The following is a 56,358-nucleotide window of genomic DNA, read 5'->3' as shown; positions in this document are numbered from 1 at the left end:
TGACGGTTTGAATACCATAAGTGATAATATGTGGTCACATTAGGGTGAATTTGGATTTGTTTATTATTGTACATTATTTTAGTGTCGGTCGACCTGATTATTGGATTAGCCTGATTTCTTCACTAGGCAGACAATAAGATGTATGAACTTTCATATGCAGGTTGATGTCATCCACACACCACGCGGGTCTGTAAGGCCGTTACCACTTGACACCTGCACCTGAAAAGATATCTGCAAATTAAGATTGTGGGCAGGCTCTGGGTTGGTCTCAGCCCGATTTTGAACTAGTTTTGCTGTGCCTTTCAAAATTCTGATTGTTTTCAGGTCCTAGCCCAGTCCCATTAACAACTCAGGGAGTATTTCCCCAATCAGATGGGAATGTCCACATCAATCACAACCTACCACAGATTATTATCCAGCAACCGCAAACAACATGCAACATCTGAGCCGTTAAAAATGGTAGACCCCACAGAATCCATACTGTTGCATTCATCACTACCTCAACTATACCCACCTGGCTAGTGGATATGATTTCATTGAGCTCCTGGCTCACCAAAGTTGGGCCCCACGGCCTTGATGTCTGTAAGAAATCCACCCCAACCAACAGTTTTGCCCAGATCAGTTTGGGGTATGCGCCCGGGCATTTTCAAATTTAGGTGGGTCCACTGCAGGTGTGGCAGTGAAGATGATGCCACTGCTGAAATATTGTTAGGGCCCTTTGTATTGTTTAGGGCGTGTTTGGGCGGTGGGATTAGAAGGGATTAGGTGGGATGGGATTCATTCCACTCCATGTTTGGGAAGAATGGAAAAGCTTGGAATTAGATGAGATGGAATTGCATTGGGTCCTGTGCCAATTTCACTCAATGTTACCAAGTTGTGTAGGTCCCACCATGATGTGTGGGCTATATCCACACCGTCCACCCATTTTTCGAGATTATTTTAAAGCATGGCCAAAAAATCAAGTAAATCTAAAGCTCAAAGTGGACCCTACCATAGAAAGCAAGGGGGATTGAATACTTACCATTAAAAACTTCTTTAAAGCCACATAAGTTTTGGATCTACCTCATTTTTAGGCCCATGCCATAAAATGAGGTTTCAAAACCAAACAAATGAAAGGTTTAGATATAACACGTGTTATTCTAAATAATTTCAAATGATGGTGGGTATATCCATTCAATGTACCAATATATTACCAACAAAGCATGGCATTAATCTTATCGCATGGCAACAGGGAACAATCCCTGCCACGGGTAATAATTACGTTTTTTGAATCCCATCCCACCTAATCTCTTCTAATCCCACTGCCCAAACACGCCCTTAGTTTCCACCCAACGTAATGCAGGGCTTGCTGTGATGTTTATATGCCATCCACACCGTTCATCAGGCCATTTCTAGTGGGGGATCTGAAACGACAAATATCAGCTCGATCCAATACTTTTCTCTGGCCAACACATACTCAATTAAAATTGAGCCATTCACTATATGTGTGTGTGTGTGTCTACGTGTTCAAATTGAAGCCCAACAACTTGATCAACATTATGTAATGGGTGATAGGATGCACCTTGTGAAAGGGTTGGATGAGCAGATAGTCACCACGGTGCTCCCAGGGGATAACTACTCTGAATGTACAGAGTTTATCTGGATTTGTCAAGGAGATACCTCAAATTCATGTGGAAAAATAAGAAAATAAAAAATCCATGTGGGAAAATAAGAAAATAAAAATAAATTCTAGAAATGTAAAATTTTAACATACTTTGAATAGTGATATCAAACCTAGGAAGAAGTTTTAGAATCAAACTCTAACTAAAACTCTCTAATATTCAGGACTTGCTAAAAATTGTAAACTTAAAACTCTCTAATACTCAGGACTTGCTATAAATTGTAAACTTAACTATTTTTAGACTGTCATGATTCCTATTAGATTTTATTGTTTTTGGCTAAAATTTCCTTACTATAAATGTACACTCCAATCACTTGTAATAATTATACGTAGTTTTTCTTAATTTAAAAATAAAATCTATTTTTTATATCAATTTTTATGAAATAATAATAATTTTTTTTTAAAAAAAGCCACCAACCCAAGCAATTGCTTATGCAATTATGCAATGGCATAAGTGGTTAGCCCAAGCTAATGGCTTGTGCAATTTAACTATCTAAAGTAACACATACAACAATCTAGTGGATCGACCATCCATCTTAGTTGGAAGCATCCGTTTTCAGGCTTTGGTGGCCAAACTGATCCCTCATCAGGTATAAACTCTCTTGACCGTCTACATCTACCTGGGGCCCACTAGCTTGACTGGATGAAGTTGATTTTTGAGTGCTAGGTGCGTCACGAGATTCCATGTGTCTGATATCTTTGGAAAAAAAAGAGCATTGGATGCCCATTCTATCACATCATATGGGAATCTTTCTCCTCTGGTGGGTCTTGTTATAATTTATTACCTTTACCAGCTGCGCTCTTATGAGAGTGTCCCACGGTATGTTTAGGATCCCCAGAATTGGGATATCTAGAGATTCCAATCGATTAATCTGAACCATTCCCAAGATCCAGAACAGTTTTTTAAGGGCCACTCTTGAAATTGACATTGGACGCTACGGTTATACTCACACCTTTTATCCATCTCCCAGCCCACTCGTGGGGCAAATCCTTAGCTCATGTGAGCCCCACCACAGATACCAGTAGAGATTAAATACTTACAGTTAAAACCTTTCTAGGGTCCACCCTCAGCAAAAATAGTGAGAATGGAACATCTACCATTGAAAGCTTCCTAGGCCCACTTTGATGTATGTGTTTCATACCCACACCATCCACCATTGCCAAGCATGTACCCGAGGTTGTGACGGATCCAAATCCCAGCTTCAAAATATAGAGCATGGTTAATTAATCACTTTCATCTTATAGTCCAAGCCATACATTCCACTGGTTAGGATCTTGGCCGAACTGTTTTTAAGGGCCGGACATAACATGGGTACCATCTCACATGAGCCACCCGCTTCACACAAGGAGGACCACCTCATACGGGCCACTTGCTCTAGCCTGATCCACAATGATGTTAGTAAGAAATTCACCCCATTCATCCATTATGGCCAAATCAATTTTAGGACATGGGCCCAAAAATGAGAGATTCAAATTTATGTGGGTCAACTGCAGGTGTGGCAGTGAAGATGATGCCAAGCTTGGAACTTTGTTATGCCCTTTGTAATATTTATTTTTTGCCCAACTTACTGCAAGGCCTGTTATGATGTTTATATGCCATCCACACCATTCATCGGGTCATTCTTTTTCTTTTTCTTTTTTCTTTTTTTTAACACACGCACACACACTCCACACACTCGCACCGTAGTGGGATTTCACCACCTATGGGCAGTGGGGATCCCAACCAATAAATATCAACTCAATTCAATACTTTTGTGGCCGATACATACATATTTGTACACATAATTAAAATAGAGTCATTTACTATATGTGTGTCCGTGTGCCCCATCTTATGCTCAACAACCTGATTAGCATGATTTTATGGGTGCCCTCGTGTTAATAAAATGCATCTTGTGAAGAGGATGTGATGTAGGTATGCACGTGATAAGGTTGATCACCATCTTCCTCTTCCTCGAGGGAAAATAAGAAAAATAGAAATAAATTCTAAAAATTTGAAATTTGAAATTTGATTCATAATAAACAATGAATTAACAATCCTATGAAGAAATTTCATAATCACACTCCCGCTCAAACTCCCTAAAATTTATGACTTACTATAAATAGTAAAGTTATTATTTATAGGTGGTCATGATTTCACTAGACTTAAAAATAGTGTCCTATTTAAGCTAACCACATTGATTTCCACTTGAGTTCAAGCTCAAAGGATGAGGAGTTATGACCAAACTAAAATTGACTATAAACAATAAAAATGAAAACAAAATTGATTTTCAACCATTTATTTGATGGAATCTCATAAATTTGGCGTGGGCAACACAACTTAGTGGGGTTGGGTGGCTGAAGTAGCTTCTCCTACCTAAAATTATACATGGTACGGCAAATAACTCATTCTAATTAAATATGCCTATTTTAATGTTCCCACGGTCTTGATCACTTTCACCTTCAACCGGGCTTTTTCTGATCCATCCCAAACATGTAAGTATCCGCGACCTGATCTGCACCAGGTTGTATGAGCACATAGTCCCCAAGGTATGAACTCTCTTGACAGTGCACATCTACATAGGGCCCACTAGTGTTGCAACCTCGTCACTTTGTCTAGTGAACCCCATCACTTTGTGCTGCAACCCCATCGCTTAGTCTACTGAACCCCGTCACTTTGTATTGTAACCCCATTACTTTGTCTACTGAACTCCGTCACTTTGTACTGCAACATCATCACTTTGTCTACTGTACCTCGTCACTTTGTACGCAACATCGTCACTTTGTTTACTGTACTCCGTCACTTTGTGCTACAACCTCATCACTTTGTCTACTGCTCCCCGTCACTTTGTGCTGTAACCTCGTCACTTTGTCCAGTGAACCCCATCACTTTGTACTGCAACCTCGCTACTTTGTCTACTGAACCCCGTCACTTTGTACTGCAACCCCGTCACTTTGTCTACTGCACCTAGGGGTGTACACAAGTCGATCCGAGTCGACTCGGTCACCAGTCACACCCAGCCCGAACCTGGCCCGGCCCGGTCACCGGGCCAACATGTCTAGCCCGAACCCGCCCCGGTTAGCAATCGGGCGAGTTCGGGCCAGTTTCGGGATGAGTCGGGCCAAGTCGGGAAAACCTACAAAACCGAAAATAGCTGAAAACCTACAACAATAACATAAGAGTAAGAAAAAAATTTAAATCCCTCTTTAAAACGTCCACAATTTAAAGCTAAAAATGGGATTGTATGTCCAAGATCGGATCCAACGCCATCACCAATCAGTTTGAAAATCAGAAAAAACAGCTTGAGATGTCATCCATGGCTAGATCTGATTCAGAAGTAGCAAAAAGAAATAGCCAAAACCCCTTAAAATAGTAGGTCCGCTCGAACCACAAAAATAACTGAAAATCAGATCGTAAAGTCAGGATCAGCAGATTGCATATCTCTACACAGATCTAACCTCAACAAAAACTGCTTGAAATTCAATCGTAGATACAAGATTCAATACAATAACATGAAAAAAACCACAAACTTCGCTGTAAGTCCAATCATAGATTCAAATCAAATACAATAAAATAAAACCTTGTCGTAGATTAAAGATCCACAACAATAACATAAGAAAAACAACAAAATTCACAATAAATAAATAAACAACTCAAAAGACTACATATAACAGCTGAAATCCCGATCGTAAGTTCAAGATCATATTCAATAACGCCACCACATAACATGAAAATCAGAAACAGATAACGGAAATCTCATCCACAGTAAGATCTACACCGTAAATAAAACATAAAAATACCTAAAATCCCCTTAAAATAGTAGATCTATTGATGTAACAACATCTATCTAGATCTAGGCCGTGAAAAGAAAATGAAGAAAAATAAAATTTCTAAATCTGAAATTACAGAAAGGAAAGAAAGAAAACGGACATACCTTGAGAGAGAAGGGTTTCAGAAGCTTTTTCTTTTTCTTTTTCCTTAAAACAAGGTATATATACCCTAAAGGGCTAGTCGGGACGAGTCGAGTCGGGTTTCGGGCTGAGTCGGGCCGAACTGGGACCCATCTAAGCTCGACCCGAACTCAGTTTCGGGCCGAAGAAAATGGCCCGTCCCAACCCGAACTCAGTTCCGGGTCGGGCCGAGTCGAGTGAGTTAACCGTGCTAGCCCGGTTCGTGTACACCCCTATTTGTACCCCATCACTTTGTACTGCAACCCCGTTACTTTGTCTACTGTATCCCGTCACTTTGTACTGCAACCCTGTCACTTTGTCTACTGTACCCCGTCACTTTGTACTGCAACCTTGTCACTTTGTCTACTGAACCTCGTCACTTTGTACTGCAACCCCGTCACTTTGTCTACTGTAGTACAAAGTGACGGGGTTGCAGTACAAAGTGACAGGGTTGCAGTACAAAGTGACGGGGTACAGTAGACAAAGTGATGATGTTGCAATCCAAAGTGACAGAGTACAGTAGACAAAGTGACGGGGTTGCAGTACAAAGTAACAGGGTTCAGTAGACAAAGTGACGAGGTTGCAGTACAAAGTGACGGGGTTCAGAAAGCAAAGTGATGGGGTTGCGACAAAGTGACGGGTTCACTAGACAAAGTGGCGAGGTTGTAGACAGACAAAGTGATGGGGCATGATGACAAAGTAACAATGTTGCGATGCAAAGTAATAAATTGATTCAAGAGACAAAGTAACGGGGGTTGCAGACAAAGTGACGGGTTCGATGACAAAGTGACGGGGTTCACTAGACAAAGTGATGAGGTTACAACACTAAGTGATATGGTTCAGTAGATAAAGTGATGGGGTTACAGTACAAAGTGTTGGGGTTCAGTAGACAAAGTGACGAGGTTTGGATTGGATTCAGTCGTAATAAATGGTGGGCGTGACTAGATCTCTCTACTATTTTCTGTGGTGGGGTCCATTTGAGTTTTGGATCTGATTCATTCTTTGGCTCATGCCCTAAAATGATCTCTCCAAATGGATGGACGGAATGAATACAAAACATACATCATAGTGGGACCCATATAAATAGGTAACATCACTTCAGTAGCGAGTCTCACTAGTCAATGTTTCACTGAATCCCAAATGGAAACGAAAGCAGATTGGCTACTCCCCCCACCACCAGCCCGATGGTGGTGGTGGTCGGTACTCTGTGGGCCCCACCATGATGTATATGTTTCATCTATTCCGTTAATCTATTTTTACATATAATTTTAAGGGTTAATCCCAAAAATGAGACGGATATAAATCTCATATGGACCACACCACAGGAAAACAATGGTGATTGGATATCCATCATTAAAGTCCTCTTAGGGCCCACCGTACTGTTTATTTGACATCCAATCTGTTGGTTTGGTCATAAAGACCCAGATGAAGGGAAAAGCTTGATCCAAAACTTTTATGGCCCCCAAAAAGTTGTTAATGGTCAACGTTCATTCCACATTATTTCATGTAATGTGGTCCACTTGAGATTGGGTTATACCTCATTTTTGGTCTTAGACCATAAAATGATCTAGAAAAATAAATGGACGGCATGGATGAAACACATACATCATGGTAGGCTCACATAGTACCGAGTGGCAGGGGAGTAGCTAGTCCATTTCCAATGGAAACCGTGGACGCGAATTCACCAGAAAAAGCCTCTTGCATGAAGTTCCAGCACCGAGATGTATAGTGGGGTCCACCATGATGTTTGTAAGAATTTCAATCCATTCATCCATTTTTAGAGCTCATTTTAAGACATGTAACCAAAAAATAGGATGATCAAAAACTCAACTACGCCAAACAAGATAAAACAGTGGAGAAAGAAATTCCTACAATTGAAACCTTCTTAGGCGTCTTGATGTTTATATGCCATCCAGACTGTTTATAAGGTCATTTTTACTAAGATGAAGTGAAAATACCAAAATATTAGACTGATGCAAAACTTTTGTAGCCATATAAATATTTCAACAGTGGACATTAAATCCCCATTGTTTCCTCTTATGTGGCCCACTTGAGTTTTGTATACACCTTAGTTTTGGTATTATGTCCTAAAATGATATCTAAAAATGGATAAACGGATTGGATTTATCACGAACATCACAGTGGGCCCATCCAGAATCCTTGCGCAGGATCTTACTGCAAAAGGCTTTGGCTGGAAATCCGCATCCCCCCGTTAAACACGTGAAATTGGATTGCGTACGAGTCTTATTGCATTGAGTAAACTCTATTGGGCCCACTATGAATTCAGTGGTTTATCCACGCCGTCCAAACATTTTTTCAAATCGTTCTAGGTGTACTGAAGTATATCAAAAGCTCAAGTAGACCATACCAAAGGAAACAGTGGAAGTATTGATTTTCACCATTGAAATGTTTCTAAGCCCCCAATGATATTTATTTTTCATCTAAACTGTTCGTAAGATCACAAAGACATGGATGAATGGAAAAAAAACAAATATCATCATGATATAAAACCTCTGTGGGCCCCCAACAACTTTTCAATGGTAGAATTCAATTCACACTGTTTCAGGTGGTGTGGTCCACTTGATCTTTGGATATGATTAATTTTTGTTGTAAAACCCTAAAATTAGATGATAAAAGAGATGGATGGAGTTGATGCAATGCACAAATGACAACGGTGGGCTCCACAAACTTTACTCAGCACGCTTACCCTGCTGAGTTACTCAGCACGCAAACCGCTTCCGTTTAACGTCCGTTATACTTCTTATTAAATGTATTTTTTTAATATATTTAAAAAATCTGATGACGTGGCACTTATAGTGACGTTGACCAATGAAAACGCAGGAGGCAGGGAGTTGCTGCCTCCGGAAGGCAGAGGATCCGCACTCTACATCATACCTCATCTTTCGCATCATACGCGCATCTTTCTTCTATGGTGGGTCTTTATGTTTTATCAGCTTTATTGGCTGCTATCCCATGGGAATCAACTGTCATATGTTCATGATTGTCAGTATTGAGATATTTGGAGATTTCAATCCATTAATCTGAACCGTTCACAAGATCTAGAACATAGTTTTTAAGAACTACTATTAAAATTGACACTAAGTGAATGATTGAAGCATTCCATAAGTTTTTCTTCTCTTACATAACCGTTTGTTTTTTTTTTAACTCGTGCATGTAATCGATAGGATTTAATGATAAAAGGAGTGCTCCAAACAATAAGCGATCCATGATGGTCTCTAACAAATGGATGACTTAGATTATTGATTGGATTTATTTCCCTGCGAAAAATCCTGACCACCCTTTTTCGAGGTACTGGTTTCATGCGTAGCGGATTAGGTGAAACCCTGGACTCACCCATAATGGTGTGGCCCGTACTGTGGGGTCCACCTTGTGTATTTATTCTCTATCCATACAGTCCATGTATTGTTTTAGATTATTTTAATGCTAATCCAAAAAATGAAGCAGACCCAAAATTTCAAGTGGACTATACCATAGGAAAGGTGGTGATTGACCATTAATAGGCTACAAAAGTTTTTGAAACAAGCTGATATTTGTTTCTTCCCTTCATTCAGGTTTATCAACGGATTAGATGGCATATAAAGGCTACAACACATTAAGTTACGTTTTAAAAAGTTTTTAATGGTACGACATTAAATAACCACTGTTTCTTATGATATTGTCCACCTGTCATTTTTAGGATAATGTCTTAAAATGACCTGAAAAAAATGGATAGATGGTGTGGATAGAAAATAACTATATCAAGATGGACCCCACGGTAAGAGCCACAGCATCTCGAGTGAGGCTGGGTCTCACTTAATCCGCTCCACGAATTGTCACGTATGTGATTTTTGGTTGGTATCCTATGGCATGGGAGCTAACAGGAAGCCTGGCTGATCCATTGAACCGTCCAAGTGGCTCAATAGATGGTTCTAACATGTGAGGCTCATGGTTGGCTACTTCATACCGTTGGTTTGTTGAGTCATGTTATGATAGGACCATGATCCAAAATCTGCCATTCTTAACCATCCATATATACATTTTCTTAACCATCTGAACCGTTGGCTCTAGTAATCGAAGGTCGAGAATATTCAATTAGAGTTTTTTTTTTTTTTTTTTTTTACATGGTCAATGTTATGCGGACCCATCAGACCAATAGTCCGACGGAAGCTGACTGTGTACTGAGTAACTCCGTAAGATTAGTGTACTGAGGAAACTCTGTGGAGTCCACTGTGATTTATGTATTTTATCCAATCGGCACATCCATTTTAACATATAATTTTAAGTTTTGAGCCGAAAAATGAAGCATATTCAAAACTCAAGTGGACCACACTACATGAAACAATCTCAATTGAATGTCTACCGTTGAAAACTTCTTGGGAGATACAGAAGTTTTGGATCAATCCTATATTCGTGTTTTGCCTTCATCCACGTCTGTGTGATCTTATGAACAGGTTCGATGACATATTAACATCACTGTGGGCCCTACCAAGGTTTCAACGGTATAAATCATTAGTCTCACTGTTTCCTGTAGTGTGCATATATACTTAGCTTTGGATATGATTCCATTTTGGGCTCAACCCCTAAAATGAGGTGGAGAAATGGATGGACGGTGTGGATAAAACACACACATTCAGGTGGGCCAACAGCGTTTACTCAGTACAATAAAAAGCGTAGCTGAGTAACTGAGTAGGCAATTCGATTTCTAGTCCGTCTTCTACTCAGATTTGAAGATCCGAGTCAGCCAATCATTATACTTATTTTGTAAGGACCATTTCCATTTTTCTTTTACCATCTGTTGCCTTCCAAAACCAAAGGTTCGGAAAATCCCTCTCTCTCTCTCTCTCTCTCTCTCTCTCTCTCTTCCATATCTTCAAACTCTTTCCCATTTCCTATTTCTAAACCAATTTGAATTCAAATTCCTCCCTTCTCTCTCTGTTCCATGTCTTATTTCTAAACCAATTTGAATTCAAATTCCTCCCTTCTCTCTCTGTTCCATATCTTCAAACTCCTTCCCATTTCCTATATTTACACCTCTTTGAACTCAAATTCCTCCATTCTTTCCATCACTACCAAAAACAGAAAACATGGTTGATTCACTGGTCTCGCTTGCCAAAGAAAAATTGACCAAAGTTCTTGAAGATGAGGCGGTTTTGTTGGTGGGTGTCACCAACGAAATCGAAAACCTTTCCATTACGTTCAACTTGCTCCAAGCTGTGCTTAAAGATGCTGAAACTCAGCGAGTGAAGAACGAAGCTGTGAAGAAGTGGTTGGAGAATCTCAAAGACGTGGCCTACGATGTGGATGACATACTGGATGAGTGGACGACAGATGCTCTCAGACCACAGGCTCCAGATGAAGGTGATGGCTCCTGTTTCAGCTTCCTTGTTACTTGCTACCTCTCCTGTGTTACTTTCTTCAATCATGTCGCGTTACGCCACAAAATTGGGAGTAGGATAAAGGAGGTGAAGGGTAGATTAGATGTTATCGAAAAAGCTAAGAACCAATTGGGTCTTAAAGTAGATAGTGAGAAGATGGAAAGGGTGAATGGTGAAGTGAGGCCGGCCGAGATCAGAGAGCGAGAGACAGCATCCCTACTCGACCGACCGTCAGTTTTTGGCAGAGAAGATGATAAAAATAGAGTCGTAGACTTGTTACTAGGGGAGAGTAGTGGAGAGGTGAATGAGGTGCCCTTCGTCGTCATTTCTATCGTTGGAATGGGGGGGTTGGGGAAGACAACCCTTGCTCAGCTCGCCTACAACGATGAGAAAGTCATGGAGCATTTCCAGATGATAATGTGGGTATGTGTTTCTGAAGATTTCGATGTGAAACGAATTACAAAATCAATTATCCAATCTGCAACGAAGACTGGTTGCGATTCATTAGACTTGGATCAGTTGCAATGCCGCCTTCGTGAAATGTTGCATGCAAAGCGATTCTTGCTTGTGCTTGATGACATTTGGAGTGAAGAACCTGACAAGTGGGACAGACTGAAACTTCCCTTCCAAGCTGGTGCAGCAGGGAGTCGAATCCTCATTACTACTCGTAAAGAAAAGGTTGCATCAGCGATGGGAAGGGCTCGCGTATGTAATCTGGAAGTCTTATCTCATGCCGATTGCTGGTTAGTATTCTGGCACAGAGCGCTTGAGCATCGGAGTGCCGAAGAACGTTCAAAGTTGGAAGATATTGGAAGGGAAATCGTAAAGAAGTGTGGAGGGCTCCCTCTCGCTGCGAAGACAATAGGGAGTGCCATGTGGTCGAGAAGGACGAGAAGGGAGTGGGAGCTTGTCTTGGAAAGTGACATATGGAATTTAGATGATGTCTTACAAGGCGTTTTACCAGCTTTGTTACTCAGCTACCATGACTTGCGTCCTGCTTTGAAGCAATGCTTTGCTTATTTCTCCATCTTCCCGAAAGATTGGGAGATAAAGAAGGATATGACAGTGAAGTTATGGGTGGCACAAGGTTTCATCCCCTCCAACGGCAGTAGAGATATGGAAGAAACTGGGAGTCAGTATTTTGATGATTTACTAGGACGCTCGTTGCTTCAAGATGCAGAGTTGGACGATGACAAGAACATAGTCGAGTGCAAGATGCATGATTTAGTTCACGATCTTGCAAAATCCGTTGCAGGAAGTGAATGTTCACTGGTGGATATCAGAGAACAAGCCTCGCTGAACCCAAGCAATCTCCGCCATTCTTTTTTAAATGTCAGTGATGAAGAAGTGGCTTCCATTTGGCCCACCTTGTATAAGGCTAACAAGTTGCGGACGTTGCTATGCTACCCAATAATCTACAAGCCTAGGGTGCCGAACAATTTATTTAATCATTTCAGACACCTTAGGGCATTGGACTTGAGTGACACTAGCATTCAGAAATTGCCTGGAACGGTAGGGAAATTGAAGCAGTTGAGATATCTTGATTTATCTCGGACACACATAAAGAAGTTGCCGGAGGGGGTGGGAAAATTGAAGCAGTTGATATATCTTGATTTATCTTTGACAAACATAAAGGAGTTGCCGGAGGGGGTGGGAAAATTGAAGCAGTTGAGATATCTTGCTTTATCTTGGACAGAGATAGAGGAATTGCCTGAGGAGGTGAGTAATTGTGTAAATTTACAGACCTTGAAACTGCAATACTGTCATCAGCTTAAAAAACTTCCGAAAGGGTTGGGAAAAATGATTAACCTGCGACATCTAGATTTAGAAGGCACTAGGCAGCTGAAGTACTTACCGCAGGGCATAGGGAGGCTAAGTAGCCTTCGGACGATAACAAAGTTGATAGTGGAGGGTGGCATCGAAGGATGTAAATGGGGAGAAGTGAAACAACTGATCAATCATCTTCATCTTCAAGGAAGACTCCAAATTATTGGGTTGGAAAAAGTCAAGAGCAGGGACGAAGCTAGGGAGGCAGAACTGTATAAGCTGCAGGATATTTATGATATATCCTATGAATACAGAGGTGATGAAGCGTTGGATGATGATGAGGTGAAGAGAATGGAGGAGGTGCTTGAAATCCTGAAGCCCCATACAAACTTGAAAGAGCTGGAAATAAGGGGTTACGAAGGTTGGAAGCTTCCCAAGTGGATAGAGGATCCAGTGTTCTTCAATCTAGTGGAGGTGATCCTCTCGTCTTGTAGCAAGTGTAAACAATTGCCGGGTCTTGGTAAACTACCTTCCCTTAAATGCCTTGAAATTGTGGGAATGGAAGAGATGAGAAAGGTGGGTGGTGAGTTTAGTGGGGATGATAATAATGATGGAAGTGGTGGTGTCGTGTCATTCCCAAAGCTCGAGACCCTCTTCTTCGAAGACATGCTAAATTGGGAGGAGTGGGAATTGATTGGAGATGGAGAGGTTATGCTATCTCTCCTCGAATTAGAAATAAGAAACTGTCCAAAGCTGAAGGAGTTGCCCAGTAATCTTCCACCGCGCCTACAGAAACTGAGTTTAAGAATAGGTAATGATGGGTTGCCATCGGGTGGGCCCTTACCCATCCTCCCCAACCTTCACCATTTGGAGGTTGTTGGAAGTGATGAGCTGACATCGTTCCCTTGTGGTTGGTTGGGGCAACTCAAAGCCCTCCAAACTCTGAAGATCAATAATTGTTCCAATTTGAGGTCTCTTCCTGCAGAGGAGTTGAAACACCTCACCATGCTTCAACAATTAACGATATGGTGGTGTCCACTCTTAAAAGCGCGCTACAGAGTAGGAGGAGAAGATCGGGACAAGATTGCCCACATCCCCAATATCAGCATTGAATGAAAGGCATTACGGTGATCTGGGTCCAAGAAGATGAAATCGACGAACAGCTTTTCACTTGCTTGTTTCAAGGAATTTTGTTGATGTTCTGTGTAACTACTCTACTTTTTTTTTTTATTCTTTTTCTTTTATGTTTTCTTTCTTTTACTTTTTTTTTTTTTTTTTTCTTTTTTCTGTTTCTTTTCTTCTTCTTCTTTTTTTTTTTTTTGGTTAAATGGATTTAGTTGTAATAATATGTAAATCAAAAGATGTTTATCAGATGTTGATTGCCTTCTTATTTCTTCCACGTAGATGCAACTGATCCAGCGTACGTTGTGGGTGAGACCCTGACCTTGGGGCCCACCTTTATATATTGTGCCATCTGTTACGCCAAATCATTTTATAGCATGGGCCAAAGATGAACCATATACAAATTTCAGTTAGATCACACCACAATAAACAGTGGTGGAAGATCATTATAAATATTTTTTTATGGGCCACAAAAGTTTCGGAACAGGCAACTAGACTTTAAGAAGTTTTTAACGGTGGGAGTTCAATGACCACTGCTTCTTATGGTGTAGTCCATTTGAGACTTGTATCTACTTCATTTTTGAGTCCATGCCATAAATTGATCTGGCAAAACGGATGGACGGAATAGATACACAACGTATACAAATACATCCATTTATTTTGTACACATACAACAGCTTACAGCTTGGTTCAAGGGGTCATATACAGATGCAGGGGTCATTGAAAGCTTGGATTACATCAAAATCCTTCCTATAGTTGCATACGTAACATGTGTGTACTATTACTCTATTGGATACATAGCCCACTAATGATGTCCCAAAATAATTAGATTAGCAATTGCATCACTATAATTAATTTAATATGATCCGGCCAATATTGTCCATGTAAATCAACAGTTAAAAATCATTGGTTAGTCACTCAGATGTGATCTTGTGCTTGTGACCCGTCCGAGACACTTGGAATTTCATCATTTTTAAGCAAAGTATATATTTCAGTGGGCTTATTGCAACCATTGTGTCAAACATTACATATGTTCATTAATTAGACATATTAAAGTTGATTTAGTAATTAAATTCAAACCTATGTAAATACACCATGAATAGCTACTTTTGGATTGAAGTTAGATTTTGAATCCAGGTGCCAAACACAACAAGAGGATTTCAAACCAAGGGGATTTCAAATACAGGGATTCTGAATCCACGCTCCCAAACGGGCCCTAAATATATTACAAGTGTGACATATTCTCCACAACGTGTGGTCTCCTGGCCCATTTGATAATCAGGCCTGAATTTCGTGATTGAGCCTAGACCGTAACTACAAATTGGCCTTTCCTTAGGCATTCACAGTCCTATGCTGTGGTCCACCTGAGATTTCCATCTGCCTTATTTTTTCGCACATACCTTATAATGAGTTGTCGTGCTCATACCTAAAATGAGCTAGCAAAATAGATGAACAACATAAATAAGATACATCATGGTGGGGCCCGCAGAGCACCAACCAGTACCGACCTCTATTCTGAAAGGGTCACTGCTGAATCTGAGCCCACCTGCTTATAACTGTGTGGAGCCCATCAAACCCGCACATTAAATAGATCCCACCATAATGATGGGATGCTCATGCCTATCTAATTGTTAGGTTAGCCATAATAGAAAGCAATTGGCAACCATCCAAATGCCTCCAACTTCGATCAAACTGAATTTTTCATGGTGGGCTACCCTTCTACATAGGTTGATAGCATACACAAAGTAGGCCCATATGCAACCCTTGTAGACTGAGTTTGTTCTACAAGCACTTGTGGACGAATAGACCTTAAATTTTTTATAAAAAAAAAAAAAAAAACCCACAATTTTAAAAGATACTCAGAAATTCCATGCCAAGAAATGGAAGTGATTTAATATAATAACTTGGGTGCGAGGGGGAGGAAGTATAGTCGGTGGAGTTAATAAAAAAGACTGAGGACTGGTAGTTTATCTAAAGACGGGGATCCATAATGAGATGAAAATGGCAAAAGAGAATTGGTGTAGCTAACCCCATTTTTTTTCTTGTTTTTTTTTTCTTTTTTCTTTTTAATGGGTAAAGATTTTATTGAAAAACCGTGCCAAAAGAACAACAAAAAATACAAAAGAAAAATAAAATTACAAGTCCAAGCGGGCCATCAAGACACGAGCCAAAAGCCCTTTCAATCACCCAAAACACTGCCTTGCCATGGACCCAGCCTTCCAATTCTGATTCATTTTCAAAGCAACGCCTATTTCTCTCTCCCCAGTTAGTTGTGATAGTGCTTAAGATAATGGCGACGATAATTATTTAATTCATTAATTCCAGTTTTCATAATGAAGATACACAACCGATTGATTCCACAATGCACTCTCATTATAATATTCCCATGCCACTTGGATTAACAAGGAATTAAAAATAAAATAACTATATGTGTTTGTTTTAAAATTGGCCAAATGTGAGGAGTAGAGGATGAGACAGCCAACCATTGTCACAACTGCAATGAGACTATCAATGAATTCAGACAAACCATCCACCCATGGTCCTGCAATGAATGGCTCACAACATAAAAACCAACTTAAATGGACCTTTTTCCTTTTGACCATTATAACTTCCCTATTGCACCATCTATTGAGAGGGCCACAAATTGGACAGTCAGGTGTTATTTGAGATGGAAAGCATAGGGAGGGAAGCATATCCAAGATTGAGATAGCCCGAGGAGTTGTCACAAATGGAAGGCATCGCCAAGATTGAGATAGCCCGGTGAGTTATCACAGATAGAAAGCATCAGTCCATTGACAACGTGACCTGGCAGTCTGTCATAACCTATTACAGTAGCCAATGCCAGGATTCATGGGCCACTCAAGACCAATTGAGAGCAACTGAGCTGTGGGCTGTACAAAGCAATGTTGACAGTTAAGCTCCTATGTAGTAAACCATGGAACAAAAAAACAGTATTGCATTCTTCATGGAATAATGTTAGCATATACAATCCCCATTTCCTTTTCCCCAAAACTCAATATTCAATCACTTCATTCACAACGGAAGGTTACAGATAAGAAGTAAACATGGGCAGATTCAGTTTTCAAATTTTCTCACCCAAGTGACGGCATTCAACTACAGAAACCAACTAAGTTTCTAAAATGATGCAACGCTGTGCTTTCATCCACGTGCAATTACTCTCTTTTACTGGCTTCTCTTTTCCCCCCTTTTCCAGCCCAAGGCAACTTTTCCCTTCACTTCTTTAGCATAAGCTCACAAGTCTTGCCTCGTCTTCAGCCTCTAAGCTCTACACTCTCCTCATCTTCCAAAAAAAAAAAAAACCTCTCCACTCCAACAATATTTGGCCACGGGCTGCACCTGATCAATGCCATACATTGCAGGAGAAAGCAAATGAAAATCAATAGTAAAACACTGAGATGACAGATCCATTGAGTATCCAATACAAAATAATAGAATGTAAAGAACAAAAGAGAAATGCAGCATTGATTCGTGAGGAGAGAGCTGTGAAGTGGTGAATCATGGGGACACATGCCAACTGGGCAAACTTGTGTGAGAACTGTGCTAATCATCAAACCGTGAACATGCCCTCGCCCATAAATCAGGCCAATCAACTCATCGGATGGGAGATCAAAAAGCAAATAGACAGCCAATACTCCACCCACACTTGTGCAACTGATGAGGGGGGATCAGAAGGCTCCTAGATCCCACACTAGTGTTCAGCAAGGTCCTTATAAGTATATTTTGTAAGTGCACCAGAGATCCCTGGCACAAAGCATGCCTCCATTCCCTCTCATGGCTTCCAAGGACAAAACATGCTTTAGCAACCAAAGTTTATTTCATCTCAAGCCTTTTCGCCACTTCAACAGTGTCACTCACTAGGACCTTATGATCCACATACTAGGACAACTGACAGAATTCCTTGGATAACTTATTTTATTAATATTAATAAAAGTAAAATCACTTAGTAAGAGGAGAAAAAGGAAAGCAATTTATCAAGGTAATGGATACATCTCTCTCCAATACCTACAAACACACACTTTGTGTCCATCTTCCACAATTTCCTCTTGCATGCAATGCAGGCAATCAGTACCCATGCACTGACATCACTTTTACTAGCTAAATGTCACTGAGATAAAATGCTGTTGAAGTTACCTGGTGACTCACAACCCACCTACCAAGGATGACTTCATTACTTTTAGGAATGGAAAGGTGGGTTATTCATTCAGAAAAGGAAGCATTGGAGTCGATCCCAAAAAAAAAAAAAAAAAATGTTTTAATCAGATGGCACCAAACTGTCTTTTCTAATCAGATTATGAAGTTGGTCATCTACGCATGATGAATTAGTTCACCAAAATTCAAATTTGTCATTATGCATGATGGATCAGTTCACCATTATTAAATTTTTCATTCCTGATGCTTACCATTTTTCAAGAATTCATATTTTGGTAATCATTTTCTAAATAATCACCACCCACAAACGTCAGAAATAATTCATTTAGTACCCAAAAGCATTCAGGAGCTCAAGTCACCACCATTTAGCAATGGTCTTAATATTAATCCAAAGTTTTCACTGACTAGGCCAAGTCATTCGCTAAAGCAAGTCAAAAACCTAGAATTTTATATTGCAATTTCCAAGTTGTCTCTGATTGTAAATGATACAGTGAGTAAAAGGTATACTTGGATAGGAATATGTCCTTTCCAAGAATTGGAGAAAATTATAGACAGACGAGATTATATTTAGTGTAAAATTTTGAAGAATTATCAACTACATAAATCAGTCTCCACTGCATCTCTGCATATACCTGGCATTACGAAAATGCTATTTAGTTGCATATATGAAACATACGGCAGTATCTCATGACAGAACTTACTCAATGTATACTGGATCTGGGTGTACTAAATTCATTTTTCAGAAGATCTCTGCTGCACAACAAGATCATCAGCAGAGTAATAGTCCGCAATGAGCCGATACATATACGATGGGTTATGCCCTCCCCTGGAAAATACAACAGATGATAGTTAAAAGAAATGTCCAATAATTTATAGAAATATCACCAAACCCAAAACTACAATAACACTTAAGACATTTTTTTAGAGAAAAGAAACAGGAAATTGTCAAGAGAAGACAAAAAAAGTAGGCGCCCAACTTCTTAAGGACAGTCAAAACATCCCCATCAACTAAGATTTTTGTTTCTCTTTGGATGCTTTTTTTACTATTATTTTTTATGAAAGGAAACAAAAATTTTATTAAAGAGATTGCCAAAAGGAAGGTGAAATAAAACAACTAAAGGACTCATCACTATGGTTGAAGGCTTTAATACAATAAACCCAATCTATTACATCTAACTTCACCCTCTTAAGGACATCAACTACCGTCCTGCTTCTATTTCCGAAACACCAATTATTCCTCTTGTTGCAAAGAGAGCCCGAATTACAACCAACAAAACTAACGTCAGCACCACTCTTTCTTTTTTCCCCAACCCCTCCCCCATGCCAAGCAAGGAAGAGGCCGTTAAAGGATCCCAACATCACCCATGACCTTTTAAAGAAGGCAGGAAATCTCTTTGACACTTGAGCAAACACACAATAGATGTACAAATGCACTAACTCCGCGTCTGGGAATCGTCATTGACCTTTTTTGCAGATTGTCAATTGTAAGCACCATATTCCTTCCCACTAGCCAAGCAAAAGCCGCAACCTTGGGAGGAGCCCCATAGAACCAGACATGGGACGTATGACCACTACTCTCACCCAAAGGTAGGTTGCAAATTGGTTTGGTTCGGATCGGACAAAGAACCAACCCGACTTAACCTTAGTCTGCACCATCGAATCCCTCTTGCCCAACCCAAAAAGCCTCTTTCTAAGAGCTAAATGAATTCCTCCACATTCTCATCCATTAAATTCCTTTGATAAGGAGGGGACCAAACAACTACATTGTCTATAGAAAATCTCATCTCAACCTTTCCAACCTATCTAGCATGGACGACGAACACCTGAAAAGAGACATAACATAGAGAGTTAGGTTCGACATGGCTGCTTCAATCAACGTAAGCCTGACATCCAAAGAGGTGTCAAATCTTCCACCTAGACAATTTCCTTTCAAACCTTACAATTACCTTATCCCATTTAGTGGGCTTGTCGATGCACAAGAGGGAGCCCTAGATACGACAATGAAAGCCATCTTGCTCAACACCCAAACACCACCACCAACCTTACTGCCTCTTCTTTGGATGTGCAAATAGCCAACAATTCAACCTTGAGAACATTAACCTTTAATCCGAACAAGAACAACACTTCGAAGTATTTCGATATTTTCCTCGAGTCGTCCACAATTTCATGTCTGCATCACAAACGAGAATTGTGTCGTCGACAAACTAAAGATGAGAGATCTAGAAATCAGTGTTCTCCGCCCTAAAGCCATTGATCAACTCAGCAGATTGACCTCTATCCAACATCTTACGATTTCAACAACCACCATGAACGGGAATGGACAAAGCACGCCTTGACTAAGACCTCTAAACGCCGGGGGGGAAAAAAAAAAAAACCTCTTTAGGAGACCCATCGATTGGTACTAAGAACTTAGCCGATCAAACACATTCTTGGATCAACTCCATTTTTTGCTCGCAACCCAATCTCTCCAGCATATAATAAAGAAAGTCCCATTTCACATGATCGTATGCTTTCCCAACATCCAACTTACAAATGATAACCGTTTTCCTTTTCTTGTTTTGGAGTTGAGATATTTGTGAGTAATTAGTGCACTATTCGAGATTTGCTTCCCACCAAAAAAACACACACACCTACGGATTCCGATATGACATTCTCTAACACCACACAAAATCTTTAAGCCAAGAGTTTTGCTAAGATCTTGTAGGATCCCCCGATCAGACTCATAGCCCCGAAGTCCCGCAAGCACTCAACACCTTCAACTCTCAGATATTATAGCTATCAATGAAGCACCCAACTCCAACGACATCCAACCTCTCTCATAAAATTCAGCTAAAAAGTTTATCATATCAAGGAACAAACTTGCAAAAGAATCCTAATTTTTTTTCATGGCAACTGAGGCAAGGGGTAATTAGGAGGAAGGAGGCGACTGCATTGAGGATGACATGAAAGTCAAAGGTGGCGATCAAGGCGAGAACAAGGAGGAAGATGAGAGTATCCTTGGTGATCAAGGAAGAGAGGCAAGTAGAAAAGACCTCAAGGCAGTTGGAAGGAATGATCTTGAGGTGGGCAAGTCCAATCCAGGAGAGAGGTTGGGAGGCTGGACTCACATCGAAAGATGGCAACGACTACACATATATGCAATGAAGGTCGTGTGAATGGTTTCTCACTAGAGTTACCGATGTTGTTCGTGGAAAATTTCTCTAAGGCGTGCTCAAAGGTGCAGTTCTCTAAGGTTTTTGGAAAAATAGGGATGGTGAAGGAGGTGGTGACTAAGCGGATCGGGAAGTCCCTGATCATTTGGGATCTATGTTCATTAGGATGGGTTCCATCCAGGTGAGGCAACCAAAAGTGTGGCTGCACTGAATAGCAAAAGCTTCGGGGGGAGGACTCTCAATTTAGAGTGCTCGTTTTGGCATTGCGGTGGTGTATAGCACAAATCGTAGGAAAGAGGCAACAAGTAAAGACGGGGGCATAGAGCCAATAAGGTGAGGGGTTCTAAAAGTTACAGAAAGTCCAGTAGCAATGAGGTTAATGGTGAGGGAGGTTTTCGATCCTACCAGGATGTGGTGGTGGAGAGACCTTGAAAGGGTTAGGGGAAGAGACACCATCAACAGAGGGTAGATGGGGATGGAAGGAGATGTTGGGTGATGGGCCAGTGGTGAAAGTTCATTCAAGAGTGGTGAACCACGCTTGGAAGGCTCTACAATATGGTTTGGTGGTGTCCCTATGGGAAGGAAATTTGATTACAAACTTAAAGAGATTGGCTTTCTTCTTGTTGCAGATTATAGGAGGAAGATAGAATCCTCATCTTTCTTAGTATGAGCAAGTAATGAATCTAATGCAGGGGCATTTTCACATCGGACTTGAGTGGGGTAGCCTGTGGAATACGGGGACACACCGAGGTGGGTGGCTCGTGTGAGGCAGGCCCCATCCATGTGAAGCAAGTGGCTAGTGTGAAGCGGAACCTATGAGAAGTGGGGCCCACAAGGGGGGTTCAGCCGAGGTCATAACCCATGCAATGTGGGGCCTGGGCTATGAGATAGAGGGATTAATTCGCCATACTCTATTAATTCAAGCTTTTAGAGCAGGTGGTTAATTGTCCTGTATCAAAGTGGTATCAGAGCGGAAGGTCTCGTGTTTGAGACTCCTCACTGGGGGTGATTAATGCAGGGTTATTTTCATACCGGACTCAAGTGGCATAACCTATGGGATGCGGGGGCACACTCGGGGTGGGCCGCCCGTGTGATGCATGGGCATTTTCACATCAAGCTACTTATTTTGTTCGTTCTTCTACGGGCATTAGCTATCCCATTAAAAGAAGCAGCAGAAGATCTTTATATTCTTATCATTTTCCTTCTTATCCCTCCCATTTATATTCTTTAATATTAATCAATTGGACGACCTCAACGATCCTTGCTTCTAAGGTCTCCACCAACCCAAAACTTCTATTTTCCACCCTTTCATCAAACTCTTTAGTTTTTTAACTTCAGCATTAGCATAAGTTGAAACAAATCCTCTCTCTCTCTCTGTTCCATATCTTCAAACTCCTTCCCATTTCCTATTTCTAAACCAATTTTATTTCAAATTCCTCCCTTCTCTCTTTGTTCCATATCTTCAAACTCCTTCCCATTTCCTATTTCAAATTCCTCCCTTCTCTCTCTGTTCCATATCTTCAAACTCCTTCCCATTTCCTATATTTACACCTCTTTGAACTCAAATTCCTCCCTTCTCTCTCTGTTCCATATCTTCGAACTCCTTCCCATTTCCTATATTCACACCTCTTTGAACTCAAATTCCTCCATTCTTTCCATCACTACCAAAAACAGAAAACATGGTTGATTCACTGGTCTCGCTTGCCATAGAAAAATTGGCCAAAGTTCTTGAAGATAAGGTGGTTTCGTTGGTGGATGTCACCAACGAGATCAAAAAGCTTTCCAGCACGTTCAAGTTCCTCCAAGCAGTACTTAAAGATGCTGAAACTCGGCGAGTGAAGGACGAAGCTGTGAAGGAGTGGTTGGAGAATCTCAAAGATGTGGCCTACGATGTGGATGACATACTAGATGAATGGATGACGGAAGCTCCCAAATCACAAGCACCTGATGAAGATGGTGTGTCCTGTTTCAGTAAGAAGAAGGTAACAAGCTTCCTGTTGCCTGTTAACTGCTTCAATCATGTCGTGTTACGCTGCAAAATTGGGAGTAGGATAAAGGAGGTGAGGGGTAGATTAGATGATATCAAAAAAGAGGTGAAACTATTGCATCTTAGTGGAGATAGAGGGGAGAGGGAGAGAGTGGAGAGTGAAGTGAGGTGGGGAGAGCGAGAGACAGGCTCCCTAGTCGACCAACTGTCAGTTGTTGGCAGAGAAGGTGACAAAAATGAAGTCCTGCACTTGTTGCTGAGGGAGAGTAGTGGAGAGGTGAATGAGGTGCCCTTCGTCGTCATTTCTATCGTTGGAATGGGGGGGTTGGGGAAGACCACCCTTGCTCAACTCGCCTATAACGATGAGAAAGTCAAGGGGTATTTTGAGATGAGAATGTGGGTATGCGTTTCTGAAGATTTCAATGTGAAACAGATTACAGAATCAATTATAAAATCTGCAGACACTAAGTTTGAGGGTAAAAACTTAAACTTGGACCAATTGCAACTTCATCTCCGTGAAATGTTGCATGGAAAAAGATTCTTGATTGTGCTTGATGACATTTGGTGTGAAGCTAGTGAGAAGTGGGACAAACTTAAACTTCCCTTCCAAGCTGGTGCATCAGGGAGTCGAATACTCATAACTACTCGTAATGAAAACGTTGCATTAGCTATGGGAAGGGCTCACGAACACAAGCTAGCTGTCTTATCTCATGATGATTGCTGGTTAATGTTCCGGCGCAGAGTACTCGAGCATCGGAGTGCAGAAGAGCTTTCGGAGTTGGAAGATATTGGAAGGGAAATTGTAAACAAGTGTGGAGGGCTCCCTCTCGCAGCGAAGACAATAGGGAGTGCCATGTGCTCGAGAAGAACGAGAAGGGTGTGGGATCTTGTCTTGGAAAGCGACATATGGAATTCACGTGATGTCTTACAAGGCGTTTTACCAGCTTTGTTACTCAGCTACCATGACTTGCCTCCTGCTTTGAAGCAATGCTTCGCATATTTCTCCGTCTTCCCAAAAGATTGGAAGATAGAGAAGGATGTGACAGTGAAGTTATGGGTGGCACAAGGTTTCATCCGCTCCGACAGAAGTACAGATATGGAAGAAATTGGTGGGCTGTATTTTGACGATTTACTAAGACGCTCGTTGCTTCAAGATGCAGAACTGGACGATGACAAGAACATAGTCAAGTGCAAGATGCATGATTTAGTTCATGATCTTGCAAAATCCGTTGCAGGAAGTGAATGTTCACTGGTGGATATCAGAGAACAAGCCTCGCTGAACCCAAGCAATCTCCGCCATTCTTTTTTATATGGCAGTTTTGTAGTTTGGCCCACCTTGTATAAGGCTAACAAGTTGCGGACGTTGCTATGCGACTCAAGAATCTACATGCCTAGGGTGCCGAACAATTTATTTAATCATTTCAGACACCTTAGGGCATTGGACTTGAGTCACACTAGCATTCAGAAATTGCCTGGAACAGTAGGAAAATTGAAGCAGTTGAGATATCTTGATTTATCTCACACAGGTATAGAGGAGTTGCCGGAGGGGTTGAGTAATTGTGGAAATTTACAGACCTTGATACTCAATGGGTGTGTGCAGCTAAAAAAACTTCCGAAAGGGTTGGGAAAAATGATTAACCTGCGACATCTAGGATTAGAAGGCACTGACGAGCTGAAGTACTTACCGCAGGGCATAGGGAGGCTAAGTAGCCTTCGGACGATAACAAAGTTGATAGTGGAGGGTGGCATCGAAGGATGTAAATGGGGAGAAGTGAAACAACTGATCAATCATCTTCATCTTCAAGGAAGACTCGAAATTATTGGGTTGGAAAAAGTCAAGAGCAGGGAGGAAGCAAGGGAGGCAGAAGTGTATAAGAAGCAGAAGCTTTATGCTCTATCCTATGAATACAGAGGTGATGAAGCGTTGGATGATGATGCGGTGAAGAGAATGGAGGACGTGCTTGAAATCCTGCAGCCCCACACAAACTTGAAAAAGTTGAATATACACGGATACAGAGGTTGGAAGCTTCCCAAGTGGATAGAGGATCCAGTGTTCTCCAATCTAGTCGAAGTGATGCTCTTCTCTTGTGACAAGTGTAAACAATTGCCAGGTCTTGGGAAACTACCTTCCCTTAAATACCTTGATATTTGGGGAATGGAAGAGGTGAGAAAGGTGGGTGGTGAGTTTAGTTGGGATGATAATAATGATGGAAGTGGTGGTGTCGTGTCATTCCCAAAGCTCCAGACCCTCTTCTTCCAAAACATGTCAAACTGGGAGGAGTGGGAATTGATTGGAGATGGAGAGGTTATGCCATCACTCCTCGAATTACAAATACAAGAATGTCCAAAGCTGAAGGAGTTGCCCAGTAATCTTCCACCGCTCCTACAGAAGCTGAGTTTAAGAATAGGAAATGACGGGTTGCCATCGGGTGGGCCCTTACCCATCCTCCCCAACCTTAACCATTTGGAGGTTTATGGAAGTGATGAGCTGACATCGTTCCCTTGTGGTTGGTTGCGGCAACTCAGAGCCCTCCAAACTATGGAGATCTGGTGTTGTTCTAATTTAGGGTCCCTACCGGAGGAGTTTCAACACCTCACCATGCTTCAAAGATTAAGGATATGGACGTGTCCACTCTTAAAAGAGCGCTACGGAGGACGAGGAGAAGATCGGGACAAGATTGCCCGCATCCCCAATATCATCTTTTATTGAAAGGCATTACGGTGATCTGGGTCCAAGAAGATGAAATCGACGAACAGCTTTTCACTCGCTTGTTTCAAGGAATTTTGTTGATGTTCTGCGTAACTACTCAACTTTTTTTTATTCTTTTTCTTTTTTGTTTTCTTTCTTTTCCTTTTTTCTTTTTTCTGTTTCTTTTTTTTTTTAATTTTTTTTTAAATTTTTTATTTATGGATTTAGTTGTAATAATATGTAAATCAAAAGTTATCTATCAGATGTTGATTTCCTTTTTTTCTTCCACGTGGACGCAACTGATCCAGCGTACGTTGTGAGTGAGACCCTGACCCGGGGCCCACCTTAATCTATATATTGTGTCATCTGTTAGGCCAAATCATTTTATAGCATAGGCCAAAGATGAACCATATACAAATTTCAGGTAGATCACACCACAATAAACAGTGGTGGAAGATCATTATAAATATTTTTTCATGGGCCACAAAAGTTTCGGAACAGGCAACTAGACTTTGAGAAGTTTTTAACGGTGGGAGTTCAATGACCACTGCTTCTTATGGTGTAGTCCATTTGAGACTTGTATTGAGTCCATGCTATAAAATGATCCGGCAAAACGGATGGACAGAGTAAATACACAACTTATACATATACATCCATTTATTTTATACACATACAACAACTTACAGCTTGGTTCAAGGGGTCATATACAGATATAGGGTTCATTGAAAGCTTGGATTACATCAAAATCCTTCCAATAGTTGCATATGTGACATGTGTGTACTATTACTCTATTGGACACATTGCCCACTAATGATGTCCCAAAATAATTAAATTATCAATTGCATCACTATGATTAATTTAATATGATCCATCCAATATTGTCATGTAAATCGACGGTTAAAAATTGTTGGTTAGTCAATCGGATGTGATCTTGTGCTTGTGGCCCATTCGAGACACTTGGAATTTCATCATTTTTAGGCAAAGTATATATTTCAGTGGGCTTATTACAACCATTGTGTCAAACGTTACATATGTTCATTAATTAGACATATTAAAGCTGATTTAGTAATTAAATTCAAACCCACCTAAATACACCATGAATAGCTACTTTTGGTTTAAAGTTGATTCTGAGCCCAGGGTGCCAAACACAACAAGAGGATTTCAAACCAATGGGGTTTCAAATACAGGGATTCCAAATCCGCGCTCCCAAACGGGCCCTAAATATATTACAAGTGTGACATATTCTCCACAACGTGTGGTCTCCTGGCCCATTTGATGATCAGGCCTGAATTTTGTGATTGAGCCTAGACCGTAACTGCAAATTGGCCTTAAGCATTCACAGTCCTATGCCGTGGTCCACCTGAGATTTCGATCTGTCTTATTTTTTCGCTCATACCCTAAAATGAGTTGTTGTGCTCGTACCTAAAATGAGCTGGCAAAATAGATGAACAACATAAATAAGACACATCATGGTGGGGCCCACAGAGCACCAACCAGTACCGACCTCTATTCTGAAAGGGTCACTGCTGAATCTGAGCCCACCTGCTTATACCCGTGTGGAGCCCATCAAACCCGACATTAAATAGATCCCACCATAATGATGGGATGTTCATGCCTATCTAATTGTTAGGTGGGCCATAATAGAAAGCAATTGGCAACCATCCAAACGCCTCCAACTTAATACGGTACCCACATGAAGACTGGATCAGACTGAATATTTCATGGTGGGCTACCCTTCTTCATAGGTTGATAGCATACATACCAAAGTAGGCCCACAAGAGTTTGTTCTACAAGCACTGGTGGACGAATGGACCTTTTTTTTTAAAAAAAAAAAGAGCCTCAATTTTAAAAGATACTCAGAAATTCCATACCAAGAAATGGAATAGATTTAATATAATAACTTCGGTGCGAGGGGAAGTAAGTATAGGTCTCAAAAGGATGTAGGTGGAGTTAGTAAAAAACGACTGAGGACTAGTATTTTATCCAAAGACAGGGATCCATAATGAGATGAAAATGGCAAAAGAGAATTGGTGTAGCTGACCCCACTTTTTTTTTTTTTCTTCTTTCTTTTTAATGGATGAAGATTTTATTGAAAAACTGTGCCAAAAGAACAGCAAAAAATACAAAAAGAAAAATAAAGTTATAAGTCCAAGCGGGCCATCAAGACACGAGCCAAAAGCCCTTTCAATCACCCAAAACACTGCCTTGCGATGGACCCAGCCTTCCAACTGATTCATTTTCGAAGCAACGCCAATTTCTCTCCCCAATTAGTTGTGATAGTGCTTAAGATAATGGCTACGATAATTATTTAATTCATTAATTCCAGTTTTCATAATGAAGATACACAACCGATTGATTCCACAATGCACTCTCATTATAATATTCCCATGCCTCTTGGATTAACAAGGAATTAAAAATAAAATAACTATCTGTGTTTCTTTTAAAACTGGCCAAATGTGAGGAGCAGAGGATGAGAGGATGAGACGGCCAAGCATTGTCACTACTGCAATGAGTCTATCAATGAATTCAGACCAACCATCCATCCATGGTCCTGCAATGGATGGCTGACAACATAAAAACCAACTTAAATGGACCTTTTTCCTTTTGACCATTATAACTTCCCTATTGCCACCATCTATTGCGAAGGCCACAAATTGGACAGTTCGGTGTCATTTGAGATGGATAGCATAGGGAGGGAGGGAAGCATATCCAAGATTGAGATAGCCCGAGGAGTTGTCACAGATGGAAGGCATCACCAAGATTGAGATAGAAGGCATCGTCCATTGACAACATGACCTGGCAGTCTGTCATAACCTATTACAGTAGCCAATGTATGGACCACTCAAGACCAAGTGAGAGCAACTGAGCTGTGGGCTGTACAAAGCAATGTTGACAGTTGAGCTCCTACGTAGTAAACCACAGAACAAAAAAACAGTATTGCATTCTTCGTGGAATAATGTTAGCATATAAAATCCCCATTTCCTTTTCCTCAAAACTCAATATTCAATCACTTCATTCACAACGGAAGGTTACAGATAAGAAGTAAACATGGGCAGTTTCAGTTTCCAACTTTTCTCACCCAAGCGACGACATTCAACTACAGAAACTAAGTTTCTAAAATGATGCAATGCTGTGCTTTCGTCCACGTGCTCTTTTACTGGCTTCTCTTTTTCCCCCCTTTTCCAACCCAAGGCAACTTTTCCCTTCACTTCTTCACCATAAGCACACAAGTCTTGCCTCGCCTTCAGCCTCTACGCTCTACACTCTCCTCATCTTCCAAAAAAATACCTCTCCACCCGACCAATATTTGGCCATGGGCTGCACCTGATCAATGTCATCCATTGCAGGAGAACAAAAGACAGATCCATTGCAAATGAAAATCAATAGTAAAAACACTGAGATGACAGATCCATTGAATATCCAATACAAAATAATAGAATGTAAAGAACAAAAGAGAAATGCAGCACTGATTCGTGAGGAGAGAGCTGTGAAGTGGTGAATCATGGGGACAAATGCCAACTGGGCACACTTGTGTGAGAACTGTGCTAATCATCAAACCGTGAACATGCCCTGGCCCATAAATCAGGCCAATCAACTCATCAGATGGGAGATTAAAAAGCAAATAAACAGCCCATACTCCACTTACACTTGTGCAACTGATGAGGGGGGATCAGAAGGCTCCTAGCAGATCCCACACTAGTGTGCCAGTTGGCAAGTGTGCCATAATTGATCCCTTCAATCTCTCCTGCAAATATCTTCAACATTTTTTTAAAAAAGAAAGGCTAAAAATCAAGTTAGCATTCTTGCCAACCATCATAATATTAAAATTGGCAAATTAAATAATCAAGACAATAGAAGTTAATGAGAAAGGCAAGCCAGAAATACCATATATGCGTATACAAAACTTATAATGGAGTTAACCTGAGATATCTATGCAAGTAGGACAACACTTGGGCGTGATTCACATATTTAGAGATGAATCTTCACTTGAAACACAAGAATACCATTTTATTTGGGTCAACAAAGAATAGTCAAAGCCGCTACATTACAATGACTGCAAGAGGCCGGGAGCATGGCAGGAGTGGAAATAGTGGAATAATGGTATTGTACCAAAACTGACAGAGGCTAGAGCTGCAAACAGATTGGATTGACCCAATGACCAAGTAGATGGGACCTGATCCAAGTCAGAACCAGGTTTGGTCCACATTTTAGCGTCCAATGGGTCAGGATTCTGATTCAGGTAGTGGGACTCAAAAAACTGCCATTTTAGTTTTAAGAGGGAAAAACCATTCTTATAAGGAAAGTTGGTGGAATGATGAGGTTCACAAGCCCATCAGTGAGAAACAATCATGTTTCAAGGACTGAAAAAGACTAAGAACATAGAAATGCCAAAAAGAAAAACTAAAAAGAGTAGAAAGTGATCAAGCTAAACTCAAGGCATCTGAGGATCTTTACAAGAGAAGGTGAGAAAGGTATCTTCAAGCTAGAAAAAATGAAGAGAGGAATGGTAGGGACCTAGATAATAAGGATGATGAAATCAATGAAAGGTGGAAAAGCTATTTGCATAACTCATTAAATAATGACTCTCTCTCATAAAAGGGTAGAAAGGGGAGCATGTGATGCTTGATGAACTGGCACTCAAAAATTATACACATAGCAAGTATATTTACTCAAACTAAACTAATTAACTTGTGGAACCACTGCCAAAAAACAAGGTAACTCCGCGATGACCTTCCCTGACGGCTAAAACCATTGGCGTTTCCAACGGCTGAGGGCAACAGTTTTGGCCGTCGAACGTTTTAGCCGTCAGCGTTAGTCATAAATTTTAAAACTAATAATGAAAATTAATTGCCTAGTATAAAATCAAACATATATGAACTGATTATTCGTTCCCAAAATAAAAAAGGCGCACACACTCCAAAGAAAGAAAGAAAGAGAAAAAAAAAGTACTAAAGAAAAATCACTTGACTAAAAAAAATCAAACCATAAAAAAAGATTTCTCATGTGAAGCAGAATCCAGCCTTCTCAAAAAAAAAAAAAAAAAAAAAAAAAAAAAAATCCGAAAGAAACACAAATCCAATCCACAACATGAAAAACAGAGATGCATAATCAAAGGCACAGAAGAGTTTAGTTGGTGCCTTAGAATATAAAAAAACAAGATCCACATATTAATACTAAGCTGTAGAGGCCATTAGACAGATAAACACATGATTTCGAAGAATAACTTTAAAAAACTCCTTTTTTCATTGACAGGTGTAAAACTAATAATGAGATACATATATAAAGGGATAACTATATAAGACTATAAGATGAAGCGGGGGAAAGAGATACCTCTGGAGCCATCAAATAAGGACTTCCGTTCAGCAAACGTATAACATCTTGTCTTTTAGGTTGAATGCCAACACAAATCAACATAGCAAAAAATGTCGTATGAAAAAAAAAAAAATTAGAATGCTTTCGTGAGAACAATTGAGAAATTCTATGAAGCACAACTAGTTTTGAAAAAATGGGGATATGCACACAATGTGTAGCTATCGTCACATCATTTCTGCGCTTTATATTTCTTGCAAATCCGAACAAGCATATATAATTTATTATTAAACCTGTGTCAAGACGATCCTAGCAAACAGTTAATGCATGAAGGGAGCTAGAAAAAAATAAATAAATAAATAAGAGAACCTAAGTGACCTTCAAAGTTTACGACAGAAGAAGAAGGTTTGCATTGGAGCTTTCCATCCATACCAAAACCAACAAAGTTGGTTCCCAAAACAGTAAATCTCTCCTTTCCATCCTTTCTTTCACTCTCAAAATCTCTTACCCTCTTCGCACTGTCAAACATAATATACCAAAACCACCATAACCCAAAAGCCAATAATTTCCACATGAAATTCCATACACAAAACCAACACAAACACAAAAGTAAAAGTCAAATGAGAAACAATTTCAACACAACAAGAAAACCTCCCACCTAAAATTCTCACACTAGAACCACCATTTTCATGAGAAATAAAGAAAAAAAAGAAGAAGAGCTTTTCAGCTTCTTCATTTAAAAACCCAATAAAAAACCACTCAGCAAAAACTCAACTGCAAAAGCAGCATCAACGTGAGAAGAGCAGCATCAACGTGAGAAGCTCTCCATTTGCTAAGCACATCATCATGCAACTTCTGTCTGCACAGAGCCAAGGCAACATACTTGCCAATCTTAGAAATACACTCATTCAATTTCACTGGTCGGAATTTGCTATGATGAAGTAGATTGAGCGGTCTAGATTCCTCTTCAAGTCCAGGGGGTGGTGGCTCATCAAACTCTTGGTCATATACCTCACCCACTGTGGGTAAAGCCAGTTTTTCACTGTCCTCAGATCCTCTCTGCACAACAATAATCGCAAGAAGAATCAACACAACAGATTCAGGTGCAGGAATGGGAGAAGGCCGAAGGGTCTGTTTAAATGTTAGCAAGTATAAACAAGAGGAAGTGGAGTGTGAGCCCAAAGCAGAAGTGCATCTAGTTAGAAGGATCATGCAACCAAGGTCAAAAGAAGCATCAAATGACAAGACAGAAACCATATTTAGCTCAGTTCTGAGCTAATCAATGAGATTTTTCAAAACTGATTTCATATTTAGCTCCAATCAAAATTCCAAACTTCTCTCCAAGTTGATTGATAAATCAAGCTCCAAAGTGATCTCTAAGACTGACATCTGATTTGAAGGAACAATAGCTCTTAGATTTATCCACGAAAACAGCCTGATTTTCTGAATTATCAACTTTCCCAACAGTTTGTGGGAAGTTTGGGAGAGACCCACTTCTGAAACAAGGGGAAAGGGGAAAAAAAAAAAAAACAGAGGAAGACTTTTTTTTTTTTTTAAAAAGGCTAATAATTCAATAGCTTGATTTTCAAGGCTGACCAACTTGATAAAATTCCTCAAAAATATCAAATGGGTTGTTCCCTAAATTGATGAAAACAACTTCTAGAACCTGTTTGGACTGAATGGTGGGGTCACCTGAAGCATAGAACCATCATTCGATATTAACTTCAGAACTTTAGGAGCCTGAAAATCAATACCAGAAAAGCTTAAACTAATATAGAAGTACTAATCTAACAAACAAACCACCTTCAACGCAGAACTGAAGCTTGTTGGTAGAATTCCCCTGTAAGATGGTTTGAAAATCACCATTAAACACAGGCATTAACAAGATGCAGAATTGTTCCCGTCAAATGAGTCAATGGTTTTGTCATTTAGTGAAGAATCTTCCCTTGCTTCCAAGAGGAGCATCTGAGATTTGACAGGAACGTTACTGTCAGACTTTCAATTTCTGAGTATCATCCACTAGATCTTGAATCTGAAAGACAACAATTTGTATCCCTTGTTGTGACCACACAGAGACCAAAGAAAACCTTAAGATGAGAAGGAAATAAATCTTCCAAATGCTGACTGTGCTTGTTGAAATGCACTACCAAAAGGACTTGTTTGAGTTGGGAGTTGATCAAAAGCCTCCAAAGCCAGGCTTCTGCCCAAATACAGAAGATCCTGTTTCAAGGAAAAAAGGACTTTTAGTCAGATGCCAATAGAATTACTGCATGTCACACAATAAACACCTTGAAGCCAATTCACGCGGAAAAAAACAAAAAAAAAAAAAAAACATTCAACTGAATACTTTCCCTCCACATCTCGCAAATAGGCTTTTTCTAAAGTGATTGTTTCTGTCAGGCATTTCATCAAAAAGGCAACAGGCATCGTCGAGATGGACCATTGGATGTATCTAGAGATCATGCAATTCCATGCAACGAGATCAAACCCATCAATTTGCTTGAAGATGGAGACGTACGAATCTAGTATCAAACTTGAGAAAAGAAAAATATCTCTACTATAAAAATCGTAGGAATTGCACATGAAAACCGTAGGAAGAGAAGTCACGAAAATTACATTTTAAAAAAGTAAAGTAATCTTCCAAACCGTAGGAATTGTGCATGAAACAAAGAGAAAATCCATAAAAATCAACAGACCTTGGAGTATCCATCTGTATGAAAAGCTTTTCATACTTACGGAGAGATGCAGTTCACTAAAATTTGGTGGGTCGACTCAACATGGTTGAGTCAACTCGGTTCAATGAGATTCCAAGCCAGGTTTCACAGAAACTCGCTGGCCAGCATGACTCACTCAGTTCTTGACGAGTCGTGTCAATTTAGAAATTAGAACACAACTTCAGGTCCAACTCATGAACATCCACCCTCACTTCATTTAGAAATTAGAACACACAAACAGCTCACCAAAGCTACTTATTTCTTGTCCTTCAAATACACGAAAGAATATAATATGCAGCAGGCAATTCCCTGATTCGCCTTTGCTCAAATGAAACTAGCATTTGACGCGTATTTCATGAGCCTGGGACAGGTTGACTCAGCGCATATGTCAACTCATTATGTATTAAAGATTTTAACACATATATTAGAGCCTTTATGCATCTCCCTTCCACATCAACTTATACAAGGACCATAATCCACAAAATAAGTGAATAGTGAATTAACTAAACAAATTTATGAATCTGTTACCATTATAAAATCACAACTGCATGATGTCAAAAAGCATGAATTTCACATATCCACCGAGTTTAAAACTGTGTGTCGGCATGTATTCCATTCCAATATATAAATTTGGTAAATGGCACCTGAAAGAAGAAAATGTCAAGATTCAATTAGTAAAGTGACCATACTCTCAAGAGATAAGAAAATTTCAGTTGCTGATAATATGTGCCCCAATAATAGATGAATCCAGGATACCACACTCTAAACATGGTGAGAAATAAAAGAACTAAGCCTTGTCTGATGATGATCACAAAGAAATAGGTGTCTGGAACTCACCCATTCGGTTTGGGTCGAGTCCGATCGGACCGAGTCGAACGAGTCGAGTTGGCCTACTACGGAGCTTGAACGCTAAGGTTAGCTTAACGTACAAGGCAATGTGTGTGGGACTCACCATGACGTGTGCATGACATCTAATCAGTCCATCATGTGGTCCCCATCATGTTCTCTTGGACACTAGAAATTATGATGACAGAGAACTTGGGTGGGCCACACGCAAGTAACATTGGGATGGAAATTCCACCATCAAAGAGCTTCCAGATTGCTTGTGGGGCCCAAAATATTTCATAATGATTTTACATGGTTTGGGCTACACGAGCTTTTGATCAGTAGGGCGAGGGTTCCGTAGTAAGTACTGACCCCTCCACTACCGGAGTTGGTGCTGGTCGGTGCTCAGAAAGTTCTGCGGGCCCACCATGATGTATGTGTTTTATCCACGCTGTCCATCCATTTTTCTATATCATTTTAGGGCTTGAATCCAAAAATAAGACAGATTCAAATCTCAGTTAGACCACACCACTTGAAATAGTGATGATTGAACTACCACCATTTAAAACTTCTCGGGGCCAGTGGGCATTAGGAAGTTTTTAACGGTAGACGTTCAATCACTGTTGTTTTTTGTGGTAGACGTTCAATCACCCTATTTGGATAGTTCTTGAATCGCATTAAGCTTAGACAGTAATGGGCCGAGTCAGGAGTTGAATGGGTCAGGTCAGTAGGCCTTTGATGGGCCTAGCTCAAAAGGCCCAGCTAGGCTCACATAGAACAAAATGAGAGACGGACATGATCCGGAAGAGCCATCTCTCTGCATGACACGTAGCAGGATTACGTCCAAACCAAATCTGCCAATATGCAGATCCCAAGCATGGATTTCAATGGCAATTTTATCACATGTCATGCATGATGATGGAGCCCACCTAACGAACAGCCCAGATCTTGCAGGAAAGTGGGTGAATGGCTCCGGGTCAGAGCGGATTGAGGCCTGCTTGTTTTGGCATGTCACAGGCCCGGTCTGGCTCGGACCTAGGTTTTACTGTTAAAAGACATCAGCCAGGCCCCACCCAGGCCAGTAACAGCCCTTTGACCATGATGGGCCACCTTGTTTTGTAGACAAAACCAAGTCCATTGTGAAGTGGAACAGCCATCATGACCGTCAGTTCATTGGGCCCAGTTTGTGGCCCTGATTTCTAACGCACAATTGAACTGTCCATATCGCAGTAGCGCATGTGATTAGGACCACTTATTTGGTGGCCCACCGTGGTCGAATTATCATAAACATCACGGTGGACCCCATATCAGGACCGTCTGATGAACTCTATGTTATGCAGGCCATAGAATAATCAAAGAAGATTTTAGATGGGTTTTGTTTAGTTCTAGATATCAACAGTTAGGATCGTTGTTGAACATGACCATGTGTGAATAACTTATTTATGATAATAAACGGTTCAGATAATCGAACCATAGTGGCCCAAGTCGAACACACTATTTTCTTGGTAGTGATGGAGGGAAAATGATCTCATGATAAATAACCAGCTGGCCCATTGTGATGGTTATTTGACATCCAACCGCGAGGCCTTTGGAAGATTTCAACAGTGATCATCATTAGCACGGCAGCTTCCTGTGGTGTGGCCCATTTGAGTCTTGGATCTGCCTCATTTTTAGGCTTATATATTAAAATAGTTTAAACATATGAATGAAGGGTGTGAGGAAAACCCATAGGTCATGTCAGGCCCCATAGAGCCCCTGCCTGGGCCAATTTCTGTTCAGACAGGGACAACATGCAATCAGACTTTTAGAACCCAGTTGGTTTTGATGTTAGATCCACCCAGACCATCATGCCTATGGCATCAAACATCAACCGTACACGTGTTTTAATTAGATCGCACAGTTGGAAATAGTATACCGTGCATGCTCACCCTCTAAATTGTTATCCCTCATGTGGCCAACTTATTAAGCAAGGGGCCTAATATTTGGACCCCAAGCTTAAGTGTCTAATGGTTGGAAGATAGGCCTGTAAATAGTTAGGTTTGTTGTTATCTCTCCTAATTTTCTCATTGGTATGGGTCACTTGAATTATGGGTCAGTCAGTTTTTTGTGTGTGTGTGTGTGTGTGTTATGGGCCTAAAGCAACATTACACATATTATGGTTGGAGTGGATCTCACATGCACATCAAGGTGGACTCTTAAAAATAAAGGGGGGCATTCAATAAGAGATTTTAGTACATAGCACCACATTACTACACAGAGAAGTAATTATTTGCTATGAATTTTGGGAAAGCGGGTGGGTAGCTCGAGTGGGCTCCACCTTGGTGTTAATGTGAGATCCACCCAGACATTAGGTGTGTCACACCATGTTAGGGCCATGGCCCAAAAATTAGCCCCATACATGTTTCAAACGGACCACATGTTGCATAGGGCATGCTCACACTCTCAACTGTTTCCTTGATAGTCCTATTGATTTTAACTCAAGCCTAGGTTTTAGTGGGGGTGTCTAATGGTTGGAATGGTTGGAGTGGATTTTATATAATCATCATGGTAGGCAATCTAAATATCAAGCGTATCCCTCGCACATTTACCCTTTGTATGGCCCACCTGAATCAGGGGGCATTCTAATTTTTTCACCTTTTTTCCTGAGATAGTATTACACATCTAATGGCCAGGGTAGATCTCAGATAAATATCCCCATGGCTCCATAAAAGAACAAGAGCGTGCCTGCCAGTAAAAAAGGTATGGGTCCAGAGGATTTTTTTTAACTCAGGCAGGTTAGGCTTACACCGCCCCACAGTTTCCAAGCTAGGCTCATGTGTTCACTCCCCAAGTATAGGGTTGTGATGTAGTAATAAACTCGGTAAGACCGAGGTCGAATCCACAGGGACTGAAACTTGTACGTTTCCTGAAACTAGGTAGAAATAGAACTAGCCTAAGATGCAATCTAAATCAAATATAAATTGATGAATAATGGTAAGAGATTAATGTAAAACTGAAGGAATTCAGAGGAAGGAAACTAGGGATTCAGAGGATCCACTTGTAGGGATCAGGGAGATCTTATGCCTGCATTAACATTCATGGAAATCAAACTGAACCTACTTGATTTAGTCTTCATGTGATGAAAGGAATATGAATCAGAATGGATTCTATCATCAAATCATGCCCAGGAGACAGAGCAAACAACAGAATTAAACCAATTACCAACCAATCAGATGATTGTGAAGGTTAGGAAGGATACCACCATCCAGCCATGTCCAAGAGACGATGGCGAACAACAGGGCTTCCTAACGTCACAATCAAAATACGGAAAAAAGAAATACTCAAAGCCATTGCAAACCCATTGTAATGTCAGTCACAACAGGCCATTAAAGACTACAAATATTCTCATAATAAAATTAAATCAAAATTCAATTCAGTCTAAATAAAAGGCATAATAACAGTCTCCCATCACGCTACAAGCTTCACCTCTTAGCCCTAGCTAAGAGTTTCAGCCAGACATGAATGGCTTGAACTCAAAGCAAATAAAAAGAAAAAGAAAACGAAAAATAAAAAAAAAAGAAGAAAAAAACTTATTATCTTTTCTCTCTCATCTTTTCTCTCTCTCTCTCTCTCTCTCTCTCTCTCTCTCTCGTTTTCAGCCCCCTGTTCCAACCAAAGCCTCCAGCCAATCTCTGTTTCTTTTTCTCCCTCCCTGACGTCCAGCAAAAGCTAAACTCTTCTTCTTTGCTTCCGTTTTTTTTCCTCCACACGCTGCCAGCAGCCAACCACCCCCTCGGTCCCTCTCTTCTATGTTTTCTCTTTATAAAACTGTCGTCGGGGAAGGATTTCTGCACTCCCTGCGAAAGTTTCACGAGCCGGAAGACTCCTTACACAACAAGGCAGGTGCGTAGGTGTTTCCGCAGCCAAGAAAACGGAAGAAAAAGACTTCCACTTCCCTCACATTCTTTCCAAATAGATAACGTCCCTATGGACGGTTTTGGCCCCTCTAGACAATAGACGGTCCGGATCACTGTTTTGATCAGCGATGATGGCCCACCTGGATCGACCGCAACTTCCTGTGCGAACAGAGCTCGCGCAGTCGGGCATTGTGAAGGTCGGCGAACCGCTGATTGATGCCGTGTGTAAAATCCACTCCGACCATTCGATTCGCGTCGAAAAACTAGTAAGATTCGGCTGGTTTTATGTTAGATTCGGTGTGGCCCATGCGATCTTTGTTCCCACCGTCCATTCCTGCGTTTACATGAAATCTGCCTCTGTGTGTGTGCATGGGCCAAAAAGGAAAGCTAGGCGACGGTGTTGGTCACCTCGCAGAGCATATGGACGGCTCTGATTGTCGAAACCTGTGATTGATGGGGCCCACTACACGAAAACAGATGAACAATGTCCGCCCGCTGTTCTCCGTATGCGAGAAGGATCGGGTCAGCGGCGCTGACCCGATCGGGTTGATTCGGTGCACATCGAGTGCACTTACGCACTGTGCACTGGCGATGTCAATGGGGTCCACTCGTGATGAATCTATACAATCCTCTCCGTCCATCTTCTTCCCCATTCACTTTAAGATGTTGAGTCCAAAACTGAAGCGCATCCAGAGATTAGGTGGGCCCCACTTGAGGTTTTAAGAGGCTGCTCTATCCGTTGAGCCACTTCCACAGTGATCCAATGGCTGATTTTTGATGCGTACGGTTAATTCATGATCATCAGGCCTCATATAAAGTTTGGAGCCAATCAGATGGTGGGAACCCCATGATCCTGCATTCTGGATGTCTTTCAGGCCTGTTTGAAGTGAGTAACTGGAATTTCTCTGATCTCTGATGTGTAAATCCTCGTTCATGGTCCCATGGGGTCCCGTCCATTGCCTTGGTGATGCCTGAGCTTTAAATCCATGCTTTTAGCATCCTTTCCAGTCTGTGCTCGTGAATACGCCCTGCATCACAAACATGATTAAATCAGGCTGTTAAACAATACTATGTTTGTAAATCCTGGTAATAACTGGGGTCTGATATGCAATATTCGACCCTCAACATCATGCTGGACTATTTAGGCTTCCAGTAAAATGTTTATACAGAGCCCCACCCAGGCCTGAGCCCGAATGAAATTTTATAAATATACATTTTGGTGGGCCCCAAATATACCTCTGACATATTTCCTTCTGACATCTAATACATGCATTTAGTGGGCCTCACTTTCAAGGGAGAAAGAGAAAGAGGGGTGAACCTGCTCCAATCATCGACAATGCTACTGGACGAAGACCTCGCTGTTGCAAGCTGATCAAGGCTTGGTCAGTTGAGGTGCAGAAAGACAGATGAGAGGAATTGGTTAAAGGTCAGAGAGAGATGGAAAAGAAAGGGCCGGAGGTGAGAGGGAAATGGGAGCATTAGGCAACATGTGGGAGAAAGACCAAGATTGTTTCTTTTTCTTTTAACCAGAAACAACAATTAGTTGAGGTTGCCGGGTCATGTAGGCCTCACCATAGTTTTATGTAAAATTCACTTCGACCATTAGGTATAACACCTCATATTAGGCCTAGAGCGCAAAAAAACACATCTGGTAGTATTTCAAGTGGACCATACAATTGGAGATGGGGCAATGCTCAACTTCCAAACTATTTCCCTTTCCTTGGTACATGTGAATAATGGATGGGCTTGATATTTAAGTTCCATGCCTATGTTTTGGTGTGATATCTAATTGTTGGAGTTGATTAAATATAATCATCATAGTAGGCCTTGTTAATATCAAGGGTATGCATCTCTCTCCCAACTGTTTTCCTTTATAATTGTTGGGGAAAAAATATGACAAGTCCTTGAGTCAGCCAGAAAAGCGGAAGATTAGTGAAGCAATGGCTCAGGTTCGTTGGATGCTGAGTCTGGATAAAGCCCAAAATCCATAAGAACGCTAGATGAAGAGACGTAGCTCAGACCGTGAGGTCCCTGACTCGACTATAGCCTGAGCGTCCTGAGCCGTAAAGCGAAACCTCAAAAGGAGAAAGTGCACCTCAAGGCCCAATTGAAGCCTCATAGAGAAAAGCCTAAACCGACAGGTTAAGATTAGTCGGCCCTATAGTTGCCCAAACTTCAGTCCGACTTAAGGATTGAGTCGGCTAATAAAGTAAGTGGAGAATCAGCCTTAAAGCTTATCTCAGCATGACAGTATTGGAGAGATAAGCGTTGGCTGAGCTATAAACGCTCCATATCCGGAAGGTGACTAGTAAAACTCTGGATCTCTATCTGAGATCTTCGGAAGATAAGATAATGATCTCCGAGAATCTAGAGGTAGCAAGGATTACAGATCCTCAAAGATTGAAATCTGCTCATACGGGATTTACCCTTAAAAAAATAGGAAAGCCTTACGGGGTGCGACGCCATTATAAATACAAAGACCATTGTAAAAGATATGCATAAATTCTTACCCCAAAAACCTTTCAAAGAGACACAGATTCTGACTTAAGCATCGGAGGATCCCCTAGTAAGACCAGGATCACCTTTTCCCTTCTACCTGTGCAGGTTTCAGGGTTATTAAGGGGGCAAGCTGAAATTAGCATCAACAGTTCGGCGTCGTCTGTGGGATACAGTACAAAAAGTCATTTTCTTTAGGTACAGAGCACTCTCTAATGGCGAGAACAAGGAAAACCGTCCAGAATGACCCCAGCGAGGTCCCAGTCACCGGACCACCAGCGACCGAAGGCCTAGATCCAACCTGACAATCGACAAGGTTCTGCGGCCCATCAGGCAACCTCCGTTTCAACCAGACACACGCAACGAAATCGTGGCAATGAATGACTAGACAAGTGACGCAGGGATGAACGTGATGAGGATAACTACTCCGAATCCATGGAGCTTCTCTGGACTCCTCACAGAGACTTCTCGAAGCCACGAGGAAAGAAAGCAGAAAATAAAAATAAATTCTATGAAATTCAAAATTGATTAATTCATGAATAAAAATGAGTTCACAACCCTTTAAATAGGGGTACCAAGCAATGAGAAAGAAATCAGAATCAAACTACAACTCAAACTCCTAGAATCCGCGACTTACTATAAATAGTAAACTTACTATTTATAGACGGTCGTGATGTTTACTATTGCGCAAGGTTTTCGGCCAAAAATAGTAAGTGTCCTATTTGGCTTCACCAAACCGTTCTCTTAATTATTCTAAGCTCTTTTCACGTTGGGCGCAATTCCTAAAGCTCGACGGATGAAGAGTTATAATCAAACTAAAACTTACTATTTATAGTAAAAACGAAATTAAAACAGGGAAACGACCGTCAATCCAGGGGTTTTTCGCAATTTCGGGCTGCGCAACCTGGCATAGCGGGGTTGGTTGGCTTCAGTAGCTCGTTCTACCCCAAAATCATATATTTTACGTCAGATAACTCATTCCGGATTGCAAGATACGCCCGATTTAAGGTTTGATGGTCTGGATCACTTCTGTCGTCGACCGGGCCTTTTCTGATCCATCTTGGCCATGTAACTATCCGCGACCCGCTCTACATCAGTCTCCTCCACTTCAAAAGAACTCGTCCTCGAGTTCTCGTCATGCTCTAGTTCATGATACTTGGTCAGGTCCGTGACATTGAAAGTCTGTGAGATTGCCATGTCATTTGGAAGATCAACAACATAAGCGTTGTCATTGATCTTTCGGATGATTGGTACCAGTCCAATCTTCTTATGTAAGACCCGTATCCTAGTCCGTTCTGTTCCATTGAGTCCCGCGATCCTTCCTGTCGAATTTCGATGACCTGTGACGAATAATCGACGTTGCGATCGACCCTAAGCCTTATGCTGTAGATTTGAGTCGGCTTAAAACAAGACTTGTACCATTGGGACCGCACCGTCGTCGCGGTTCTAACGCCGCGTCTCTTGTACCGATCCGATACCCTGGCAGGAAGATGTGAGCCGGCGTTTATTTCGAAGAAAACGCCGCGCGTTTGCAATCCCAAGAGAATCTCTACAATGTGTCAAATCAATCCCATCAATCAATCCCATCCATCACCTCATGTCAAGTACAAGCAACCCATGCTTTCTCTCTCCAAAGTCAACCTTTTCTCACCCTCTCTCTTACACACCCATGCTAGTCAAGTACACATCACCTCACCCATCACTCACATCCATCACTCCCTCTCTTTACATCCCATCTCTCCCTCTCTCTTTCTCATTTCCCAACCCAATTCCAAGCAACCCATAAGCCTCACACGTCCACATTTTTCCAAGGAGAGAAAAGAGAAGTGAGTAGTGTGGCCCACTTTCCCATCCCAAATCTTCCATCTTAGCCCTTGAATCTTCATCTCCCACCATCAAAGTGAAGCTCAAGGAGGTCGGCTTTCCAGCGGACCAAGAAGATCGGACGGTGGGTGCCTTATAGGATAGGTTTTTCTTGTTTTGATGATGGACCAAGTGAGGCCTACCGATTAATGGTATGGATCTCACTTGGGACCTTAAGATGTGGCCGATGGCCCATCTTGATCTTCATGATCATTCCATGATGGGGCCATTCTCCATGGACCCCATCATGACGTTTATTTTCTAACTTGGAAAGAGGTCATCTGGACCGTCCATTTGAGTGGAGAAGGGATCTCCACCGTTGATCCTTGATTTGGTAGGCCCACATGTATTGGGACCCACTTGATGTATGTTTTAAATTATGCAAGGGAGGGCCCATAGTGCCGGGGTCCCTCCATCATGCGTGTCCCATTTCTCTCTCTATCTCTCTCTCCTTCTCTTTTATTTATTTCTTTATTTATCTTTGTGTGTGATGGGGTGGCCATGTGACCCACTTGGATGGGCCCCACCTTAAGGTATGTTTTATCCTTACCGTTCATCCATTTGGTGGCCCACAGGAGCAAGGCCCACCTTGTGCAGGCAACATGCATAGGCCGTCCCTGTCCAGGGACGTCCCTGGACTGAAATGAAAGCACAAATATCAGCTTGGTTCACACCCCATTGAGGTGGTCCACTTGTGTGGACCCCACATTGATGTATGAGGACAATCCATGCCGTCTATTCCATTCTTGAGTTCATTTTAGGCGTTGAGCCGAAAAATGAAGCCGATCCAAGCATCTGGTGGGCCATACCTTTCAAAACAGTGGTTTTCACCATTTAAATTCACTTGAATTCTTTTTTTCATGCCAAAATATCCAATATTGGACTCTACGGATTTGTTATGGCCTGTAGAGACCAATGGCTGGGGTAGATCTACCTGATGCGGACCCCACGTATGAAAAACCGTTGAAAAACGAGTTTTCAAAAAAAAAAAAAAAAAAAAAAACATAAGGGCAGCAGCCCTGCTGCCGCTGACAGCGCCAGAGGCGCAGGCGCTGCCTGCCGTGCAGCGGGCGTCCGTGCAGGGACCCACGGCCCCTCATGTGGGCCCCACCATGATGTATATTTTGTATCCACGCCGTCCATGAGGTGGACCACCCCTTGAGGTGGGTCCCCTCCAAAAATCAGCCAGATCCAAGACTCAGTTGGCCCACACCAAAGGAAACAGTGGGATTGAATGTATACCATTAAAACCCCTTTTTGGGTCCACGGCAGTTTTCGGATCAAGCTGAAATTTGTTTATACTCTTCATATAGGTCTCAGTGACCTTATGGACGGATTGGATGCCATATAAATGTTATGGTGGGCCCCACATGGGACCCACAGTGATGTATGTGTTGTACCCACCGTCCAGACAGACGGTGGGGCCTACCTTGCTGTATGTGTTCGTCCGCACCGTCCTCCCTGGACGGTGGGACCCCCCCTGTGCGCGCGTGTGTGTGCGTGCGTGCTGTGCGCGTGCGCGCGTGTGGTGTGTGTATATAAATATATATATTTATATATATATTATATTATAAATGTTATATTGTATATATTATATATTATATTATATAATATACATTTGTTGGTGGGCCTTAGGGATTTTAATGGTGGAAATCATCATCACCACTTGTGTTTTGGTATGGCCCACCTTGGTATACATGTAAGGCCCATGTGATGGGGCCCATTCAATGTATTTGAGGCCCATGTTACAAGGCCCATTGTGATATATTCTAAGGCCCGTGGGATATAGCCCATTGCAATGTACATAAGGCCCGTTGGTAAGGCCCATTAATGTGGCTCATTTGATGAATGTAAAACCCATGTGATTAGGCTCATTCTGATATATTCTAAGGTACATGGGTTATAGCCCATTGCAATGTACATAAGGCCCGTTGGTAAGGCCCATTAATGTGGCTCATTTGATGAATGTAAAACCCATGTGATTAGGCCCATTCTGATATATTCTAAGGCACATGGGTTATAGCCCCTTGCAATGTACATAAGGCCCGTTGGTAAGGCCCATTAATGCGGCCCATTTGACGAATGTAAGGCCCATGTGATACGGCCCATTTAATGTGTCTAAGGCCCATGGGTCGAGGCCCAATGGGATGTCCTTAGGGTCCATTGCAATGTGTGATTCCATATGGTTTGTGTAATGGTATTGTATGGCGAGCCATGCCTTGGGAGCGATGTTGGTTTGACGTCCACATTGTAAATACAATGTTGGTTAAATGTCCGCATTGTAACTCTCCTTAAGGCCCATTGATAGGCCCATACTTGTTGATAGTTCCTTACTTTATAACATGCTTAGTATAGCCCCATGATTCATACCCATACGCATCATTTGTATGCTTGATATGAGGAATGTTTGATCATAGCATAAGTCGTTGGACTGAGACATTTACGGGACTCCTTATGAGACGGAGTGCCCCACATGATTGCGTGGTACGCGTGAGATTGCTGCATGATTGTACGGTGTGACTCATGCATCTTGCATATGTGTGACTTGATCACTGCACGCCCTAGCGACATCAGGGCCGTGGCTCCACAGACACATCGTGGATGGCCGTATCGGATACCGGAAATGCTTGGTTCTAGCACTGTGGGCACTTAGGATGTCCTTGGGTGAAAGTCCCAGAACCTTTTTGGTACCAGGAGATGCTCCAACGTCTAGACCGAGTGGATACACGAGCGCCCGAGTGCCGAATACCGAGAGCCGCGTCTCCCACTGTTTCGTGGTCGGTTGGAAGGGGTGTGGCCTTATCCGCCCGAGTGAGGGGCTATAAGCTAGGCCGAGTTGACCAGATCGCAAATGAGTCCGCTATCGACGAGCCGGGTAGATATTGGCGGACTACAGTCGGGCGGATAGTGTGGTCTCTTCCACTTACTTGGTTATGCGGAATGGAGGAGGCAGTCGGTGTGAGGTGTATTAGACCCGGTGATATCCAGAGAGGAACTCTTGATATGTGTACTTGATGAGGACTGACATGCTTGCTTCGCATCTCGCATATGACATTTGGCTATATAGGCCTCGCATCGCATGGCCTTGGTATGGCCGATAGCATTCATGTCTTGCACCATATAGCGTTGGTACAGTTGATAGCATTCATGGACTTATCGCATATTTCCGCATAACTCTGATATTGTACACTTGGCGCTGGCCTTGCACACACACTTGCACCACCCTCTAAGCTTTTGTAAGCTTATGCACGACTGTTGCGTGCAGGTAGTGTTGGACAGCAGCAGCGCTGAGGCAGGAGTGCACATCAGTTTATTTTGAAGCTTTTGATCACCCTGTATTTCCCTTTCTGCATTGTACTTAAAGTTTTTGATTTAGTGGATATGTGGTGATGTTGTTTTGTGACTTGGTTATGCTTATGGTTATGCTCTATTACAAAAAAAAATTTTCTACTGAAAATCCTCCTTGTAGGATCCCAGGATCGGAATCTGGCATGAGAGTGTCGGAATCCGAGAATGGGGGCACTACGGAGGCTGTCGGCACTGGATTCGGCGATCGGGAATTTTGTGAGCCCGTTTTCCGAGTTTGGGACGTGACATCTTATTTTTCAACGCGGTCGGAAATCTCTCTTTGCGCAGATGGACCATAACGCAGTCGCCCACCTCGAACACTTTTTGTCGCCGATGCTTGTCCGCTTGTTCCTTGTACTTCTCGTTCGAGGCATGTAGCTTGGTCTGCACTTCTGCATGGATGCTCATGATCTTGTCTGCCATATGTTTTGCTGCAATGCTCGTGCCTGGGTACTTGGGTAAAGGGACCAAGTCAAGTGTGTGATGAGGTACTCGTCCGTAGATAATTTGGAACGATGATCTCCCTGTCGAGCGGTTCACCATGTTGTTGAATGCAAACTCTACTTGAGATAAGGTCAAATCCCACTGCTTCGGTTTTTCTCTTGAAATACAGCTAATGAGGTTTCCCAACGTGCGATTCACAACTTCGGTCTGCCCATCAGTCTGTGGGTGGTAAGCACTGCTGAATTGAAGTCGTGTATCGAATCGATTCCATAAAGTCCGCCAAAAGTGGCTAATGAACTTCGTGTCACGATCAGAAGTAATGGTCTTGGGGACCCCGTGTAGCCGTACGACCTTCCTAAAAAATAAATTCGCCACGTGTGTTGCATCGAGGGTCTCTTGCATGGGATAAAGTGCGCCATCTTGGAGAAACGATCTACTACCACGAACACCTAATCCATGCCGCGCTGTGTTCGTGGGAGACCAAGCACGAAGTCCATTGATAAATCCTCCCAAGGACCGTTAGGCACAGGTAACGGGGTGTAGAGGCCCGTATTCTGAGATTGCCCCTTGGAGGTCTGACAAACATGGCAACGTTATACAGCTTTTCCCACATCGCTAATAATTGCGGCCAGTAATACCGCTCTTCCACAAGAGCTCGCGTCTTGTCTCGCCCAGTTGTCCACCGAGGCCACCTCCATGTAGCTCCTAAATAATCTACTCCCTCAAAGAACTTTGGGGGATGCACAATCGATTCCCTTTGAAGAGAAAATTATCCTATATATGAAGGTCACTGGGGTGACCTTCTTGGCACTTCATCTAAGAATCTTTGAAGTCCTCATCCTCGGCATACAGCTCCTTGAGACAGTTGAAGCTGACCACCTCGTTGCTCATCGTAACAAGTAGTGATGCACGACGGCTAAGTACATCCGCCACCTTGTTCTGCTGCCCTGACTTGTGCTTCAGAACGAACGTGAATTCCTGTAAAAATGCAACCCATTTAGCATGCACATGATTCACGTTAGTCTGACTATTAATAAACTTTAATGTTTGATGGTCAGTGTACAAAACAAACTCTCTTTGAATCAGATAATGCCGCCAATGTCGCAATGCCTGAACAACTGCGTACAACTCAAGCTTATAAGTCGACCACTTCTTTCGGGCTTCGCTGAGCTTCTCGCTGTAGAAGGCTACCGGCCTGCCTTCTTATGATAATACTCCTCCAATTTCGACGTACGAAGCGTCACACTCAACCTCAAACAATTTGTCGAAATTAGGAAGCACCAAAACCGGTGTTGTAGACAAACGATGCTTGATCTCATGAAAGCTCTTATCAGCTTTATCGGTCCACTGGAACGGTCCTTTTTTCATGCAATCTGTTATAGGCACGATTATGGTACTAAAATCTCGCACAAATCGACGATAGAAAGTCGCCAACCTGTGAAAACTCCTCACCTCATGAATATTTATCGGGATCGGCCATTTCCTAATAGCTCGCACCTTTTCATCGTCCACACGAATGCCCGTGGACGTTACAACAAATCTTAGAAACAACAGGCTGTCAGTTAAAAAACTACACTTCTTCAAGTTGAGGTACAACTTGTTAATTTGTAGGACCTGCAGCACCTGCCTGAGATGTTTCCTGTGCTCCGCCTCATCCTTGCTATATATCAATATGTCATCAAAATATACTACCATAAATCGGCCAGTGAAACGGTTTTAGAACTTGATTTATCAAACGCATAAAAGAACTTGATGCGTTCGATAGGCCGAAGGGCATGACCAGCCACTCATACAACCCTTCCTTGGTCTTGAATGCCGTTTTCTACTCATCACCGGGTCGAATATGAATCTGATGGTACCCGCTCCTTAGATCTACTTTAGAGAACACCTTGGCCCCTTCTAACATATCGAGCATGTCGTCCAACTGTGGTATTGGGAACCGATATTTGATAGCAATTTTGTTGATTGCCCGACTGTCGACACACATGCACCAGCTTCCATGTTTTTTTGGCATTAATAATGCTGGTACGGCACATGGGCTCATGCTCTCTCTCAAGAGACCCTTACGGATCAATTCCTCCACTTGCCCCTGAAGTATCTCGCACTCCTTCGGACTCATCCGATAATGAGGGCGGTTGGGCAGGCTAGCCCCAGGGACGAGGTCTATGTGATGTTGGAAGTCCCTTATGGGGGGCGATCCATCAGGTAAATCCTCAGGCCAGACTTCTTTGAATTCGTTTAGCAACAGTCTTAAACTTGGAGGGATGTTTGAGGGTTCCCCTTCCTCGCCCTTCACCACTACAGCGTATACCTCACCGGTTTCCTTGGATTCCTCCATAAAATTCCGAATGGTCAAGAGAGAACTCCCCTCCACTTTAGAGGCTTCAGGGTGGTTCTCTGGTGCCATAGGAGTAAGGATTATTTTTTGACTATCCTTGATGAATACGTAAACATTATCTCGTCCCCTATGGGTCACATCTCGGTCCGACTGACAGGGTTGACCGAGTAATATCTGACAAGCTTCCATATCAACCACGTCACAAAGTATTTGATCCTTATAATTTTTGCCAATTGAAAATGAGATAGTGCATTATTCAGTTACCTTGGTCTCATTCACATTTTTTATCCAGCCGATTGAGTACGGGGAAGGATGTTTCATCGTTGGTAGCCGCAACTTGTCCACCATCACTCTCGAGATGATATTCTCGCTACTACCACTATCTATGATCACATCACAGACCTTTCCATTGACAGTGCACCGAGTACGAAATATATTGTGTCGTTGTGGATGTAATTCCTTTCGTGGGGCATATAGTAATCGCCTCACAACTGGAAATTCGCCACAATCCTCTCCTGTCATTTCATCGCCACCTGCTATTTCTTCAGTGATTTGTTCATGTTCATCAAAGCGATGGTCTTCTTCTACGGCCTCATCTTCAGTGCCCCCTTCGTTTATAGTCAAGTGTGCTGCGGGACGTTGAGGACAAGTATTTGATAAGTGGCCTGGTTGGCCACAGCGATAACAATTGTTCGACCTTGGCCGAGCATAAGGATTTGGAATCCTACTCGGACCCACTGTTGTAGGTGCTGTATGTTGAGGTCTGGATGAGTCGCTCCCCGTATCACGGTTTGCGGTTGTAGGAAGTTGAGGTACTAGGTCTTTTTCTTGAGGCAGCACTGGATCCTGCGTGGGACCCGTCATGGGAGGTCGAGTTGAAAGATATGGACGAGTAGGAGCTCTTGCAAGTTGTGTTTCTGCCCTACCCGCCAATTGAACTGCTTCATCTACAGTCCGACTGGGTACATCTGAACTCGGTCCTGAATTGTCGGTCGCAACCCACCTATAAATCGTGCCACCTTCTGTGACTCAGATTCTGATAGATCGTTTCGTGTAGCCAGCTGTTGAAATTCTTCAGTGTAATTTGTGACTGTTCGATTTCCTTGTCTACAATTTTGATATTGCTAGAATAATATCTGCTCATAATCACAGGGGAGAAATCAAGATCGAAGAAGACGTCTCATCCGTGGCCATGATGAGATGGGCGCCTTGTTCTAGCGGGCTCGTGAGAGTTGTAATTGTTCCCACCATGCAGAAGCAACAGATTTTAATTTAAACGTTACCAATTTTACCCTTTTATGATCTGGCACGTCCATGTAATCAAAATATCTATCTACTTCGGCTAGCCAGTCGAGAAAATCTTCTATACGTAATAAACCGTTAAAACTAGGAAGTTCAGCCTTACCTCGATAGTCTCTTTCAGCACGATCTAGATGATCACCTCCATGGATTGGTCGTTGAGCAAAACCCTCATTAAGGTCCTCGTCGCTAGAACTTGAATCATCTAGTGTAGTCCTACGGTTTGCCACTGGTAGCGCTCTTCGAAAATCAGGGTTGCGTCGTACAGCAACCATAAGTGATGGAGCCACCATGGGAGGAAGAGCAACCAAAGGTGGTGGAGCACCGCCTAGGGCTCTGGGCGGGAGTAGCGCATCCGCAGGACAGTCGAAAGTTGCCTGCAACCCTTGCATGGTCAACTGACTCTCCTGGTGGAAAGCTTCCATTCTTTCCGAAAGATAACGAATCCTTGGATCACCATCCACAGGATTTTGATTCATACCTTCATTATTTGTCATCGGCCCGAGGGGAATCCTCGCTCTGATACCAATTGACGCAGGGATGAACGTGATGAGGATAACTACTCCGAATCCACGGAGCTTCTCTGGACTCCTCACAGAGACTTCTCAAAGCCACGAGGAAAGAAAGCAGAAAATAGAAATAAATTCTAAGAAATTCAAAATTGATTAATTCATGAATAAAAACGAGTTCACAACCCTTTAAATAGGGGTACCAAGCAATGGGAAAGAAATCAGAATCAAACTACAACTCAAACTCCTAGAATCCGCGACTTACTATAAATAGTAAACTTACTATTTATAGACGGTCGTGATGTCTACTAGTGCGCAAGGTTTTCGGCCAAAAATAGTAAGTGTCCTATTTGGCTTCACCAAACCGTTCTCCTAATTATTCTAAGCTCTTTTCACGTTGGGCGCAATTCCTAAAGCCCGGCGGATGAAGAGTTATAATCAAACTAAAACTTACTATTTATAGTAAAAACGAAATTAAAACAGGGAAACGACCGTCAATCCAGGGGTTTTTCACAATTCCGGGCTGCGCAACTTGGCGTAGTGGGGTTGGTTGGCTTCAGTAGCTCGTTCTACCCCAAAATCATATATTTTACGTCAGATTACTCATTCCGGATTGTAAGATACGCCCGATTTAAGGTTCGATGGTCTGGATCACTTCTGTTGTCGACCGGGCCTTTTCTGATCCATCTTGGCCATGTAACTGTCCGCGACCCGCTCTACATCAACAAGGATGTCCAAGATCTCAGGACCGACTTGAATTATATAAAGCATATGCTGGAACAAATTTATCGTCAGCAGGTCTAGCTGCCCCATCAAGGCGATGGCCGGTCTAATGCTCAACGCCAATTCGTCGATCCTTAGCCCGCCGCACCTCGAAGTGCCCCTCAGCAATGCCAGCACCAGGTTCCTGTTGAACTGGCGCCGTCCCATGTCTCTGTGACCGCTCCACTACTTACCACCGATCTACGACATAAAATATATTGGAGAAGGCACAACAAGCCCCCCGTTGAGGGCACGACCGATAGTAACAAGCCCTAGAAAGCTGATATGCGAGACCTGTGAAAAGAAATGTGAGAGAAAATCACAGATATGAAGCAAAACCGCTACGCCAATCTAACCAGACCCGAGGTAAAGGCTTCTCCGTTCACGGAGGAAATCATGCAAGCTCAGTTAACGGAGAGGTTCCGCCTTCCTCAAATACCGCCATTCACCTGCAAAACTGATCCAACTGAGCACATTGAGTCCTTCTGGACTTACATGGAATTGCATGATGCCTCAGATGTCGTGATATGTCGGGCTCTCTCTCACATTGGGGGACGTAGCTCGGCTTTGCTTTAAATAGTTGAAACCGAAGTCGATCAGTTCCTTCACCGAACTCAGTGACGTTTTCTTTGCCAATTTCATTGGTGGGAAGAAAAAATTAAAGTCATCTGTGCATCTGAAAAATATAATCCGAAAGGAGGGAGAGCTACTTAAGGATTATATCAAGCACTTCAATTTTGAATCGCTCCAAGTCCAGAAGCACTCGAATGAGACAACTCTCAATTCAATTATGCAAGGTATCCGAGACAAGCCGTTTCTTGCATCTCTAGACAAGAACCCGCCTGCTACTCTGGCCGAATTCATGGCTCAGTCAGATAAGCATGCAGATGCTGAAGAAACCCGAATCCTACGCGAATCCACCCAAAATGCAAAAATCCTAGCCAAAGAGCTAGATAAAAAAGAAGTTGACTCAGCTAGTGGTAAAAAAGCGGAAAGATGATCGATCTCGCGATGAACGTAGGTCGGCGAAATGGCCTGATCACAAATTTTTGACGTACACTCCGTTTAACAAGCCACAAGAGCAGGTATTAATGGAGATCAAAGGCGAAGGATTTGTCAACTAGCCAGACAGACTTCGGAGTAACCTGAACCGATGAAATAAGAGAAAATACTATCATTTCCATCGTGATCATGGACATAACAGTAGCGATTATTATAATCTGAAGCAGGAGATTGAGAGGCTCATCCGAGAGGGCCATCTCGGCGAGCATGTCGATCTTGGAGCCAGAACCACGGAAGAACGCCTAAATGATAACCGACTCATAGAGGATATCCAGACTATTATCGGTGGCCATTTGGGTGGAGGTGATTCAAGTAACGCTCGGAAAAAGCATGCAAGAAATATTGGCCGGCTTGAGTCCGAAATCATGGTTCTAGCTCGGCCTCCGAAAGAAAGAAAGCTTGAAGAGTACATAGTAGCATTCACAGAGGAAGAATGACAAGGGCATCCATCACCCGCATGACGATGCTTTGGTCGTCACTGTTGCTATCGCAAACCGCTGGGTCTTCAGAGTTCTTATCGACACAGGTTCATTTGCAGATGTACTGTTTATATAAGCATTCGACAAGATGGGCGCCGAACGATCGGCTCTAAGGCCCGTAAGAACTCCGTTGATCAGATTCTCAAGCGGGCAGATTCTTCCCGAGGGAGCAATTTGCCTCCTACTGCTAGGGAGGCACCGAGTCAAGCCACTGTTATGATCGACTTTTTAGTAGTTGATCAATCTTCGGTTTACAGTGCTATTCTCGACCGAGAACAGCATCGGGGTGGTGAAAGGAGACCAACACGACGCTCGATGATGTTATGCTACTGCTCTGCGAGTACCAACGGAGGTTACAACTATTGAAACCTTGAATCCGGGCGACGAATCTCCCGGTCGCGGCCAGCCTGTGGAAGAGCTCATCCAAGTACCCTTGAATGAGTTGGACCTTTCGAAGACTGTCTGAATTGGAACGTTCTTGGTTACGCCATTGAAAGAGAAGCTGATAGCCTTGTTATGCCGATATGTCGACATCTTCGTATGGTCCCATGAAGACATGCCAGGTATTGACCCTTCAGTCATGACTCACAGGCTCAAATCGACCCGGCGTGCCCTCGGTCCTAAGAGATATGTCGTAATCGAGGAAGAGGTTGGAAAACTCCTCAAAGCCAACTTCATTGAAGAAGTATATTACCCTGAATGGGTAGCCAATGTTATGTTGGTCAAAAAAGCTAACGGGAAGTGGTGAGTCTGTATAGATTATACCGACCTAAATAAAGTCAGCCCTAAGGATAGTTTTCCCCTCCCATGGATTGATCAACTGGTCGATAGTACTACGAGGTACGAATTACTCAGTTTCATGGATGCTTATTCCGAATATAATCAAATTGTAATGCATTATTCTGATAAATAAAAAATCACCTTTGTCACTGAAAAAGGTCTTTATTGTTACCGATTAATGTCATTTAGGTTGAAAAATACTAGGGCGACTTATTAAAGATTGGTCAAAAAATGTTCGCCCGACTCATAGGACGAATAATGGAAGTCTACATTGATGACATGTTCGTTAAAAGCATTAAAGTGACCGACCATATAACCGATCTGGAGGAAATGTTCCTCATCATGCGAAGGTATAAGATAAAGCTTAATCCGAGCAAATGTGCATTCGGCGTAGGTTCAGGCAAATTTCTCGGATTCCTAGTCAGTCAACGAGGGATTGAAGCTAACCCAAAAAAGATTAAAGCTTTACTCGACATGGAGTCCCCTAAGACAATCAAAGACATCCAACGATTAACTGGAAGAATAGCGGCCTTACATTGCTTCGTGTCCCGAGCAATCGATAGGTGTCTCCCCTTCTTCAAATAGTTGAAGGGTCGGCAAATTGTTGACTGGACAAAAGAATGGGAAGGCACCTTTCAACAGATCAAGAAATACTTAAGATCACCACTGTTGCTTTCTAAGCATGAACGAGGTGAGCCATTACTAATCTATCTAGTAGTATCTGATGCAACTGTAAGCCAGCCCTGATCCGCGAACATGAAGGCAAACAACTCCCGATCTACTACATCAGCAAGACTCTCGTTCCGGCGGAAACGAGATATCCAACCCTGAAAAAAGTGGCCCTGGCGCTGATTATATCATCCCGACGCTTTCGACCATATGTCCACGCTCACTCAATCACCGTCATGACTGATCAGCCTTTACGTCAAGTACTACAGAGACCAAAGTCCTCTGGGCGACTTACAAAATGGGCAATCGAACTTGGTGAATTCGATATTCATTATAAGCCCCGAACCGCAATTAAGGGACAAGTCGTGGCAGACTTTATCGTCAAAATCACAGTGAAACCCAAAATTCCTACCGTTGACTCAGCAGAACCGTCCGATCGCTCCCCTCCCAGCCCTCTCTTGTAGTCTCTCTATGTTGATGGTTCATCCAACTCTAAGGCAAGTGAGGCAGGGGTAGTCCTAGAAACTCCTGATCACACAGCCATTTAGTATGCCTTCAGACTTGGATTTCAGGTTTCGAATAATATAGCCGAATATGAAGCTCTTCTCCTAGGGCTCCGGTTAGCAGCTAGTTTTGGGGCCACTCATCTGAACGTGTATAGCGACTCTCAACTAGTTGTCAATTAAATAGTTGATATATATTGAGCTAGGAAGGAAATACTGAAAGCTTATCTTGCAAAGGCTAGAGAGATGATCGTCGGGTTCCACCAATGTTCTGTTACCCAGATCCCAAGGGCCGAGAACGCTAAAGCCGACCTACTAGAAAAACTTGCATCATCTGATGAAGATGATATCCTCAGGTTCCACCTTGCTCCCCATTGATTTCGAACCATCTTGGGTCGACCCAATCGTCAAATACTTAGCAACCGGCGAACTCCATGAAGATCGAGCCGATGCTCGACGAGTGAAGGTTAGTGCGGCCCGTTATACTATACTTGGCGACGTTCTATACAAGAAAGGATACTACGCGCCCCTCCTACGATGCCTGAGACTGAGTGAAGCCGACTATGTTCGGCGCGAAATTCATGAAGGCATTTGCGGTAATCACTCAGGCGGCCGATCTCTGGCCCACAAAGTCATTCGGCAAGGATATTATTGGCCGACCATTCAACAAGATGCTTGGAAACTTGTTCAGGGTTGCGTTAAATGCTCGAGATTTACTACTATCCCTCGATAGCCACCTAAAGAGCTGACGCCAATGGTCGGGCTTTAGCCTTTCGCCCAATGGGGAATCGACATCATTGGGCCATTCCCTCTAGGGAAAGAACAGACTAAGTTTGTTATCATCGCTGTCGATTATTTTACTAAGTGGGCCGAGGTCGAGCCCCTTGCCAAGATAATCGAGTAGAAAACCACAGCTTTTGTTTGGAAAAACATTATCTGTCAATTCGGGATACCTTGAACTATTGTCTCCGACAACGGGAAGCAATTTAACAACAAGCAATATCAGGAAATGTGCCGAAATCTAAGAATCGGGAACATTCACTCATCCCCGCGTCATCCACAGGCAAAGGGACAAGTTGAAGCCATCAACAAGGTTATCAAACAATACCTACGGACTAAGCTGGATCGAGCCAAAGGAGCATGGGCTGAAGAACTTCCCAAAGTCCTTTGGGCATACCGAACAACAGCCCGAATTACGACAGGAGAAACCCC

At 42.2% G+C, this 56,358-nt stretch overlaps 3 protein-coding genes and 2 long non-coding RNA genes across 6 annotated transcripts; 2 read left to right on the top strand and 3 right to left on the bottom strand.

Moving 5' to 3' along the window:
- Positions 1-10,514: 10,514 nt before the first annotated feature.
- LOC131250746 (disease resistance protein RGA2-like) lies at positions 10,515-14,456 on the top strand. 2 transcript variants are annotated; one of them, XM_058251033.1, is made up of 2 exons: positions 10,515-12,612; positions 12,682-14,456. In XM_058251033.1, the coding sequence occupies exons 1-2, from the start codon at positions 10,672-10,674 to the stop codon at positions 13,843-13,845; spliced, it is 3,105 nt and encodes a 1,034-aa protein (XP_058107016.1). In that variant the 5' UTR covers positions 10,515-10,671; the 3' UTR covers positions 13,846-14,456. The 2 variants fall into 2 exon arrangements, with proteins under 2 accessions (XP_058107016.1, XP_058107015.1); XM_058251032.1 differs by having other exon boundaries at positions 10,515-14,455.
- A 2,331-nt stretch (positions 14,457-16,787) lies between these two features.
- On the bottom strand, positions 16,788-19,718 carry LOC131250755 (uncharacterized). Its single transcript, XR_009173436.1, has 2 exons — positions 18,723-19,718; positions 16,788-17,208 (listed from the first exon to the last, which is right to left on the bottom strand). It is a non-coding gene; the product is annotated as an uncharacterized LOC131250755 (long non-coding RNA).
- Positions 19,719-22,644: 2,926 nt separating this feature from the next.
- Positions 22,645-25,870, top strand: LOC131251853 (disease resistance protein RGA2-like). The gene has a single exon (XM_058252847.1). It carries the CDS (start codon positions 22,853-22,855, stop codon positions 25,868-25,870), a length of 3,018 nt encoding a protein of 1,005 aa, XP_058108830.1. The 5' UTR covers positions 22,645-22,852.
- A 3,133-nt stretch (positions 25,871-29,003) lies between these two features.
- Positions 29,004-34,754, bottom strand: LOC131250752 (uncharacterized). Its single transcript, XM_058251042.1, has 5 exons — positions 34,711-34,754; positions 34,448-34,517; positions 31,935-32,218; positions 31,538-31,677; positions 29,004-29,173 (listed from the first exon to the last, which is right to left on the bottom strand). The coding sequence occupies exons 2-5, from the start codon at positions 34,487-34,489 to the stop codon at positions 29,094-29,096; spliced, it is 546 nt and encodes a 181-aa protein (XP_058107025.1). The 5' UTR covers positions 34,490-34,517; positions 34,711-34,754; the 3' UTR covers positions 29,004-29,093.
- On the bottom strand, positions 32,722-33,845 carry LOC131250756 (uncharacterized). Its single transcript, XR_009173437.1, has 2 exons — positions 33,307-33,845; positions 32,722-33,191 (listed from the first exon to the last, which is right to left on the bottom strand). It is a non-coding gene; the product is annotated as an uncharacterized LOC131250756 (long non-coding RNA).
- Positions 34,755-56,358: the final 21,604 nt, after the last annotated feature.

Source organism: Magnolia sinica, chromosome 7 (genome assembly GCF_029962835.1).
Source record: "Magnolia sinica isolate HGM2019 chromosome 7, MsV1, whole genome shotgun sequence".
Classification (NCBI taxonomy): Eukaryota; Viridiplantae; Streptophyta; class Magnoliopsida; order Magnoliales; family Magnoliaceae; genus Magnolia; species Magnolia sinica.
This window is presented reverse-complemented; position numbering and strand designations above follow the sequence as displayed.

Excerpts from the sequence above, each read along its gene's own strand:
- LOC131250746 (XM_058251032.1), top strand. The coding sequence starts at position 10,672 with ATGGTTGATTCACTGGTCTCGCTTGCCAAAGAAAAATTGACCAAAGTT.
- LOC131250752 (XM_058251042.1), bottom strand. The coding sequence starts at position 34,489 with ATGGAATACATGCCGACACACAGTTTTAAACTCGGTGGATAT. Across the intron at positions 31,678-31,934 it reads ACGTTGATGCTGCTTTTGCA|TGCGAAGAGGGTAAGAGATT; the intron begins GTTGAGTTTTTG and ends TATGTTTGACAG. Across the intron at positions 29,174-31,537 it reads TTCTGTCGTAAACTTTGAAG|GTGCAGCCCATGGCCAAATA; the intron begins GTCACTTAGGTT and ends GACATTGATCAG.
- LOC131251853 (XM_058252847.1), top strand. The coding sequence starts at position 22,853 with ATGGTTGATTCACTGGTCTCGCTTGCCATAGAAAAATTGGCCAAAGTT.